This window comes from Oryzias latipes, chromosome 16 (assembly GCF_053564925.1).
Source record: "Oryzias latipes strain Hd-rR chromosome 16, Olatipes_Hd-rR_3.1".
Classification (NCBI taxonomy): Eukaryota; Metazoa; Chordata; class Actinopteri; order Beloniformes; family Adrianichthyidae; genus Oryzias; species Oryzias latipes.
Window position 1 is genome coordinate 36,470,633 of NC_136252.1, and position 72,089 is coordinate 36,542,721.

The 72,089-nt window shown below is 41.5% G+C and overlaps 1 protein-coding gene and 3 long non-coding RNA genes across 15 annotated transcripts; 3 read left to right on the forward strand and 1 right to left on the reverse strand.

The window, feature by feature from the left end:
- Nucleotides 1-15,677: 15,677 nt before the first annotated feature.
- Nucleotides 15,678-17,165, forward strand: LOC111948978 (uncharacterized). The gene is made up of 3 exons (XR_013648449.1): nt 15,678-15,816; nt 16,628-16,741; nt 17,045-17,165. It is a non-coding gene; the product is annotated as an uncharacterized LOC111948978 (long non-coding RNA).
- A 2-nt stretch (nt 17,166-17,167) lies between these two features.
- LOC144984636 (uncharacterized) lies at nt 17,168-17,953 on the forward strand. Its single transcript, XR_013648450.1, has 2 exons — nt 17,168-17,252; nt 17,362-17,953. It is a non-coding gene; the product is annotated as an uncharacterized LOC144984636 (long non-coding RNA).
- Nucleotides 17,954-25,267: 7,314 nt separating this feature from the next.
- Nucleotides 25,268-34,128, reverse strand: LOC105353816 (uncharacterized). Of its 12 annotated transcripts, none has more exons than XR_013648458.1 (22): nt 33,082-34,128; nt 32,566-32,932; nt 32,284-32,367; nt 30,898-32,078; nt 30,597-30,816; nt 29,897-30,062; nt 29,729-29,811; nt 29,449-29,625; nt 29,271-29,378; nt 29,101-29,130; nt 28,678-28,737; nt 28,412-28,546; nt 28,057-28,191; nt 27,833-27,901; nt 27,666-27,760; nt 27,371-27,497; nt 27,154-27,271; nt 27,012-27,082; nt 26,573-26,715; nt 26,339-26,413; nt 26,205-26,243; nt 25,268-25,897 (listed from the first exon to the last, which is right to left on the reverse strand). XR_013648458.1 is itself a non-coding variant. In XM_078933763.1 (20 exons), the coding sequence occupies exons 2-19, from the start codon at nt 32,638-32,640 to the stop codon at nt 26,581-26,583; spliced, it is 3,069 nt and encodes a 1,022-aa protein (XP_078789889.1). In that variant the 5' UTR covers nt 32,641-32,932; nt 33,082-34,128; the 3' UTR covers nt 25,268-26,413; nt 26,573-26,580. The 12 variants fall into 12 exon arrangements, 3 of the variants coding, with proteins under 3 accessions (XP_078789889.1, XP_078789888.1, XP_078789890.1); XR_013648457.1 differs by having other exon boundaries at nt 26,518-26,715; XR_013648456.1 differs by having other exon boundaries at nt 25,268-26,243.
- A 4,392-nt stretch (nt 34,129-38,520) lies between these two features.
- LOC144984459 (uncharacterized) lies at nt 38,521-43,430 on the forward strand. The gene is made up of 3 exons (XR_013648171.1): nt 38,521-42,158; nt 42,576-42,772; nt 42,991-43,430. It is a non-coding gene; the product is annotated as an uncharacterized LOC144984459 (long non-coding RNA).
- The last annotated feature ends 28,659 nt before the right edge of the window (nt 43,431-72,089 follow it).

The following is a 72,089-nucleotide window of genomic DNA, read 5'->3' on the forward strand; positions in this document are numbered from 1 at the left end:
CGAATACAAAGAGTTCAATAGGAAAATACTAAAATGAACTAACAAACTGACTAAGCTATACTGGCATCCCTGCCCTTAGACCCCCCTTCTCTGTAAGGAAAAACTCCTAAAAAAACCGGATTCCGGAAAAAACGAAGAAACCTCAGGGGTGCCCACATGAAGGAGGGATCCTCCCCCAGGACGGACAGGCGATTTACCAGAACTCTTAGAGAAGAATTAACTTATCTAAATCTACAACTACATATATAAAAGTCCAGCAGACGAGCTTCATCCAGCCGTGGTTGGGGGGACAGTCAAAGGCGCGAGTCGAGCCGGAGACAGGAACCACAGCCAGGTGTAGGAGCAGGAGCAGAGACGAGGTACTCGGTCAGGAACTGGAGCACGGATGAGCCAACTGGAGTCTGGAAGCACTCCCACTCCCCAGGAGGGGAGAGGAAAAGAGGGACAATACATGAATCACTGCACCAAACAGAGACATGGAGAACTAAATGATAAATTATGATCAAGAATAGAGGAGAGGAAGGGTAGAAGTAAAAACAGGAAAGAGGACAGAACCCCAGTGCACCATAGTTACCCCAGCTTCAACTTCTAGCAGCCTTTTAAAAGAAATAGTTATTATTAAGTTTAATTTATACAAATTAACATTAAGTTAAATAATCTCTGAATACTAACTAGTCTGACAATAATCCTGTCCAAAGAGGAATGTTTTCAGTCTAACTTTGAATGTAGAAACTGAGTCGGCCTCTCTTCCATGAGCTGGGAGTTTATTCCATAAGACAGGGGCTTGGTGGCTAAACGCTCTACCTCCAACCGTACTTTTACTAATTCTAGGAACCACAAGCAGTCCTGCATTTAGTGAGTGAAGTGTTCTGATTGGATGGTAAGGGACTATGAGGTCCTTAATATAGGACGGGGCCATTCCATGTAAGGCCTTAAAGGTTAACAGGAGGATCTTGAACTTGATTCTAGAATCAACTGGGAGCCAATCAGTTCCCACCCACCCACTCATCCATCCATCCACCCGCCCATCCATCCATCTACCCAACCATCTATCCACCCACCCATCCATCCACCCACACAACCACCCATCCATCCACCCAACCACCCACCCACCCAACCATCCATCCACCCACCCAACCACCCATCCATCCACCCAACCACCCACTCATCCACCCACCCACTCATCCATCCATCCATCCACCCAACCACCCACCAATCCATCCACCCAACCACCCACCCATCCATCCATCCATCCACCCACCCATCTTTTACTCATGGCTGGTTACCATGGCGCAGCGTGTGTGGCAGCTTATCTGGGCTGCTCTAACGTTTTGTGTTCCTTACTTTGCGTTGTTAAATATTTTCTTCCACCTTATTTGTGTTTTTTGTATTTTTCAACAACTAATATGAAGTTCTGTGATAAAGGACAGGAACATCATTACTTTTGCTTTTAGTTTTTTTATTTTTTCTCAACTTTTTGAACCAGCCTCAGGGGATCAGTTAGGATGCAGCTCCATTGTTTACAATCGAGATCAGCTGTTAGCTCTTGGTTGAGCTGAGATTCTCATCGCAGGAAAGCCAGATATTCCAGCTGAAATACGGAGTGTAAGAAAGAATTTTTCCGCTTTTAGATCTTTCCATCCATGCGTGTTCAAACCAAGGATTCAACCGGATTAAAAATACACAAAGTTTTTTGCCCTGACAATAGTTCTAACACAGATTTAAAGACATTGTTGCAGATATCTGGATTCTCAAGTTAAAAGACCTAGAGACGCATAAGTTACATGCGCATGACTTGGAGGTTTTCCTGAGAACAGTAAGGTCCGTCCAAAACAGTCTTTTAAACATGTGTTGACACTCCTCCTTCTGGAAACATCATGGCCGCTGAATCTCCGCCCGGGAACACTCTGATTGGTCAGCCGGTCTCCCTCGTGCTTCCACCGGTTGCCAACTCCAGATCCGCGCCGCCTTTCCGGGGGTGGGGGGCCCTTCACTGGTGCACACAATCCATGATCAAAAGAGTCCTCATCTAGTCCAAAATATATCATACCAGCCAAACGAATACTCTATCACAGGCACGAGATCAGAGGTCAGCTTCATCCTCCACATAAGAACACGAATCTCAACACTTTCCCAGGGGAGAAACCTTCAACCCAGATGGGAGAGAAGACATATTTATTGCGTCTCTGGAAACTCCTAGATTTGCACAAAGAAGTCCTAGTTGATGCTGCAACTATAAAGCATAAATGAAGGTCACTGGAGAATAAGTCCTAAAAGAGTTCAAAATGAGTTCACTTTACACTAAAGACAAAACTGCAACATAATAAAGAATAAGATCTAAAAACATACATTTTCTATAGAAGGAAACGACGAGGCTGCAGAGCTGGAGTTAAACGGCGGGAGAGAAGACGGGGGTACAAGCCATGTTTACCATCCGTTACTATGGAAACGTCCGCGCGCTCTCTAACAAGCTGGACGAGCTAACAGCGCTCATGCGTCTGCAGCGGGTGTACCGTGAGAGCAGCCTGCTGTGTTTCACCGAGACGTGGCTCCACCAGGATACCACAAACTCCGTGGTCTCTGTTAATGGATTCACGCTGGTGCGGGCGGACCGGAGCGCGGCGCAGAGCTGAAAGAAGAAAGGCGATGGTCTGGCGGTGTTCGTGAATGACAGGTGGTGTAACCGGAACCACATCACTGTGAAAGAACAGCACTGCAGCAAGGACATTGAACTGGTGGCAGTCAGCGTTCGGCCGTACTACCTTCCACGGGAGTTCTCCATGTGCTGGTGGTGACTGTGTACGTCCCTCCGTCGGCTGACGCTGCTGTCGCTTGTGAGCGCGTGCACAGCACCGTGTCCCAGCTGCAGACACAACACCCGCAGGCCCTGATCCTGATTTCTGGGGACTTTAACCATGCATGCACCCCCCTCTCCGCCACCCTGTCCAACTTCACCCAGTATGTGAACTGTCATACGAGGGACAGAAAAACTCTGGACCTTTTCTATGCTAACATCAAGAATGCATATGCTTCTGCCCCCCTCCCCCCTTTAGGACGCTCTGATCACAACCTGCTCCATCTGTCCTCTGCGTACACTCCAGTGGTGAAACAGCAGAAACCACAGATTAAAACGGTGAAGATCTGGACTGAGGAGGTAACAGAGCGACTAAGGGACTGTTTTAGCACCACAGACTGGGACGTTCTCTGCAGTCCACACGGGGAGGGCATTGACAGTCTCACTGACTGCATCACGGACTATGTCAATTTTTGTGTGGAAAACACAGTGCAAACAAAATCAGTGCAGTGTTTTTCCAACAACAAGCCCTGGGTTACTCCTGAGCTGAAGACCCTCCTAAATGAGAAGAAGAGGGCTTTTCTCTCTGGGGACAAGGAGGAGCTACGCAGAGTACAGAGGGACCTGAAATATAAGATCAGGAAGTGCAAGGACTGCTACAGGAAGAAGCTGGAGCAGCGCCTGGAACAGAACAACATCCGTGATGTGTGGAGGGGTCTAAAACACATCTCAGGACATGCTGAGGCTGGAAATGGTCGCCAGGTCACAGGTGACCAAGCCTGGGCAAATGAACTGAACCTGTTCTTTAACAGATTTGATTCTGCCCAGCCCCCAGTCTCCACCCACACGGCCCCCCCTTCACACCTTTCCAGCTCAGGCGTCTCCTCCCAGCTGCAGCTGTTACCACCTCAGCACCAAACAGTCCACTCTCCCCTTCTTCCAACAAAAGCAAAGGGACCCCCCCAACGACTCACAGCATCAGACCAGTCACCGCCCACCCATCCTCCAACCCCCCTCTGCCTCACCCTGAATCAGGTTAGGATGGAGTTAAGGAGAACAAAGGCCAGGAAGGCTAAAGGCCCTGACAGCATCACCTCCAGGCTCCTCAGGGAGTGTGCAGACCAGCTCTGTGTGGTGATGCTGTTCATATTTAATATGAGCCTCAGACTGGAGAAGGTACCAGTCCTCTGGAGGACTTCCTGCCTGGTTCCGGTTCCAAAGGTACCTCGTCCTACGGAACCGAACCACTTCAGACCTGTCACCTTGACTTCCCACCTGATGAAGGCTATGGAGAGGATCATCCTCAGCCATCTCCGCACCCAGGTGAGCTCAGCACTGGACCCGCTGCAGTTTGCATATCGACCAGGCATCGGGGTGGATGACGCCATCATCTACCTGCAGCATCGGGCCCTGTCTCACCTGGAGGCCCCTGGGAGCCCTGTGAGAGTCATGTTTTTTGATTTCTCCAGTGCTTTCAACACAATTCAGCCATCACTGCTGAGGAGGAAGCTGGAGGTTGCAGGTGTGGACCAACATCTGGCTGCTTGGACCATCAACTACCTCACAGACAGGCCACAGTTTGTGAGGCTGCGTGACTGTGTGTCTGATGTGGGGGTCTGCAGCACGGGGGCACCTCAAGGGACTGTGCTCTCCCCATTCCTGTTCACCCTGTACACATCAGACTTCACCTACGACTCCCACCACTGTCATCTGCAGAAGTTCTCAGATGACAGTGCCATTGTGGGCTGTGTATCAGGGGGGGGGGGGGGGGGGGGGGGGGGGGGGGGGGGGGCAGGAGTACAGGGGGGTCATCACTGTCTTTGTTAGCTGGTGTGAAGTTAACCACCTGCTGCTTAACACCAGCAAGACAAAGGAGCTGATACTGGACTTCAAGAGGTCCTCACCATCACAGTCACCGGTGAACATCCAGGGTTCAGACATTGAGGTCGTGGACACATTTAAATATCTGGGTGTTCACCTGAACAACAGACTGGACTGGTCCAACAACACGGATGCTCTGTACAGGGGGGTCAGAGTCGCCTTCACCTGCTGAGGAGACTGAGGCCGTTCGGCGTGTGCAGACAGCTGCTGAGGACCTTTTACGACACTGTGGTGGCCTCAGTGGTCCTTTATGGAGCTGTGTGCTGGGCGGGGGGCGGTACAGGCAGAGACTTGAAGAGACTTAACAAACTTGTTAGGAAGGCCGGCTCTGTCCTGGGCTGCACACTTGAGTCCATGGAGGAGGTGGCAGACAGGGTGCGTTTCCTCTTCAGATCAGTCCTTGACTCTCTGAATAATGGACTGGACGGCAATCAGCTTGTGAGATTAGATGAATGCTCCTAGTCTGGGGATGTTTCAGATGAAAGAATCATGCAGCAGTTGGTGCGATTTGTGACACAAGTCCTCTGTAAATACAGTCAATTTGTATAGATATACGTCATCCTTGCAAGAAGTTGTGTTGATACCATGTGATGGTGTGTGTATGTGTGTAACCTATGACACCCCATTCCATGATTCTGTATCATCATCTCCTCCCCCCTTTCTGTCTCCTCTCATCTTGTCTGAGTGTCTTAACCCTTGTGCTATCTTAGATGCCCCCCCTTCCATTGAGGTGTTCTCCCTACCATGACAAAGGTGGATAAAGGTGGAAAGATTTCATGTAATCCATGGACACCAGTGAAGATCACAAATCATTGAAGAAAAAAGGTTCAGAGCACTGCCTAGTGGGTCTAGATGACCCTACTCCCAATGGTAAAGTGCCTAGAATAGCACAAGGGTTAAACTCAATGAAGTTCAGCTTCAGTTACATTAACACACTCAGAGGCACCGCTAAGGATTTTTGGCCCCATGAAAAGAATTTCTATAGGGTTCCAAATACAGCCGCACATTTTCTATGCTGTTTTGCATGCAATTATGCATTATAACGGTATTTTCTATAATTATCATCTTAAAAAATATACAAGTTAAAGTAGTAAATATAAATCATATTAATTTAATTCAAATAAATGTTATTTGTTTAGCCCAAATTCACAACTACAGTCGTCTCAATGAGCTTTGTAATGGTAATTGAAAAAGTAAAACATGAACTCAAAAGGATCACGAATACAAAGAGTTCAATAGGAAAATACTGAAATGAACTAACAAACTGACTAAGCTATACTGGCATCCCTGCCCTTAGACCCCCGTTCTCTGTGAGGAAAAACTCCTACAAAGAACGGATTACAGAAAAAACTAAGAAACGTCAGGGGTGTCCACATGAAGGAGGGATCCTCCCCCAGGACGAACAGGCGATTTACCAGAACTCTTAGAGAAAAATTAACTTATCTAAATCTACAACTACATATATAAAGTCCAGCAGACGAGCTTCATCCAGCCGTGGTTGGGGGGACAGTCGGGGGCGCGAGTCGAGCCGGAGACAGGAACCACAGCCAGGTGTAGGAGCAGGAGCAGAGACGAGGTACTCGGTCAGGAACCGAGTACCTCTTAGAGCTGCATGCGCTCCCTCTTCTCACACACACGTGCGGTTTTAGAAACACACACACATCCTCATTCTACAACAGAAGTTTCTGTCTTACGATGAAATAAGACACTTACTGGGTTCTAATTATTAATTTCCAATGTAGTCATTTCCATTACAAGCTGCTTGAGTGCGCGACACAGCTTTTGTGTTGGGGGGTTCTCCTTCACTCTTTAACACCAAACATGAACACGCACTGTTAGATTTCCATGAATATCACTATACGTTTGGTTTGGGAACTATTTCCGGTTTCCTGTGACATCATTTCCGGGTGAGCCTTTCCCAGTACTAGCCGTCTTTGACTGCTGTCCTCTTGTTTGGCATTAGCCTGACTACTATTGCTTACTCTACGGGTTATCTGGGTTAATATTCACATCTAGCACCTTTTAGTAGCTAATACACTACTGTTGAACCGCTTGCTGTTCACTTTCTCATTTTGCTAAATAAACCACTTCTCTTTTCCTAAACACCGCTAGCCTTAGCTTAGAACCTAGCATGGCCACCACTCTTTCCGCCTCTCCTCCTCTCTCCTGCCCCATGTGCCATATGTTTAGTGATGACCCTGCCTCCTTTAGTGAAGATAGGGGTAGGTGTGTTAAGTGTAGTCTTGGGTTAGACTTGGAGGCCAGGCTGGAGCAGTTAGAAGCGCGGCTCCGCACAGTGGAAGCTAAGCCGGCTAGCCAGGTCGTTACTCGTAGCGCGGGCCGCGCTACCAGGGCTAACTTAGCTAGCACCCCAGCGCCCTCCCAACAGCCGGGAGACAGTCAGGGGTTTGTACCGGTTGGGAGGAAACATAGTGCTAAACGCAAAAACTTAGAGCACCCGAGACTCCACGTTAGTAATAGGTTCTCCCCCCTCGGCGACACACCCGCTGAACACTCAACTCTGTTTATAGGCTCTTCTGAAGTTAGAAACGTGGAGCTCCCAGCGGCTACAGTCAGGTGTTATCCGGGGGCCAGAGTTGGTGACATCGAGGGGAACCTTAGGATGTTAGCTCAGAGTAAGTCCAGGTTCCGTCGAGTCGTGATTCACGCAGGCGGTAATGATGCCCGACGGAGACAGTCAGAGGTGGTTAAGTTAAACGTAACTTCGGTGTGTAAACTGGCTAAGACGATGTCCGACACTGTAATTTTCTCTGGTCCCCTGCCGAACTTAGTCAGTGATGAAATGTACAGCCGCTTTTCATCATTTAACCGCTGGCTTTCTAGATGGTGCCCAGAAAACGGCGTTGGTTTTGTGGATAACTGGAGCGCGTTTTGGGGGAAGCCCGGTCTCATGCGGAGAGACGGCGTCCATCCCACCCGGGACGGTGCCGCTCTTCTTTCTAGAAACATTTCTGCTAGCCTTAGTCTGTTAACCTGACAATCCAGAGACGAGACCCGGGCGCAGAGCAGCAGTGTAAAACGCTCCTCTGAGCCTCCCTTAGGGTTAGTGCTGGTGCAAAACCCATGCAGGGAAAGTCAAGCAGGTCCTAGCTTTAGCTTATGTGCTGAAAGACAAATGAAAGGAACGCGTCATAGAAACCTCAAAGTGACAGACAGCAGTTCTCACAAGCAGAATTATGATGTCATTAAATGCGGTCCGCCATCGGCGGTTTCCCCGGCCGGTTGGCTGCCTCGGTCCCGTCGAGGCCTGACCAGAGCTCTTCTAGGGCCGGCGTTTGGGGGTGGGGGCCTGGGCTTGCTCCGGGGGGGGGGGGGGGGGCGGCGCTTTCTGGCTCCTCTCTCTCTGTGTGGGGGGGTGGTGCTGGGCCTGGGGTGTCGGCGCCTCCGGGGGTAGGGCCCCTGGGCTGGGTGGGCCTGGCCCCCTTAGTGGGGGGGGGGGGGGGGGGGGGGCGGGGGACAGCTGTTTGACCACCGGGGGACAGTCTATCAGCTGTCCCCAACTTACCCCCTTCCTCATATAACCTCATAATAGGGTGAGGGGGTGGGGGGCTTAGCCTGCGATGAGCCTTGGGGGGGGGTTTACTAGGCAGTGGCCCCCCTCCTATGGTTGCCGTATGGAGTGGGCCCCCCCTCTTTCGGTTTTATTTGCACCTTAGACATGTAGGGCCCTTGGTAGGGGGGTGCTTGGACATCACTGCCAGCAAGCAGCGGATGTCCTCCTAGCACCCTACCCGCCAATTTTAACCGCACCTTAGACATTTAGGGCCCCTTGTCGGGGAGGGTGAGGGGACGTCACTGTGAGTAATCAGGAGATGTCCCCTTAGTGCCCTACCCGCCAATTTTAACTGCACCCCCCTTAGTACACACACCCCTCCCCCCTTAATATATACATCCCAACATAAACACACACACATGCACACACACACCTTCTCAATCACACATACACGCACACACATGTTGCATGGAAGGTGGGACCTGGGTCCATCTGTCCCCTACCTCTTCCCTGGTGAAGGGTACGGGCCCCTTTGCAACGGCGGCCGTGTCCCCGGGGTGCCGGCTTCCTGGGCCCGGCGGTGCTCTCTCCGCGTGGTGGGGGGGTTCACATTACATCTGAGCCGGGGGTGTCTGGTCCCTGGGGGGTGGGTTCTGGTCCTTGCTCCTGGGTGCTGGGCCCATTTACAACACCCCTTGTGGGCCCTCTTTTTTTCCCCGGGGTTCCCCCTCTCCTGGGCGGGGGCGGCGGGCCCCCTGCCTCACTCCTCCCTGGACCAACCGTGGGACAGGCGGGTGGCTGCCTGGAGTGCGGGGCGGGTCTCCCTTGGGGGGTCCTGGCTCATACCTGGGGTTGGGGCGGGGGGATGCCCGGAACTCCTGGGTGGTGGTGGGGTGCTCGTTTGGGGCTGTGGGCGTCCTTCTCCGGTGGGGCCCTGCGTTGGGTTCTCCCGGCGCGGCGGGGGGGCTGCTCTCCTGGTTGGGCTGGGGCGGCACTCTCTTTCCCTCCGTGCTTCCCTGGCCTCTGGCTCTGGGGGCCTTGCGGCGGCCCTGCTGGCCCTGGCCTGGGTGGCGGGCTTGGTCGCCCGGGCGGCGGTTGTTCCCTGCCGGTTCCCGTGTGGCGTTGGGGGGATTCCGGCTGCCGCTGCTGGTGCGGTGGGGGTCTTGGGGTGGGGATGGCTGGGCAATCTCCCTCCTTCTTTTCACGTTCCACCATCCATTTTAGAAGAACATAAACACTCACCTGAGCACTGGTGTTAGCTCACCTTTGCACTAACAGTTTGCATGACTGAATGACTGAAATATTTCACACTAGTTGGTTTTAAGGCATAAGTATGCGTGTGAACACTATCTGTTTTGTGTACATGTCGACAGGTGGACATTCTTGCAGCTAGCAGGTGTGTTGATAATATTTGAGTGTGTGTGAACAGGCCCCGCCCTTTTTGTACTACATTTGAACCTTACCATAATGATTAACAACCAGTAAACTTGTTGCTTTATGCTGCTTCATGGTCTTACCCCCCTTCCCCTCCTATTATCACCCTCCTACCCCCCCTCTCTCTAACGTCCCTCTCTCTTCTTCCCCTCTTTCCTTTTCCGTCCGGTCAAACACCAAAGATTTTCAGACATGATTGAAATCAATAAAGTTTGGCCTCAATTACAAAAGGGGTTTATTCAGACATACCTTTGGTTTGTCTGAAGATTAATAACCCCTCTTGTTAAAGTAAAATATGTCCAACACAAGAGGCCCTCAGCTCTCATCTGACTGCCCAGCTGTTGGACAGGACAAGTTAAAAAAAAAAAAAAAAAAAATGCGGTTTATTAAACATTAGATCCATTTCCTCTAAGTCCCTCTTAGTCAATGAGTTAATCATTGATAACAACCTTAGTCTTCTAGCCTTAACAGAAACTTGGCTCCAGCAGGATGACTATGTTAGACTGAATGAAGCACCCCCCCCCCCCCCCCCCCCACTTATGCTAACTATCAGAAATCCAGGATTTCAGGGAAAGGAGGTGGTTTGGCAGTAATATCACAGTCTAGCTTACTTCTCAGCCCTAAAGTTAAAAATGCTTATAATTCATTTGAAAGCATCATTTTGTCTATAAATCACCCAAACAGAAAAACTCGAAAACCTGTTTTACTCATAATAATTTATCGCCCCCCCGGCCCATATTCAGAATTTTTAACTGAGTTTTCCGACTTCCTATCGACTATTGTCTTACATTCTGATCAAATTATAATATTAGGGGATTTTAATATTCATGTTGATGACCCCAGTGACTGTCTAGGAAATGCGGTAACACACAAACCAGTTGGGTGTTTCCCTATGAGATGCAATGTACTATTTAAACCAGTGTGACCCATCCTCAACCGTGATATTATGCCATGATCTCTGGTGTCTACTCTGATATTCAGACCTCTCCCTACTTTGTCCTGAATACTAAATAGATGTCTTCCTTTCCTCTCCCTTTCCCATCGTGTCTGCCATTCGTCCATAATATGCCTCCTAATAATCGCCCTAAATTCTGTTGTACCTAATGGAATTTCCTTCTCCATACCTCGTTTCAACGCCCTTTTAGCCAGAAAATCAGCCATTTCATTTCCCTCCACCCCCCTATGTGCTGGTACCCACATAAATCTAATGTTTATTTTCAATTTTTCCAACCTGAACAAACTCTCATAAATTTCATACAATATATCTGATCTGCTATCAGAATAGTAAGACTTCAGAGACATTAAAGCTGACAATGAGTCTGAAAAAATAATACCATCTCCAACTCTAGACCATGCGCTCTTCGGGGACCAATCCGTTTGAATTTTGGATAGCCACGTCTTCTTGCGCAAAATGACTCGCCAAAAAAGAAGTTCCGGTATAGGTCACATTATGTAATGTCCATTGGTCAGATGACGTGTCAGTGATCTGGACAATTTACAATACTACCATAGAAGAAGATTTTATGTGGTCCTTTGTAAACAAACAGAGCTCCGACGTGGAGCTAGAGTGGGTTCATTCACACTTTGGGTGAAATCCAACATCATCTAATAAAGCTGCAAAAGCATTTCCGGTAACACTTTATAATAACTATCCGTTATAGCTAGTTAACAAATCATTAATAAAATCTTAACAAATCATTAATAAACTCTTAGTTATTGAGCAAGAGATGACTTGCTAAATAACTGTTAACAGTTAGTTAAGGATTTATAAATGTATCTTATAGATAGACAGCAGATAACTAACAAGCTTTTAGTTAGTGAGCTATAAATGACTTGTTACCCGTATATTCATGAGTTCTAACTGTACCTTATTAATTAGCCAGATGATGAAGAAACTGTTAATAAATTACTTACTAATGACTTATTAAGAATCAGTTAATACTTTAAACATGTTACTAGGACGTTATTATAAAGTTGCAGCTATTCCTCGTTTCTTCACTATTTGTAAATGAGGATCAATTCCAACTTTATAATAACGTCCAAATAACATTTACAAGCTAATAACTAACGCTTAACTGGTATATTAACTCACACTTTACAGGTCAGTTGTTAATAGTTTAACCATCTGCTAGTGAAGCTTTGTTGAAAAGCAAATGGGTGGGACAATTTCAAGGTACAAAAATATGTAATATTCAAAATATCAGATGCTTTATCTCATCCTTCTTTCACTAATAGCTTTTTCTGTTTACCGTACTTGACCAAAGAAACACCACAAGTTAAGTGTTGAACACTGTTTATTCCTTTTCCACACATACTGAGTCGTCACATGGCAGATCAGCAGAATAAAACGGAATTTTAGAACTTTTTGAGCAGAACAGAAAAAAACAAATGAATCTATAACAAGCCATTTGCACTTTTGCTGTAGAACAATTAGAACTCAATATATTTGGTCAACCGGACCTGAGCAACACTGAACTACTCTGTGACACCATCCCGCAGTGTTTCAATACCTAAGCTTTCCTGGACAGAAGAATCAGTTTTCCCTTCTTCTTTTGATGTTCAACATCCCTCAAAAGGTTTGGATCACTATTTATCACTTCCAGACATTTTTTTGAAAAGTCCTGAAGTCGTTGCTGTGGCGTGTGGGCACCCAGTAACTCCTTATATGTCTTTGGGGCCACCACAGCCAATTCACAGATCGGAGCATTGCTGACAATGGTGTTTCGGTCAACACCGACCTTCTGATATGCCAAACTCAGCTTTCTCCCTTTCTTGTAAGCCTTTAGGACTTTCTTGTATCTCTTGATGACCTCTTGAGGATGACGTGCTGAAACAGATAGAAATTTAAGTACAACAAACATACAATAAGTGAATAAACACAGGGACACAAACACAGATACTATGTGGTTGCAAAAAGGGATGAAGACTACACAAACAAGGCAATTGGAGAGTTCACAATACTATACCCACCAGGACATACATTTAAAACATTTTTTCACACAAAAACAGAAAGAAAGCTAGACAGACATAGAAAAAGATAGATACAGACAAACAGAGACACAGAGAGACAGATGTGATGTCTCCATGCTCGACACCCTGACACACATGAGGGGAGTGGCCTTTTTGCTGTCCTGTCTTTACGCTTACCTCTTCCCCTGCTGTGTTCCCTTTTTGTCTTCTTTTTCTTTCTTTTGTCCTTTTTTTTTTGACTCCGGTGGCGGTGCATCTTTTTGTTCTTGCGTTTTTTCTTCAATTTCTGATCTGAAAAAGCAGTTGATGAGGTGCTGGATGAAGAGGAGCTGAATGAAGTGGAGCTGGATGAACTGGAGCTGGATGAACTGAAGGACGAAGAAAAAGAAGATGCACCAGGAGATGTGTTGGCCGAGGAGGATGAGTCAGTTGTCCCACTGTTATCTGTGTGAACAACATGATAGAAAACACAATTCAATTGTTAATTTGAAATTATTACCTATGATAATACAAGTCCACTCGCATACATTCTTTTAACATTTGCATTTCCCAAGACTTACTATTTAATTAATCAGCATCACTGTGGGTCATCAGTTGAACAGATGTGTTTGCTGTTAATCGATGCTACAAATAGGCTATTATCTTTTAGGAACTAACTGTGCAATAACACACTTGTGTTCCAATAGACCTGGCCAATAAATTAATTTGATCAATTAATTCAAATTTGTAGTTCAAGATTTTCCCATTTTTTTGGGAGAATCTGGCCTCTATTTACCCAGCACTCTGCTTTCTTGGAGTAAATCTGTCCTTGTTTTCTCTGCATGTTTTAGTTAGAGTTTCCAGTTGCATGACATTAAAAATGTCTTCATGCCATTTACAAATTACTTTTAGATCATTTCATTTTCTTAAAAAAGTTGTCATTCTCGTCAGCTGGTCCAGACTACAGTTGATCTTGTGGGCGATGCATGGGGGTCTTTTTAAGTGACATGTTTTGCTGCTGTGCTAAAGGAAACAAAAACAACTTATTTGTGATAGGAAATGAAACACATTATTGATGGTGGCTGGTGAGTCAAAAAATAAAATTTGGTCACTGTGGTGGTGACTTTAAACTTGGAGCATCAAATCACACGCAGCAAAATCCGTTTGATGGTCGTTAGCAGAAGAGGGAGTATGAGGACAACCTAGACAAAGTTTTTTTTTTTTTTGGCCATAGCGCCGAGCTCCATGTTTTGATGAGGGCCTTCTCACTGTTAAATATTGGCCTTTCTTTCCCTTAATATATATATTTTACAAAGCACCAAAGTATTATTGCCAGGTGTGCAGTCCTGTTTCAAACAACAAACAAAACTGTGGGCCCACTTACTTTGACCAACTTGTTGGCAGAGGGAGTCTCTCTCCTTAGTCAGGTCACTGATTTTTTTGGTGACTGTTTGCTGCTTCTTTTTCTTGGCCTCACGTCGTTTAAGCTCTTTCTTCTTAAAATGCAGAAATGCTGTTGGAGCTACAGTTTCCTCAGTATCTGAAATGATACCATAAAGAACAAATTCTAATTAGAAAAGCCAGGTTAGGGTAAATGTATAAAATATGACCTTTAAAAATAATGTTTTGATGTTCTGAAGGGTCAATATTATACAAATATCATACAAGAACGGCAGAAGAGCTTAGATAAAATCCACCAATAAGCGAATTAACAAGAAATGGCTAATGAAGAGCAAACCTTCATTAGCCAAATGTTGCTCTTAATTTTACTCCTCCATCGTCAAATTTGGCACCTAGTGAGTTTTAAATTTTGGACCCCGCCTGCATACTTTTATCCTTGGAGTGTTTTTCTTGTTTCTAAACTGGACGCTGATGTTTCTTTAGATCCTTTGTCCATTTTTCACAACCTGGTATAGACTTTTCTGTCTGTCAAATACCCAGAGTCATGATGAGTGAGATGATGGAAACAAATTCACTTTGATGCAGACTCGTCTTTTTCTCTGCTTCCACTTTTCATAAAATCCAGTAAACCCAATAAATTACATTAATTTATGGATAAAAACTATTTTTTTATTTAGAAAGCAGCTGCTGGTTTGTTGCGGGATCTGGAGTCATAAGCGGTGTCTGAGCTCCTCCCCGCCTCTGTACCTGTTCAGATGTTCACGTCCTCTGCAGCCAAGTTGGTTTGCCCCGCGCGTTAACCCCCCCCCCCCCACACACATACGCGCGCGCCGCGCACATGCGTACGGGCTGCTCCAGTGTATTCTTCACAGAGTGCAAATACTGTAATTACAACAAGTACACACGACAGTAAGGGTGCCCTTGCGCACATTTCATTAACTTGGACGTGGAAATGAGCGGTTTTAGTCTAGAAAAACTGCGGGGGGGGGGGGCGGGTACATTTTTGGGGTGCTCGTGGCACGAGTCGTGCAGGAAGATTGTGCCCTAGCCAGTGGCTTCACTAATATGGTTGAATTGTGTAAAACAAATCAATGACTCCGATGTTTAATCAATCTCAATCAAGCTTCTTTTCATTGAAAGAAAAGATAACACGTTTGCTTACCGACACCGTCATCGTCCATGTGCACATCCGGCTGGTCCACAGTTGAAGTTTCCCTCTCCTTCGAAATTCCCGCTGTTGACTTTTTCCTCTTTTTTCCGACAGTACCTGGATTTATCGCGGTAGTTTGCGCATTCCCGCTGGGGTTGGACATTTTACCAGACCGTGTGTTCATCTCTATGCCTTGAAATCAATTTAAAGAACTTGCTACGTGACTCGTGAGTGAAGGATGGGCGCATCTGTCTAGGTTGTCGCCGGCTGCAACTAATCAAAATGGGCCTACAACGGTGATTGACAAGATGATAACCAGCCGATATGATGGGGGAGGCCGCATGGCACCGCCCTCAGCCCATGAATACGAATATGATTGGCTTGGTTTATCCTCATCACACCGATTTATTATAGTTTGCAATTCAAACGTAATCTGGCGGGAGTTAGTCACTGAAGCTCAGGAATAGTGTGGTGAGTGCGCGAAAAAACGGAGGATAAGAAAACTAAAATCATGCCTGGTTTAGCCACTGAGCTAAGACAGCTTATCGAAGGAGAAACTAAATCTACAAGGAGACACAAAGTCTTAATCAAATGGCTGCAGAAGAAAATACTTCTAAGAAGACGGATGAGATGCAAAGAATGCAAACACAAGATGAAATTCAGGGAATCAGTCTGTGTGGATAACTATGCATGGTAAGTTTCTTTTTATTGAATAAAATGACAACACACATTGATAATTTGTTAAAGAATTTCTTGTGAAAATTAAATCTATTTATTGTGCTAATAAAAGGGCATCTTAACTCATGTTAAGATTAAGGGTAAACATGCTGACTATTGTCCTTCTTGCCAAATTTTTGAAAATCATAATACATTTTTTTAACTCCTCAATTTATAACCATCTGCCTTCTGCCCCTGAGGTAGTAAAGTTGAATTTCGGGATTCATCAGCTGAGTCATCAGTTGGGCAGCTACTGTCCCGATGACTCAGAGCTTCAGTTTCAATCAGTTTACTGATTTCAACATGGCGGCGCCTGTCTCAGGAACAGTGGAGCACCTTGTTTCGTCCATTGTTTTTACAGTTTATGAGTTAACGTCAGTGTCAATCACAGATCCAAACCATATCTCCCCAGCTCAGCCTACCTTCACCAGCCCCACTCCTTTTTTTTTTTGTTTTGCATTTTTCAAATCATGGGCTGAGAGTGGAGTCAGCATCCAACTGCCCTGTTGGGTTACCCTTTAATTTCTAGATACACACTACTATAAACTAAACAATGTACATGATTACAATACGCTAAAAGGCTGTGCATACCTGCTATAAAAAATAACAACACCATTGAAATATATTAATGTATATGTTATTGGGGTTCCTTGCACTAAATATTTCTAGTTGGGCTTTATGGCCAAATACACTTTGGGGGGTCCTTGACTTGAACACAGATTTAAAATCACTGCTTTCGCCACTACCTTGGCCTATGTCATAAGTATTTTTATTTGTATATTTTCAGGATTTGCAAACACCACAGCCACAAAGGAAGGAAACTGAAGAGGTCTGTTAGACACAAATCTATATTCAGCAAATCAAAGGTCTCCCTCTTCAACTGGATGCGGTTTCTCTACAGGTACACTATTGCATTGGTATATTATTTTAGAATGTCTGTCTTTGACATAAAGTGTTTATTTCTATAGAAATACAATATAACTATGCTGCCATAAACAATACTTGGAGACTGTACTTACTAAAATGTTGCTTTTCATCTTATGTAGCATCTCTAGTCATGAAGATAAGTGATTGGAGTTATTTCACTTCTGTGATTTATTTTGCTAAAAGTTGTAATTTACACCTTAAATTTTTGGATTTTTTGTCTATCAAACCAAAAAGAAGACAAGAACTGTGGTGTAATAATAATTTGCTCTTTCATTAGATTTGCACAAGGCCTGCGCCTACGTCAAGTGGACATGATAAGTGACGACATTTCTGGGAGCTCAGCAACACTGTCCAAGATGGCTCGAAAGCTGCGAGATGTTTGCACCACTGCAATGGACAAATATCAGCAAGCAAGAGGCCAGTACATCGGGGGGCAGGAGCAGTTTGTCACAGTTGATGAGAGCCACTTTAGACATAAAAGAAAGGCAAGCAGCAATCACTATTATGTAATAATGCAAATATACAAATTATTGAATGACAGATATTTTTTTGGTTTGATGAAGAATAATTCCTAATATTTCATGTTTTCAACAGTATGGACGGGGACGAATGGCTGGTGGGTGGAAGAGGAAGAAGTGGGTGTTTGGGATGCTAGGTGTTGACCGGAGGGGGAGAAGACATGCTAAACCTATTCTTCGCTTGGTCGAGAGAAGAAGAAGGAGAGATCTGGTGCCGCTTATAGCTCACCATGTTAAAGTAGGCTCTACAATAATAAGTGACGAATGGCGGGCTTATCACAATGCTTTACCTGAGCTAGGTTACACTCATTTCACTGTCAATCACAGTGTGTCATATGTCGATGCCCAAACAGGTGCACATACTCAACACATAGAGAGGGCCTGGAGAACAGTTAAGGAAAATGTGTGGAGACTCAGGGGAAATCGTACAGAAGAGTTACTGTTAGACCATGTCAGAGTTATTGAATGGCATGAGTGGCTTGGCCGTCAACATCGCAAAGGGCCGCTAGGACGGGTAATCCATGACATTGCTGTGATGTATGGACATTAAAAGATCTGTTTGACCAGCGTTCTGCTCAAAAAGTTCTAAAATTCCGTTTTATTCTGCTGATCTGCCATGTGACGACTCAGTATGTGTGGAAAAGGAATAAACAGTGTTCAACACTTAACTTGTGGTGTTTCTTTGGTCAAGTACGGTAAACAGAAAAAGCTATTAGTGAAAGAAGGATGAGATAAAGCATCTGATATTTTGAATATTACATATTTTTGTACCTTGAAATTGTCCCACCCATTTGCTTTTCAACAAAGCTTCACTAGCAGATGGTTAAACTATTAACAACTGACCTGTAAAGTGTGAGTTAATATACCAGTTAAGCGTTAGTTATTAGCTTGTAAATGTTATTTGGACGTTATTATAAAGTTGGAATTGATCCTCATTTACAAATAGTGAAGAAACGAGGAATAGCTGCAACTTTATAATAACGTCCTAGTAACATGTTTAAAGTATTAACTGATTCTTAATAAGTCATTAGTAAGTAATTTATTAACAGTTTCTTCATCATCTGGCTAATTAATAAGGTACAGTTAGAACTCATGAATATACGGGTAACAAGTCATTTATAGCTCACTAACTAAAAGCTTGTTAGTTATCTGCTGTCTATCTATAAGATACATTTATAAATCCTTAACTAACTGTTAACAGTTATTTAGCAAGTCATCTCTTGCTCAATAACTAAGAGTTTATTAATGATTTGTTAAGATTTTATTAATGATTTGTTAACTAGCTATAACGGATAGTTATTATAAAGTGTTACCGGAAATGCTTTTGCAGCTTTATTAGATGATGTTGGATTTCACCCAAAGTGTGAATGAACCCACTCTAGCTCCACGTCGGAGCTCTGTTTGTTTACAAAGGACCACATAAAATCTTCTTCTATGGTAGTATTGTAAATTGTCCAGATCACTGACACGTCATCTGACCAATGGACATTACATAATGTGACCTATACCGGAACTTCTTTTTTGGCGAGTCATTTTGCGCAAGAAGACGTGGCTATCCAAAATTCAAACGGATTGGTCCCCGAAGAGCGCATGGTCTAGAGTTGGAGATGGTATTATTTTTTCAGACTCATTGTCAGCTTTAATGTCTCTGAAGTCTTACTATTCTGATAGCAGATCAGATATATTGTATGAAATTTATGAGAGTTTGTTCAGGTTGGAAAAATTGAAAATAAACATTAGATTTATGTGGGTACCAGCACATAGGGGGGTGGAGGGAAATGAAATGGCTGATTTTCTGGCTAAAAGGGCGTTGAAACGAGGTATGGAGAAGGAAATTCCATTAGGTACAACAGAATTTAGGGCGATTATTAGGAGGCATATTATGGACGAATGGCAGACACGATGGGAAAGGGAGAGGAAAGGAAGACATCTATTTAGTATTCAGGACAAAGTAGGGAGAGGTCTGAATATCAGAGTAGACACCAGAGATCATGGCATAATATCACGGTTGAGGATGGGTCACACTGGTTTAAATAGTACATTGCATCTCATAGGGAAACACCCAACTGGTTTGTGTGTTACCGCATTTCCTAGACAGTCACTGGGGTCATCAACATGAATATTAAAATCCCCTAATATTATAATTTGATCAGAATGTAAGACAATAGTCGATAGGAAGTCGGAAAACTCAGTTAAAAATTCTGAATATGGGCCGGGGGGGCGATAAATTATTATGAGTAAAACAGGTTTTCGAGTTTTTCTGTTTGGGTGATTTATAGACAAAATGATGCTTTCAAATGAATTATAAGCATTTTTAACTTTAGGGCTGAGAAGTAAGCTAGACTGTGATATTACTGCCAAACCACCTCCTTTCCCTGAAATCCTGGATTTCTGATAGTTAGCATAAGTGTGGGGGGGGGGGGGGGGTGCTTCATTCAGTCTAACATAGTCATCCTGCTGGAGCCAAGTTTCTGTTAAGGCTAGAAGACTAAGGTTGTTATCAATGATTAACTCATTGACTAAGAGGGACTTAGAGGAAATGGATCTAATGTTTAATAAACCGCATTTTTTTTTTTTTTTTTTAACTTGTCCTGTCCAACAGCTGGGCAGTCAGATGAGAGCTGAGGGCCTCTTGTGTTGGACATATTTTACTTTAACAAGAGGGGTTATTAATCTTCAGACAAACCAAAGGTATGTCTGAATAAACCCCTTTTGTAATTGAGGCCAAACCACAAGAAGAAGAAGAAGAAAAAGAGCACATGGTCACGTGCTCAACACACCTGCTCATAAATTTGTTTGGGTGCAGGTGTGCTGGTTTGGACTCAGTTCATTTTTTATTTGTTTGATGCGAGTTATTATTATTATTTATCTAATTATTTAATCTTTGTTTAAACATACCAACTTATGCTTTTTATATTTCAGGTGTTTTAGGCTTTTTCTGCATTAACTTATCTTAAGTTTTTATATTTTAACTGTTTTTATTTTTTAACATTTGTTAAAAAGTGTTTGTGATGCACAAACATTTTCAATTGTTAAAAACAAAGGCTTCAAGAAAGCAAGAAGTTGGTGCTGCATTGGTGGATATGATTGTAATGGATGCACAACCATTTTCAATGGTTGGAGACAAGGGCTTCAAGGTAAGGTGGCTAATGTTATATAGCATTTACATTATTTATGCTTTTGTGTACATAATAAGCTGTATTTTATTTGTCACCATTAGGCTTTTGTCAACCTTTTGGACCACTCCTACATAATTCCTAATAGGAAGGCCTTGAGGACAATGGTGGAGGAAAAGTACAAAGCCTAAAAGGAGAAGGCCTTAGCTGTGGTTAACAGGGCCTCTGCTGTCAGCCTGAGAGCAGACATGTGGACATCAATTAACATGGATGCTAACTTGGCTGTAACATGCCATTTTATCACTGAGGAGGTAGTTATCCCCTGCTTTGATTTATGTATCTGTTTGGTTTTGTTCATTCTAGGTGGAGCTGGCCTCTGTGGTCTTGGGGTTGTTAAGTTTCTCCAAACCCACACTGCAGCTCACTTGGCTTAGGCACATAATGTGTTTTGCACATATGCTTAATTTACCGCGGTCAAGTGAGCCGACATCTGCGGAAGTGCGGTCACGCCAGCCGTCACTGACTTTTAGCATGCGCGTTTACATCATAGTTTACGGTGCACACGCCCAGCGAGCTGGAAAGACTGTATAAAGCGCTAATATCACCTATGTCACAGTTACTCATGATCAAATAACATGTACTGTGCTCAGAAATCAATGAGAGACATTGCAGCTCTATATTGTCATTTGATGTGCAGATTTATTCATTCATGTTGCATGTCTGACCATTCTATAATGAACTACCAACAATAATGTGTTTGTTTGAAATGTATGCAATCAGACAGATTCTAAAAGTGAGTGTGAACATTAACAAGAGTGTTTTGTGTGTTGTTGAGCATGGCATGGATTTGAATGGAATGAAACAGAAATAAAGATTCTCCATGTAAAAGATCACATCAGGTCCTGTCATGTCATTTTTTTCTAAAGTGGCCTGTTTCAAAGATTACACAAAACTTTCACTGGATTATTGTTGGTAAGGGTCTTCACTAATATCACAGCAAGTTTGAAGAAGATTTACTGTATAAAATTAAAGATATTAATATTATAGTCTCATTCAGGCTGTCTCATTCACAGTCAAAGTATAACATTGAAAGTATCCAAAATGCCACTTTTTTAAAGGATTACACAAAACTGTCACTGGATTATTGTTGGTAAGGGTCTTCACTAATATCACAACAAGTTTGAAGAAGATTTACTGTATAAAATTAAAGATATTAATATTATAGTCTCCTTCAGACTCCCTCATTCACATTCAGCATACAACATTGAAAGTATCCAAAATGCCACTTTTTTAAAAGATTACACAAAACTTTTACTGGATTATTGTTGGTAAGGGTCTTCACTAATATCACAGCAAGTTTGAAGAAGATTTACTGTATAAAATTAAAGATATTAATATTATAGTCTCATTCAGGCTGTCTCATTCACAGTCAAAGTATAACATTGAAAGTATCCAAAATGCCACTTTTTTAAAAGATTACACAAAACTGTCACTGGATTATTGTTGGTAAGGGTCTTCACTAATATCACAACAAGTTTGAAGAAGATTTACTGTATAAAATTAAAGATATTAATATTATAGTCTCCTTCAGACTCCCTCATTCACATTCAGCATACAACATTGAAAGTATCCAAAATGCCACTTTTTTAAAAGATTACACAAAACTGTCACTGGATTATTGTTGGTAAGGGTCTTCACTAATATCACAACAAGTTTGAAGAAGATTTACTGTATAAAATTAAAGATATTAATATTATAGTCTCCTACAGACTCCCTCATTCACATTCAGCATACAACATTGAAAGTATCCAAAATGCCACTTTTTTAAAAGATTACAGAGAACTTTCACTGGATTATTGTTGGTAAGGGTCTTCACTAATATCACAGCAAGTTTGAAGAAGATTTACTGTATAAAATTAAAGATATTAATATTATAGTCTCCTACAGACTCCCTCATTCACATTCAGCATACAACATTGAAAGTATCCAAAATGCCACTTTTTTAAAAGATTACAGAGAACTTTCACTGGATTATTGTTGGTAAGGGTCTTCACTAATATCACAGCAAGTTTGAAGAAGATTTACTGTATAAAATTAAAGATATTAATATTATAGTCTCATTCAGGCTGTCTCATTCACAGTCAAAGTATAACATTGAAAGTATCCAAAATGCCACTTTTTTAAAGGATTACACAAAACTGTCACTGGATTATTGTTGGTAAGGGTCTTCACTAATATCACAACAAGTTTGAAGAAGATTTACTGTATAAAATTAAAGATATTAATATTATAGTCTCCTTCAGACTCCCTCATTCACATTCAGCATACAACATTGAAAGTATCCAAAATGCCACTTTTTTAAAAGATTACACAAAACTTTCACTGGATTATTGTTGGTAAGGGTCTTCACTAATATCACAGCAAGTTTGAAGAAGATTTACTGTATAAAATTAAAGATATTAATATTATAGTCTCCTTCAGACTCCCTCATTCACATTCAGCATACAACATTGAAAGTATCCAAAATGCCACTTTTTTAAAAGATTACACAAAACTGTCACTGGATTATTGTTGGTAAGGGTCTTCACAAATATCACAACAAGTTTGAAGAAGATTTACAGTATAAAATTAAAGATATTAATATTATAGTCTCCTTCAGACTCCCTCATTCACATTCAGCATACAACATTGAAAGTATCCAAAATGCCACTTTTTTAAAAGATTACACAAAACTTTCACTGGATTATTGTTGGTAAGGGTCTTCACTAATATCACAACAAGTTTGAAGAAGATTTACTGTATAAAATTAAAGATATTAATATTATAGTCTCCTTCAGACTCCCTCATTCACATTCAGCATACAACATTGAAAGTATCCAAAATGCCACTTTTTTAAAAGATTACACAAAACTTTCACTGGATTATTGTTGGTAAGGGTCTTCACTAATATCACAGCAAGTTTGAAGAAGATTTACTGTATAAAATTATAGATATTAATATTATAGTCTCCTACAGACTCCCTCATTCACATTCAGCATACAACATTGAAAGTATCCAAAATGCCACTTTTTTAAAAGATTACAGAGAACTTTCACTGGATTATTGTTGGTAAGGGTCTTCACTAATATCACAGCAAGTTTGAAGAAGATTTACTGTATAAAATTAAAGATATTAATATTATAGTCTCATTCAGGCTGTCTCATTCACAGTCAAAGTATAACATTGAAAGTATCCAAAATGCCACTTTTTTAAAAGATTACACAAAACTTTCACTGGATTATTGTTGGTAAGGGTCTTCACTAATATCACAACAAGTTTGAAGAAGATTTACTGTATAAAATTAAAGATATTAATATTATAGTCTCATTCAGGCTGTCTCATTCACAGTCAAAGTATAACATTGAAAGTATCCAAAATGCCACTTTTTTAAAAGATTACACAAAACTGTCACTGGATTATTGTTGGTAAGGGTCTTCACTAATATCACAGCAAGTTTGAAGAAGATTTACTGTATAAAATTAAAGATATTAATATTATAGTCTCATTCAGGCTGTCTCATTCACAGTCAAAGTATAACATTGAAAGTATCCAAAATGCCACTTTTTTAAAAGATTACACAAAACTTTCACTGGATTATTGTTGGTAAGGGTCTTCACTAATATCACAACAAGTTTGAAGAAGATTTACTGTATAAAATTAAAGATATTAATATTATAGTCTCCTTCAGACTCCCTCATTCCCATTCAGCATACAACATTGAAAGTATCCAAAATGCCACTTTTTTAAAAGATTACACAAAACTGTCACTGGATTATTGTTGGTAAGGGTCTTCACTAATATCACAACAAGTTTGAAGAAGATTTACTGTATAAAATTAAAGATATTAATATTATAGTCTCCTTCAGACTCCCTCATTCACATTCAGCATACAACATTGAAAGTATCCAAAATGCCACTTTTTTAAAAGATTACACAAAACTTTCACTGGATTATTGTTGGTAAGGGTCTTCACTAATATCACAGCAAGTTTGAAGAAGATTTACTGTATAAAATTAAAGATATTAATATTATAGTCTCATTCAGGCTGTCAAATTCACATTCAGCATACAACATTGAAAGTATCCAAAATGCCACTTTTTTAAAAGATTACAGAGAACTTTCACTGGATTATTGTTGGTAAGGGTCTTCACTAATATCACAACAAGTTTGAAGAAGATTTACTGTATAAAATTAAAGATATTAATATTATAGTCTCATTCAGGCTGTCTCATTCACAGTCAAAGTATAACATTGAAAGTATCCAAAATGCCACTTTTTTAAAAGATTACACAAAACTTTCACTGGATTATTGTTGGTAAGGGTCTTCACTAATATCACAGCAAGTTTGAAGAAGATTTACTGTATAAAATTATAGATATTAATATTATAGTCTCCTTCAGACTCCCTCATTCACATTCAGCATACAACATTGAAAGTATCCAAAATGCCACTTTTTTAAAAGATTACAGAGAACTTTCACTGGATTATTGTTGGTAAGGGTCTTCACTAATATCACAACAAGTTTGAAGAAGATTTACTGTATAAAATTATAGATATTAATATTATAGTCTCCTTCAGACTCCCTCATTCACATTCAGCATACAACATTGAAAGTATCCAAAATGCCACTTTTTTAAAAGATTACAGAGAACATTCACTGGATTATTGTTGGTAAGGGTCCTCACTTATATCGCAAAATGTTTTGAGGAAATTGATTGCAACAAGAGTAAAAAATAATAAATATAGATGTTCACATTTCTGGAGTCAAACCTCTGGAATTGTTTCCTAATGATTTCCAAATGACAGAACAAAACGCAGCATACACCATTGTGTAACCTGTTCAATAAAGCTTTATTAGAGGTAGTTACAGCAAAACAAAACTATAGTGGATGTCCCTGTGAAACAAATAGGTTGCATTAAACATTTCCTCACCATCCTGAGCAAGCACTAATGTGGAAGGCAGAAAGACCCTTTTCTGTTTTATTTGTTTCCTTTATAACTTGTCATGTCCAACAGCTGAGCAAACAAATGAGAGCTGAAAGCCTCTTGAGTTGGACATATTTTACTGTTACAAAAGAGGTATGTGTCTTTTGACACACTAGGTGTATATTGTAATTAACCCCTTTTGTAATTTAGGCTATACTTCATCTCAGTGAACGGAAAAAAATAGGAGGGGAGAAGAGCGTGATGTTCGGGGGGGGGGGGGGGGGGGGGTAGGAGGAGGATTATAGAAGGGGGAGCAAAACCCAAGAACCAGCATAAGGCAAAAACATTTCTGGAGTTTCATCATCACGGTCAAGTAATGATGAACACTCGTACGGTAGCAGATAGATAACAAACGCCCATCGGGGAAATCACATCCGCCACCCAGGCTAGGGCCAGCCAGCAAGACCCCACAGGGGCCCCCATAGCCAGAGTGCAGGGAGGCACAGAGGGGACAGAGAGTGAGGTGAAAATCTGAAAGAAGGAAGAGTCGTCAACATGTGGGCTATAGACACTAGGTATGCAATAGTCCTTATTGTAACTGATATATTAATGATTCAAAATCGGGCTTCTGGGTCAGTTAATGGTTGTATTAATTAAAGCAGCAACTCCTTTTTTTTACCTGCGCAGAAAAGCGCTTTGGGTTGTGTGCATGAATGTTTTCTGGCTGTGAGCTGCATGTTGCGTGCGTTCTATGTGAACCTACGTGTGTTTTCTTCAGTTTGTTGATGTGTGTGCGGGATTGCGTGCGCACCAGTTCCGTGCATAAATACATACTTACCGGGGATGCCTTGCCTTTACATTTACATATGAGGGGGGACTTGAAAAATAAAGAAGAAAGAAAAAAAAATAACGTAACAAAGCAACAGAACTACCAACTCAACAGGAATAAACCTCTGGCAGAACCTGACTAACAATGGACAGTCATCTGCCTTGGCTGGTTGAGAGCAGAGAATATGTGAAAAGTAACCGCAGATCAGGAACACCTGTCTGGGAAACAAAAATACAGAGTGACTAAGTGAAAGCAGTAATTTTCAAACAAGTATTGACATATGCAGTGTTAGGCGTATAAAAAATATAAAAACATCACTGACATTTTACTTTCAGAGATTAAAATAAGAATAATCCTGTAAATGAGACTACACTGACAGGATGGGTTAAAGGAAAGATGTTTCCATGTCCTGTGCACACAAACAGCATTTCCACTCCTTGGCCTTTGCATCTTCATACTCTGCTGTATCCATTGGCACGCACTGGACATGGAACCACCGGCTGCATTCATCACATTGTATCTGCAAGTCAGAAACACAAATGCCTAACTTAAAGAATGAATATTGTTCAGACGGCACTGCACTATTGTGACATCAGAAGTCCTTGCTAAAGACATGGTGCTGTACAATGATCTTACTGAAGGGTTACAGCACAGCGTCACTCACCACCAGGTTTCATAAGTTGTAGTTCAATGGCTTCAATACACTGATCACATAATTTGATAAAATTAAAGAAAAAAAAATAACAGACATCTCCTGAAGGCCATTAGATGTTCCAACACCATCCCCCTGAACTACCTCCAATATTGCACGCTTACCCAGTCAGTGTGGGAAGGTCCAGTACTTAATGTTGTGGCACACATAGCACAGTCGTTAGTCTTGTCGAACACTGAAATGGAAAAGGGACGTCAATCATCACTGGGAGTCCAGTGGGCCAAGATGGAGAGTTAATGCTTGCACCTGAAGCCTGAAGTAGTGCAAGAGCCAGTTTTTTTCGTTCCTGTGCCATCTCCACCACTGTTGTTTGGAACACAATATTTGGCGGGTCTGGGAATTTTTGCATTATCGACCGTGCCATCTGAACAAAACAGTACATGATATCAGCATAAGGACCTTAGTCTCACTGTGGGGTAATACAGGTGAGGTACATGTCCATAACACATAAGTCTTGTGCTACCATGATGGTAATTACACCACAACTGTTTCCATCCTGCTGACATGGGTGTGTCATGGTTCCCCCCCTAAATTTAATGTCCACCCAGTCTGTCCTGTTGTGGCAGGTCCTCCTCATGTTAAGATACTCCCTGTAATACATTACATAAAAAAGAAAGTCTACCATCTTTCACACAAATATTTTGTCAAAGACTTTACAAAAGTATGCATGAGTTTACAGGCATACTAGTCTGACAAGTGGTGAAAGTGTACTCATCGAATTGTATGTGGAATGATTAGTGGTGTTGATGTGGGATTACCGAAATTTCTTTGCTGCATGATCAGACTCTGCCAGCTCTGTCGTAGATTGCACAGGATCGAGCAAGTAGACAGTACTTTCAGCTGCATTAATATACTACAACCAAAATAATGTCATGAAATAAATGCTTTGTATAATATTTCACATTTGGGCTAAGAAGTCACTCACCAGAAACTTCCAGTGTGTATTGTTGTAGTTAACACAGGATGCAATGGCTTTGTAGTTCTCAAAATTTATCTGTTTCAGATTGAAAAGGAAAAACAGTGGAAATAAGCATTTATTTGACACCACAATACCACTGCATGCATATTATGCTTTGGCCAAAACGTCTTAACATACATGCTGCAGCTTCTTTCATTCACAATATCACATAGAACTGAAATGGTATTTACTTTTGCCAAGCTTTGCCTCCGGAACAATTCTCTCTTGTCATGCACAATCACTCCAGCCGTGTAGTGGTTCATGATGTAGATTGTGTCTGACAAATTATGTTGATTGGCAGTAAGATGCAAGAGGCACTCGATGATCTAAACATGCATAGAGAAACCATGCCATTCAGCATTGGATTATATCAAGGTGATGTCCTCAACTAACATTTATATACGCCCCCACCCCCCCACTATTCTTTGTCCATTTGTATGGCCATCCAACGATATACACTGGGACCTGTGGTTTCTGAGGCGATAAGATCAGTATTGTGCTAGTATCCAATGTCACCTCATGATTTGATTAGTTATTGCTACAAACCTCTCCTGTGAGCCACTGATGAGGTACAAGGGGACAAAGTTCACTGTGGTGGATAATGAGGTTGTTCCCTCTAATCTGAGAGGGAATGACAGAGACAACCACTTCCGTCTTTTGTCTCCTCCACAATGTAGTAAGCTAAAACAAACATATTTTGGTAAACATGTAGATGATCTGACATAAAGTATACTTTGCAATCACTTTCAGTATCAATGTAAGACATGCAAGGGCATGGGATTTACTGTGCCGATCACTGTGCATAATCTCACCTCAGACTCTGCTGTTGCTCTGTGTGTTTCTCCAGATGTCGGTGCAGCTGTTGGCTGTTCCTGTTGTGGAGTGCATGAGTAGAGCAGTATTGCTTTTAGCAGCCACTAACCATTGTGATATCCCTCAATGGAACTGGTTTCACTTTCAGAGGTGTGAACCTCAAAGAACATCTCTACTTCGACATTGAAGCCACTTGCATGACACATGGGCTTTTCATGTGTGTGTATAATACATTCCAATATTGAAACAGTGCTTCAATTGCAACAACTGAATATTGGTTACAAGTATGCCATAATAATAAAGTAACTTCTATAATGATGTAATGTTAACAATGTTTCTACTTCGTGTTGCAGGTATGAAAAACCAAACATAAAACGACTTCATTGACACGACATAATATGTGGTAAAAGACTGGTACAAACCTGTGCTTTCTTCTGTGTCAATGTACGGTTCTAAAGGGGTCACAAAGACAAATACTAGCGTAAATACTAGCGTTTGATGGAGGGAACTACATTTTTGAGTGAAGGATATTCACAGGTAAAACAACAATATGAATTTTGATAGTTCCAGTCACAAGACTGTTACACAGCACCTCAGGTTCTGGCTTCTTGAATGGCAAAGTTGTTGCCAATGGTGAGACATAGACACCTTTGCGCCCCACTCTGCCTTTCTTCCACCTTTCAACCTCCACTCTATGGGACTTAAGTTGCAATGAGTTAATATTGCATTTGGACCGCCATGTAATGTGCCAATTCTGAGTCAAATCTTACTCTCTTTCTGGATAGCTCGGTGTCTGCATATTCCAGGAGCAGGGCGTCATGCATCTTTTGGTAAACAGTCACAAAGTCATCTAGTCGGCTCACAGATTTCCTTTGGAATCTAATTTGCTTTAGGTCCCACTGGCTTTTTTCCATGATTCCTTGTGTCCTGTTTGCCATTGTGAAGTTCTACAAAATATGTCTCTTGTTGGAATTAAGATTCTTCTATGCAGCCAGTCAAAGCATTCCATGTCGATGCAAAGAAATGCTTCCAATTTGATTAGGATATTACCTGTTTCCTGGTCTGGCTGACTTCGTTATAACGCTTACTGAGATTCGTGTAAGCCGGACCGGTACCGTGGCGCCCCAAATCTCCTAAAGATAATAAATGCATGATATAGGATATGACAGGGGCAAAATTATACAGTCAGGTTATACATAACATCAAGTAGATACCAACCTAACATTAATCCAGACCAGAGTGTTGCATGTGGGAGAAAATATTTCTCCAAACTGGGAATGAATCCTGGGGCGTAGTAAATATTGCATACCCCACAATGGTCCAAAGGTGCTCTCTGAATAATTTCTTGGAAATGAGACTTCAATGGAGCACTTCCCACTGCATGCTGAAAATTATAATCATAACAGTATTAATTAATGACAGCACATCTGGAAAATAATGTGGGAAACCATTATTTACCTTCCTCCTCCCACAATAGTTCCTGCCAAATAGGTTAAAGTCAGTGCAAGACCGCTTCTAAAGATCAGCAGTCTTGCACTCCTGTGTTTACGTCATTTTAGCACCACCTAGTGGTTTAATTCTCTCCCAACTTTAGTGATTTCTCTAGGAAATATGAATAATTACTGGACTCAAAGTGATTTAGATGGTTCCCAAGATACAATGTCATTTGGTTTGTTCCGACATTCACGTTCCCTTATCATTTCCTCCCAATCAATCCATAACAGATTCTTTTAAAATTCATGTTATTTATCCATAACTTTGTAATTAGGACCACAGACAAATGCTGTTAAAGATCTCAACCCTGCCATCTTTTGACAGAGGTCATGGATTAACTTCTCGTTTGGGATAATTTTCAGATGGATGTTTAATACCTTCGTGGGCAACACTTCACTTAGTATTTGGCCCTCCACATATTTACCTTGTAGTTTTCTGGAGTGATGGTTCTGTCAAGATCAATTGTGCCAATTTCTTGCATCAGTCCTATGAGGTTATCATAGTTCTTTTCAACATTTGGTCCAGAACAGGGACTGTTGAACAGAGCAGTAGCACTGAGAAGAACCTGGTCCATCTGTTCTAAAGTGGATGAACATGCCAATAGGCCAAAGATGTGCATCCCAAGCTTGTAGTGTGCAGGAATCCTGAAAAGAAATGGATGGATAAATTGACATCACCATTTACAGACATTTATAATTTGTATACATGCCATATGATGCACTTACTGCTTTTTGCACAGGTCCTTGGCATTCCTCATGATGTGACTTAAACATCGATGGAGGATTGGCAGGTCAAATTGTGTTTTGGAATATTGACCAGTGATCAGCTGATAATATTTAGTCAACAGATCCTCTAGCGCAGTGTGGCAAAAGGTAATGGAGATGGAATGGAGTAGGACAAGGGAGCCATCACAGATAATCATGACAGGTCTCTTGTTTGCCCCATGTCCATAGAGTCTCACCAGGTCAGTCTGAAAGGCCTGCAGAAAATATGTGACCGATGCGGTGGTGTGGTCACATGTAACATATGTGGCTACTGGCAGTGGGGATGAACCCTTGGATGGGTTTCTCACCACCAGCTCGTAAACATAGTAGGGTGGACTTTGCTTGCTTTTTTTCTTAACGATGTTGCCTGTTGCGTCCAAGTACACTATATCCTCTTTGCATCTTTTGTAAAACACAGAGAGCGTTTTCTTCGACCACAACATTATTCCCTTGGGATGCAGCATCACTTTCTGCAGGACCTCTGTATCAGTGCCTTTCAGGTTATCAATAATTGTCTGGAGACTTGTCACTTCATCAGAATGTGGCCTTTCCTTCTGTCGCTCAGTCCATGATATATTCTTCAACACACCTGTGCTCACTGCATCATCCCTACATCCTGATTGTACTACAGGTGGTGGCAAACTGAGCATAGACTCCAAGTATACGCTCCGGGGGTGCTTTGTTTGCAGTATGCTTGCGGTTGTCTTTCTGGAATCAGCACGGACTGGCCTGCTTTTTGTCTCCAGGGTGTTGTGGCACACATTACCCCCTGAAAACACCACCACGGCTTTCAAGCTGCTATCAGTGACTGTCACAGCTGCCTTAACAGGGCAAGCCTCAAAACGACAATAGGCCATACAACGGAAAAGAGGTGCCTTTGTCGTTGAAAGGAGGGTTTTCACACAGTGGTGTTTGAACCCAAAACTGCAGTATGGATTAACTGATTTGAGACCTTTGGCTACAACATTGGTCCACTGCAGTCCATGGAAGCGCCTGCCTGACTGCATGCGTCTCAACTGTTGCCAGTCACTTTTACTGATGACGAAAAAGCATGGTTGTGCTGGCAAGGGGTACTGAAAGGTGTCCAGGTCAATAGTGCTGGGTGCAGAGAAATCTGAGGTGTTCCCATTCCCATCCAGACTCTATAACAGAGGTATTTGTTACCAAAATGTAATTTATCAAACTGATTATTTGTGATACCCATTATATGACAACATTGAATTGGCAATTTTATGTTTGTAGCAACAACTACCCTGCCAACATGCGCGCCACAACTTGTTATTTAAATGGTGAACAATTTCTAACAAAACTCTACAGACTTAGAAACATTAAATTGAATGACATTACCTCGTCACCACAGGGTGAGGATTTGGATTCAGTATTAGAGTCCTCAGCCGGGTTAAGTCCTGACTGTGGAGTCGCATCAGTGGCCTGCAATCATTTGGTTAATCAGTGTTTCACATTGATGACATTGATAACCGATTTAGCAATGTGGCGATAAAGTTTGAATGGCAACTCATAGGTCAACACTAGGTCTATCTAGGCCATTATCTATTGATGAGTGTACACTAGGTAGACATACCAATGGATAATAGAAAACCACAGTCAATCTCCCACATATTATTTTACCGTGATGCGTGTGGCATCCTCTGAAGGGGTCTTCTCGGTTTCATTAATGCTCCCCACCAAGACATTTGTGACCATTGAATGTTCCTATAAACGAGTGGACAAGTATAGATGATGAATACAAGTTAATGCCAAACTATTACGAATATTATACATTTTGATGTTCTACAATTTCCTTTGCATAACTAGTAGCAATTCTAGCCATTTTCATCCTGTTCTTAAAGGTGTTGGGCACTTGCAACTGCTTGCTAACATTTTCCCAGAACCCTGCTTCAGTGTGAACACTGTAGTCAGTGACACTGGCTCCAGGTTCTGTGAATTTAGCCACAGCTCCTGCAATTTCTTCCACACCTTTAGAAGTTTGCCGTGCCTTTTATGTGAAAACGAGATGTCAATATATTACATGTTTTGTTCATAATGTAAGGCACAGTGTAAATTACATTATGCATATGACCAATAAAAAAAATAGCCAACTATGTTGTACTGCTCCAAATAGTGAAATATTGAGGTTATACAAACCCTTCCAAATGAGGAAAACGTACAAAACCTGTAAGCACAATAAAGTAAATTGACAATTGTTGTCTCACTATTGAGAAACACATAAATTAGGTTATGACTGTAACAGGGGCCTCAAACCACAATAATCATCCTTATAGATTGAAGTGTTTTTATGGAAAACATACACACATTAATCTTAAGTCTGTCACACTGTGCCACAAATTGCACACAATTAAGAACCTCATTATACACATATACACATGTGTGTGTATTGGTATTACTCATACAAATGTAATTGTGATTGAGGCAAATAAATAAAACTTCATGACAACAGCACTTACCCTTTCTTCATGATTTCGTAGTAAGTAACGTGATATGTTCGCAACGTGATATGTTCGCAATTTGATATGTTCCCACCAACTTGGCTATACCTAACTGTTGGAGCAATGAACTGAGGTGATTTAAAGGCTCCTAAGTGGGAGTGCTTCCAGACTCCAGTTGGCTCATCCGTGCTCCAGTTCCTGACCGTTTACCTCGCCTTTGCTCCTGCTCCTACACCTGGCTGTGGATCCTGCCTCTGGCTCATCTCTGGCTCGTCTCTGCTCTGTACCTGACCGAGTACCTCGTCTCTGCTCCTGCTCCTACACCTGGCTGTGGTTCCTGTCTCCGGCTCGACTCGCGCCTTTGACTGTCCCGATAACCACGGCTGGATGAAGCTCGTCTGCTGGACTTTTATATATGTAGTTGTAGATTTAGATAAGTTAATTCTTCTCTAAGATTTCTGGTAAATCGCCTGTCCGTCCTGGGGGAGGATCCCTCCTTCATGTGGGCACCCCTGAGGTTTCTTCGTTTTTTCCGGAATCCGGTTTTTTTTGGGAGTTTTTCCTTACCGCGAAGGGGGGTCTAAGGGCAGGGATGCCAGTATAGCTTAGTCAGTTTGTTAGTTCATTTTAGTATTTTTCTATTGAACTCTTTGTATTCGTGATCCTTTTGATTTCATGTTTTACTTCGAAGCCCATCGAGACGACTGTTGTTGTGATTTTGGGCTGTACAAATAAAATTGAATTGAATTAATTGTGTCCCAAGCCGCACCTTGTTGAATGACCAAGTTTTTTGAATGAAGCTTGACGAGTACTGAGGAGTGGTTTCTTTCTAAATAACAAGTGTCTAAACAATGCCGATAAAATATGATCAAGAGAAGGTTATTAGAGAAAATTGGCAGAGAAAAGAAGATCTAAAACTGCTTTGAGACTCCAAAAGTGGCATTTTGGATACTTTCAATGTTATACTTTGATTATGAATGAGACAGCCTGAATGAGACTATAATATCAATATCTTTAATTTTATACAGTAAATCTTCTTCAAACTTGCTGTGATATTAGTGAAGACCCTTACCAACAATAATCCAGTGAATGTTTTGTGTAATCTTTTAAAAATTGGCATTTTGGATACTTTCAATGTTGTATGCTGAATGTGAATGAGGGAGTCTGAAGGAGACTATAATAATAATATCTTTAATTTTATACAGTAAATCTTCTTCAAACTTGCTGTGATATTAGTGAAGACCCTTACCAACAATAATCCAGTGAAAGTTTTGTGTAATCTTTTAAAAAAGTGGCATTTTGGATACTTTCAATGTTGTATGCTGAATGTGAATGAGGGAGTCTGAAGGAGACTATAATATTAATATCTTTAATTTTATACAGTAAATCTTCTTCAAACTTGTTGTGATATTAGTGAAGACCCTTACCAACAATAATCCAGTGAAAGTTTTGTGTAATCTTTTAAAAAAGTGGCATTTTGGATACTTTCAATGTTGTATGCTGAATGTGAATGAGGGAGTCTGAAGGAGACTATAATATTAATATCTTTAATTTTATACAGTAAATCTTCTTCAAACTTGTTGTGATATTAGTGAAGACCCTTACCAACAATAATCCAGTGACAGTTTTGTGTAATCTTTTAAAAAAGTGGCATTTTGGATACTTTCAATGTTGTATGCTGAATGTGAATGAGGGAGTCTGAAGGAGACTATAATATTAATATCTTTAATTTTATACAGTAAATCTTCTTCAAACTTGTTGTGATATTAGTGAAGACCCTTACCAACAATAATCCAGTGAAAGTTTTGTGTAATCTTTTAAAAAAGTGGCATTTTGGATACTTTCAATGTTATACTTTGACTGTGAATGAGACAGCCTGAATGAGACTATAATATTAATATCTTTAATTTTATACAGTAAATCTTCTTCAAACTTGCTGTGATATTAGTGAAGACCCTTACCAACAATAATCCAGTGAAAGTTCTCTGTAATCTTTTACAAAAGTGGCATTTTGGATACTTTCAATGTTGTATGCTGAATGTGAATGAGGGAGTCTGTAGGAGACTATAATATTAATATCTTTAATTTTATACAGTAAATCTTCTTCAAACTTGCTGTGATATTAGTGAAGACCCTTACCAACAATAATCCAGTGAAAGTTCTCTGTAATCTTTTAAAAAAGTGGCATTTTGGATACTTTCAATGTTGTATGCTGAATGTGAATGAGGGAGTCTGAGGAGACTATAATATTAATATCTTTAATTTTATACAGTAAATCTTCTTCAAACTTGTTGTGATATTAGTGAAGACCCTTACCAACAATAATCCAGTGACAGTTTTGTGTAATCTTTTAAAAAAGTGGCATTTTGGATACTTTCAATGTTGTATGCTGAATGTGAATGAGGGAGTCTGAAGGAGACTATAATATTAATATCTTTAATTTTATACAGTAAATCTTCTTCAAACTTGTTGTGATATTAGTGAAGACCCTTACCAACAATAATCCAGTGAAAGTTCTCTGTAATCTTTTAAAAAAGTGGCATTTTGGATACTTTCAATGTTATACTTTGACTGTGAATGAGACAGCCTGAATGAGACTATAATATTAATATCTTTAATTTTATACAGTAAATCTTCTTCAAACTTGCTGTGATATTAGTGAAGACCCTTACCAACAATAATCCAGTGAAAGTTTTGTGTAATCTTTGAAACAGGCCACTTTAGAAAAAAATGACATGACAGGACCTGATGTGATCTTTTACATGGAGAATCTTTATTTCTGTTTCATTCCATTCAAATCCATGCCATGCTCAACAACACACAAAACACTCTTGTTAATGTTCACACTCACTTTTAGAATCTGTCTGATTGCATACATTTCAAACAAACACATTATTGTTGGTAGTTCATTATAGAATGGTCAGACATGCAACATAAATGAATAAATCTGCACATCAAATGACAATATAGAGCTGCAATGTCTCTCATTGATTTCTGAGCACAGTACATGTTATTTGATCATGAGTAACTGTGACATAGGTGATATTAGCGCTTTATACAGTCTTTCCAGCTCGCTGGGCATGTGCACCGTAAACTATGATGTAAACGCGCATGCTAAAAGTCAGTGACGGCTGGCGTGACCGCACTTCCGCAGATGTCGGCTCACTTGACCGCGGTCTTAATTTGGTGGTGAAAAACCCCTGAACTAGAGGACATCCGAAGTAAGGGGCGTAGGATTGTTGGTCTTTTTAAATCCAGCACCACAGCGAAGGAGAAGCTGTCAGAGATACAGCGACAGCTGGCCAGACCAGAGCACAAATTGATTCAAGAGGTGATTACTATTTTTTCTTTAACTAAGATTTTACATTTGTTTGCAGTTATTGTTGTTGTGTTTTCTTCTTTCCTTAAAACGTGCTTGCCGTCTTGTCTATGGTGGAAACGAGATGGAACAGCACATTTAAAATGTTAGAAAGGCTGTTTAAGGAGAGGGAGCCACTGGGGGCAGCTCTGGCCACCCTCAATACGGACCTTCCTCCATTCACCTCAGAGGATTACCAGGCCATACACCACTGCTTAAGCGTTCTTTCACCATTTCAAGAGGCCAAGAGGAAAGTTGAGCTTTCAGGTTCACAAGCACTCATTCTCACTTTATAGTTTGCTTTTACAATGTAACACAAGCACTACTCACAAATCTTCAAACATTGTCTTTTTATTTTATTTCCGCACTGAAGTGTTACAAGGGCATGGAGCTTAGTGGAGTAGATGATATACATCCAGTCCGCCACCAGATGCCGCTGTTCTGTGTGGTTTCGAAGCTCCAAATGCTTCATTCATTTTTCTGGCACATTTACATGAAGCCCCATGAGAGCTTAAAGGGGCTTCGATTTTCTTCCCTAATTTTTATGCATTAACTTATCTGAAGTTTGCTGGTTTGCGGCGCCTTCCGTCCGTGAAACCAGGGTTCGACTCCGGGCTGCTCCCTGTTCCCTTCTCTACCCCTGTGCCAGTTCCAAGCCCGGTTTGAGAAGGTTGCGTCAGGAAGGGCATCCGGCGTAAAACATTGCCAAGTTTACCATGCGACTTGTTCGCTGTGGCGACCCCTGATGGGAGAAGCCGAAAGAGGAAGAAGAACTTATCTGAAGTTTTTATATTTTAGCTGATTTTCTATTTTTGCTTTTTTAATGATCACTTTTACATTTCAGATGTTTTGAGAGTGTTTGTCACCCTTGGCAGGGTGTCTGTCTATGCTGACTTCCGGGCCAACAGGAGGTTCTCTCTTAAGTTTATATTTTTAGTTGCGTTTTTAACTAACTTATTCTTTTTATATTTCAGGTGTTTTAGGATTTTTATGCATTAACTTATCTTGAGTTTTCATTCACACCGGTGTTTCTCAAGGCAGTGATCGCTGTCTCAGTACCGATTATGTTTTCTGTCACGCTTTCATTGTCCAGCTTTTTCAGTAAAGTCAGTTCAGTATAAAGACTGATGATGCGAGGCTTTCCTTTATTTTGGTAGTATCCTCTCAGGATCTGTGGTTAGCGAAACAACGTTCCCGACCAGTTGTGTTGTTTCCCGTGTATATCGTCAGAATCAACGTCATGGCACCCGGTGAAAAAACGTTCTATGGCTTGGGATCAATTCATCTTATAATTCTCCTAAGAAGGTAATGCACTATTAACGTTATTTCATTAGTAGCCATTGCTGATTATGTTAGATTTATAGGTATGTCTGTCAGTTTAAATGAATAATTTTTATTCTTTTCATTTCTTTTTTAGGTGCAATGTTTGATTTATAAACATGAATTGGCATTTAATGACAGTACATCCTTCATGATGAGACATCTCTGCTCCGTTCATCAATTTGAAACTCCGCAGTTGGCAAACCAAACCTTCAATCCTCCTCATGTCAGTAATAATAATATATATATATATATATATATATATATATATATATATATATATATATATATATATATATATATATAACACATTGCGCATGTTACAGGGAGTTAAACAGATGGCTCAGTGGTACATTTAGAGGCATGTGCAACCTCAGTTCATGAGTTTGATGCTCAGCTCGTATGATTTATTTTTTATTTTTTTAAACTTCATATGATGGATGTTTTTCAGTGTCCAGAAAGCAAGAAGTTGATGCTGCATTGGTGGATATGATTGTAATGGATGCACAACCATTTTCAATGGTTGGAGACAAGGGCTTCAAGGTAAGGTGGCTAATGTTATATAGCATTTACATTATTTATGCTTTTGTGTACATAATAAGCTGTATTTTATTTGTCACCATTAGGCTTTTGTCAACCTTTTGGACCACTCCTACATAATTCCTAATAGGAAGGCCTTGAGGACAATGGTGGAGGAAAAGTACAAAGCCTAAAAGGAGAAGGCCTTAGCTGTGGTTAACAGGGCCTCTGCTGTCAGCCTGAGAGCAGACATGTGGACATCAATTAACATGGATGCTTACTTGGCTGTAACATGCCATTTTATCACCGAGGAGGTAGTTATCCCCTGCTTTGATTTATGTATCTGTTTGGTTTTGTTCATTCTAGGTGGAGCTGGCCTCTGTGGTCTTGGGGTTGTTAAGTATCTCCAAACCCACACTGCAGCTCACTTGGCTGAGGCCAAAAATCTCCTCATGGAAGAATGGGGAATTAAAGGAAAGGTGCGTGCCAGTTCAATAAAGTACAAGATCATTCATCAATACGGCCTCCCACTACCTAATGTACACTATTTGTGAACATGTTGTAATCTTTCTTCCAGGTGACAGGCCTTGTTACAGACTGTGCTCCCAACATGGTTGCATGTGCTTATATACATTACTACTTAGGCACATAATGTGTTTTGCACATATGCTTCATTTGGTGGTGAAAAACCCCTGAACTAGAGGACATCCGAAGTAAGGGGCGTAGGATTGTTGGTCTTTTTAAATCCAGCACCACAGCGAAGGAGAAGCTGTCAGAGATACAGCGACAGCTGGCCAGACCAGAGCACAAATTGATTCAAGAGGTGATTACTATTTTTTCTTTAACTAAGATTTTACATTTGTTTGCAGTTATTGTTGTTGTGTTTTCTTTTCTCCTTAAAACGTGCTTGCCGTCTTGTCTATGGTGGAAACGAGATGGAACAGCACATTTAATGTTAGAAAGGCTGTATAAGGAGAGGGAGCCACTGGGGGCTGCTCTGGCCACCCTCAATACGGACCTTCCTCCTCTTTTTGGATCTTCTCCAAGGCTGGCGAAATAGTAAGCAAAAAATACGAAACGGCCTGAAGCCCAGCACAGTGGAGAAAATACAGTTTTAAATAAAACGTATATACCACCCAGCCATTTTAGATGGGCCCCGGTTCACAAGCACTCATTCTCACTTTATAGTTGGCATTCACAATGTAACACAAGCACTTCTCACAAATCTTCAAACATTATCTTTATACTTTTATTCCGGACTGAAGTGTTACAAGGGCAACAAGCTTAGTGGACTAGATGATATACGTCCAGCCGCCACCAGATGCCGCTGTTCTGTGTGGTTTCGAAGCCCCAAAGTCAATCATTCATATTTCTGGCACATTTACATGAAGCCCCATGAGAGCTTCATGGGGCCAAGATTCCAATCCCTACTTTTAATGCATTAACTTATCCTAAGTTTTTTTATTTGAGCAGTTTATCTATTTTAACTTTTATAATGATCACTTTTACATTTCAGACTGTTTGAGATTCTTTGTTACCCTTGGCAGGGTGTTTGTCTATGCCGACTTCCGGGCCAGGATGTTCTCTCTTAAGTTTTTTTTTTTAAGTCATTCCTTTTTTACTTTTGTTTGTTTTTGTGTATTTTATTAGGAGCTGCTTATTATTTTATTTAAATTTTTTTGCCATGGTGCATCCTTGTTTTTTTTTTTTATGTACAGCACCTTGAGCTGTTGTCTTAACATGAAAGGTGCTACATAAATAAAAGTATTTTGAATTTTGAAATTCTTTATGCAGTTATGATTTTTGTTGCTGGAGCAGAGCTTAAATAAGGCTGTATTCTAATTCTGCTTTACTTGTACAAAACCCACTAACCCACTTTTTAGTGGGTTTTGCTCTAAATATTTCCGAAATTTGTTATGGAGTTATAACTTTTCTTGCTGAAGCAGAGGTTAAATGCAGTGAGTTGGAAATCCTGGTGACAGCGCCGTGGTGGATTGCCGGTCCGGATAACAGCACATCGTCAATCTCGCAGGAGGGGGATCTGCGAGATTGAGGATGTAAAGCAATCCGGATCGGCAATCCACTACGGCGCTGTCACCACGTCAATCCCCACCAGACAGCACTGCAGAATCCCCTCATTCGACATTGAGTCACGGCATGGAAAGCTGGGCATCAGCGAGGCCTCCCTCTTGCTCGTGCTCCTCCACCGACATCCGTACGTCGGATAAAGTCACATACGGCAGCTGCTCGTGGATGACGACCCTTCTGATCTGCTCTTCGGTGCGTCACTCTGGTCGGATCCAGCAATGGCAAAGGCCCCTCAGTCGGCTACACATCCCCGCCGGCCTCTCCCCGGATGGGACCCAAACAGAGCGAAAACCGCCGACAACAAGTCTCTGTCGACATCTCAAGCCTCACCCGGAGTGCTCCATTCATCCGTTTGTAGACGTGGGCCAGCCCCTTGTCCATCGCCGTGCAGGCCGCCAACGCCTGGGTAGGCAGTAGTGGGACTGGGCGGTATGCCCATCTAGCCTGCGGCCATCTCCGTGTCCTGGCAGTCCGCCGCTTACCAGAAAGGGGCTGCAAGTTGGGGATAGATTCTTCCAAATGTTGAACCGCTGGAACGTTGCTGTCCTCCCGCTCTTGCAGTCCACGAAATCTGCTGATCATCATGGACGCCAAATCGGACGCCGAAAAGTCACTTCCCGGGCCCTTGGCCCGGTCTGATGCACTGGGGGGTGGCACCCGATTCCACCCCCTCTTCCTCAGAGGATAAACCGCACCACGGATGAGATGAACTTGAGTGAGTTGGAAATGGAAAAGCTTCCATTTCCGACTCACTTCAGAAACGATGCTGCCTTTCCGCTCTTGCTGTCCGTGTAGTCTGCTGTTCATCATGGACGGCGAATCTGAAGCCAAAAAGTCACTTCTGATCTGCTCTTCGGTGCGTCTCTCTGGTTGGATCCAGCAAAGGCAAAGGCCCTTCAGTCGGTTACACGCTCCCACTGTCCTCACCACGGATGGCACCCCAACAGAGCGGAAGCGCCGACAACAAGTCTCTGGCGACATGTCAAGCCTCACCTGGAGGGCTCCATTCATCCGTTTGTAGACATGGGCCCGCCTCTAGTCCCTTGCTGTGCAGGATTCCAATGCCTGGGTAGACAGCAGTGGGACCGGGCGGTATGCCCATCCAGCCTCCGGCCTTCTCCGCGTTCTGGCAGTCCGCAGCCAACAAGAAAGGGGCTGCATGTAGGCGATAGAAGCCTCCAAACGTTGAACCGCTGAAACGTTGCTTTCCTCCCGCTCTTGCCGTCCACAAAATCCGCTGCTCATCATGGACGCCGAATCGGACCCGGAAAATCACTTCTCGGGCCCTTGGCCCGGTCTGATTCACTGGGGGGGGGGCACCCGGATCCAACTCAGAGGCTGGAATGCAAAACGGAGGGGCTGAGCTTGATGTAGTGTCCTTCTCATCCCCAGACCTCTGCCTTTCCACTTTTTTGTGGCTGGCCATCTGCAATCCCAAATCTGACACCGGGCGGGTCCCTCATGGAAATTAAGCAAGCAGAGGAGCCAAGGTGAGAACGTTCATTTTTTTATTCCAGAAAAAGAGCACTTTCATTTTATTTTCATGAGAAATTGCATTTTCAATGCATTATCATTGCGAATTTCATTTTCAATGCATTTTCATAGAAACTTTCATTTTCATTAAATTTTAATTACATATCCCATGCATTTTTATTATGAATTCTAGTTTCAATGTATTTTCAATGCAAAAATTTCATTTTCAATGCATTTTCCGGGTGAATATCATTTTCATTGCGTTTTACTTGAGAGTATCATTTGCGTGGCGGTTGCATTGAAAAGCTTATTTGCATTGCTTTTGTGAATCTTATTTGCGTTGCGAATTTTATTTGCTTTGTGTTTGCTGGCAAATTTCATTTGCGTTGAAATGCTTGAATGTGGCTCTAATCTAATTCTGCGTTACTTCCCAGAATTCCTTGCTGGAAACCCGGCACCTGTTCAGGAAAATGAACTGGACCTTAATTACACAAAGAACAGAACAAAGAGGTTACTGGTGTAGCACTACGTCCAGTCAGAATCCTGAAAGATGGCAGAGCAAGGGGGTTTTGGAAGTGCAGCACTTCCCAATGAGTCAATTTCTAAACTACTTCAGGAAGATCTTCAACCTGTAAGTTCTTTATTTCTTGTTTTGGTCGCTGTGCTGATGTTTTCGTTTTTCTCTTTAGTTTACTAAATGTTTTTCTAAAGACATTCGGGGCAAAAAAGACAAATTTTAGAAGGTTCTTCTCTAACTTTTTTCCAAATTCGTTATGGAATTATGACAATTTTGCTGAAGCAGAGCTTAAATGTGGCCCTGTTCTAATCTACTCTATTCTATTCATCCAGTGCATCAAGCCTGGCCTGGGACCCGGGAAGTGACTTTTTGGCGTCAGATTTGCCGTCCATGATGAACAGCAGACTACACGGACAGCAAGAGCGGAAAGGCAGCATCGTTTCTGAAGTGAGTCGGAAATGGAAGCTTTTCCATTTCCAACTCACTCAAGTTCATCTCATCCGTGGTGCGGTTTATCCTCTGAGGAAGAGGGGGTGGAATCGGGTGCCACCCCCCAGTGCATCAGACCGTGCCAAGGGCCCGGGAAGTGACTTTTCGGCGTCCGATTTGGCGTCCATGATGATCAGCAGATTTCGTGGACGGCAAGAGCGGGAGGACAGCAACGCTCCAGCGGTTCAACATTTGGAAGAATCTATCCCCAACTTGCAGCCCCTTTCTGGTAAGCGGCGGACTGCCAGGACACGGAGATGGCCGCAGGCTAGATGGGCATACCGCCCAGTCCCACTACTGCCTACCCAGGCGTTGGCGGCCTGCACGGCGATGGACAAGGGGCTGGCCCACGTCTACAAACGGATGAATGGAGCACTCCGGGTGAGGCTTGAGATGTCGCCAGAGACTTGTTGTCGGCGGTTTTCGCTCTGTTTGGGTCCCATCCGGGGAGAGGCCGGCGGGGATGTGTAGCCGACTGAGGGGCCTTTGCCGTTGCTGGATCCGACCAGAGTGACGCACCGAAGAGCAGATCAGAAGGGTCGTCATCCTGGAGCAGCTGCCGTATGTGACTTTATCCGACGTACGGATGTCGGTGGAGGAGCACGAGCAAGAGGGAGGCCTCGCTGATGCCCAGCTTTCCATGCCGTGACTCAATGTCGAATGAGGGGATTCTGCGGTGCTGTCTGGTGGGGATTGACGTGGTGACAGCGCCGTAGTGGATTGCCGATCCAGATTGCTTTACATCCTCAATCTCGCAGATCCCCCTCCTGCGAGATTGACGATGTGCTGGAATCCGGACCGGCAATCCGCCACCTCGCTGGCACTACGTCCTTCCCAACCAGAAAGCTCCACAGAGGCGCCTCGTCCAACGTTGATGCACTGCAGGGCAAGCCAGGAATCAGCAGGGCCACCCTCTGGCTCGAGCTCCTTCACTAATGTCCCTACGTCGGATGAAAGCACATGGAGCAGCTGCTCCATGATGACGACCCTTCTGATCTGCTCTTCAGTGCGTCTCTCTGGTCGGATCCAGCAAAGGCAAAGGCCCTTCAGTCGGTTACACCCCAGGCACCCCAAGTTTGGAATGTATTCCAAATGTATGATGTATGATGGATAATAATAATAATAATAATGGATTGGATTTTTCTGCGCTTTTCCAGACACTCAAAGCGCTTACATTGTGTCCATTATTCATTCACTCCTCATTCATACTTGGTGATGGTAAGCTACTGATGTAGCCACAGCTGCCCTGGGGCAGACTGACATCCAAATGTATGATGCATGATGGATAATGGTTTATTCACTTAATAGTACCAGTGCTGGTTAATACTCCAGCTGTGTAGGCAAAAAACTTAACCAGAAAGTCATGCCAAAGCAATGTTGTGTGGCAGAGCACAGTCTCCAAAAATGTTGCACTCAAGCTCAGCTATAATCCTGCACCTGGCTGTGGATCCTGCCTCTGGCTCGTCTCATGCCCCCAGCCATCCCCTATTTCATCTGGATTGACTGGGACTTTATGTATATCGCCTGTCCGTCCTGGGGGAGGATCCCTCCTTCATGTGTACACTTAAAATCTCTTTAATTGTCTTAAAATGTCATTCAATTTCAGGTTGTAGTTAGGGTTAGGGTTAGGTTGAAAGGTTGTGGCCCCCCTTCCGCGGAAGTTGGACCTCGCTATCACGTCCCCATGAGTTCTGTTGGAAGGTCCGTTTCCTTCCCCTCCGTGGACGGACAAGAATCCAGTCACCGTCCATGTTTTCTTTAAATTTCACCTTTGTTATTCTAATTTGAACAGATGTAAATTAAATTTATGTTTTTTTTGTTTGTTTTTATAAGTTTTTCTTTTTTGTGTGTTTAATATATTTTTTTGAAAAAGACAATGGAACCAAAAAATGTTTTTGAAAAAAGGAAAAAAAAGGTGTTCAATAAAAATTAACTTTGTTCAATAAAAATGAAAAAAAGTGTGCTTTAGCAGCAACGTTTCAACCTGTATTCAGGTCTTCCTCAGGCCTGTACAGTACACTGGTGAAGTTGGCTGGTTTGCTGGCACTAGGAGAGATGTTGTCCCTTCAGAGAGCAGAGCAGAAATGAGCCCTGCTCAGCCTCTCTGTATATATAGCCTCTGGGCTCCACCCCCTTGAGTTTTCCCAGCTTGTATTTTTCACTGTGTCATTTAATTCCTGCCCTTTATTTTAAAGTTACTTTTTAAGCTTATTTAATATACCAATCAATTATCAAATGAAATTTTATTGAATTTAAATTGTAAACTATTTTAACATATTAATTTTGTAAAAGAAAACAGTAATGATTTGAAATTTTAATCCATTTAAATGTTACTCAAGCCAATTTGTACAACCCTATATTTTTTTTTAAGATAAAACTTTTGCATGTAAAACATTTTTTTTAAATCATCCCATCTGCAAATTGTTTAACTACTTATTTATGAAATGTATTGATATGTAAAGGATTTGGTTAGGGCTAAGGCTGTAGTTTAATTTTGGTTTAATATTTCAATAATTTGGTAAGGGTTAGGGCTTCATACTCAATTTGGTTAGGGTTAGAAGGGTTAGGGGAAAGGGTTGTAACCACCCTTCCGCGGAAGTTGGGCAGTGCGCGGTCCATCCCTAAGCGGGCCTTGCTACTACGTCCCCTTGGGTACTGTTGGAAGGTCCGCTTCTTTCCCCTCCGTGGACGGACAAGAATCCAGTCACTGTCCATGTTCTTTTTTAATTTCACCTATGTTATTCTAATTTAATCAGATGTAAATAAAATTAAGGTTTTTTGTTTGTTTTTATATGTTGTAAGAAGTAGAAGAAAAAACTTGTGAAAAATGTAAAAAAGAAAAAAAGAAAGGTGTTCAATAAAAATGAAAGGTGTTCACAGTTTCAAAGGTGAAAAAAAAGTGTGCTTTAGCTGCAACGTTTCGACCTCTAATAAGGTCTTCTTCAGGCCTATACAGCACACAGATCACTGTGGCTAAATTGTCTGGCACTTGTGGAGATGTTGTCCCTACAAAGCAGAGTAGAACTGAGCTCGGTTCAGCCTCTCCCATTTTCTTTTTTGCAGTTTCTTTTTATTCAATCCCTTTATTTTAAAGTTGCCTTTTTAAGTTATTTAATACATAAATCAATTGCCCAATCTAATTTTATGTATTTAAAATGTAAAAATACTTAATATATATTACTTTTTGTAAAAATTTGTGATGATTTTAAGTTTTGATTTATATAAATGTTTCTTATGTCAGTTTTTATAGCCCTATGCGTTTATATAGTTTTATTTTTGGAGCTTACTTTTGTGTTGCGTATAATGAATTCACATAAATTCACCCTTTTTCAAATTATGATTTTTTAATAAATTATTTTCTAAAAAATGAATTTGATGGGTTTTTTTGTTTTTGTTTTTTTCTTCTATTTTTTTTAACTTGTTCTGTCCAACAGCTGAGCAAACAGATTAGAGCTGAAGGCTTTTTGTGTTGGACAGGTTTTACTATCACAAAAAGAGGTTATATAGCTTCGAGAAACTAGAGTGTAGATTTGTATAAACCCCTTTTTGTCGTATTTTTTTCTTTTATTTATTTGTTACATCTAGTGTGTGTGGGGAGGGAGAGGGGAAGAATGTGAGGGGGGGGGTAGACGAGAGTAAAAGGAAGAAAGGTGATAAGGTGGGGGATACAAGCACTGATTTGCACAAGTTATTATTTTAAGCTGTAACAATTGTAGCAGATCTGCTGGAAAGGCAAGGCAAGGCAAGGCAAGTTTATTTATATAGCACATTTCCTGTCCAGAGACAATTCAAAGTGCTTTACATAAAAAATTAAAAGAACAATTAAAAGACTAATAAGACTAATATTACATCAAAAGTTAAAATCTGACACTAAGATGAGCGGAAAATATCTGTCCATCAATACACTGTGGGTTAGGAGGAGGGATGAAGCAGACAGGGAGCAGTGTGGCAGTGTGCACATGCACGTGGGGGGGAGATCCATGCATGCTGCCGACGTGAACCGTGTGTTCATAAGGGGAACCAGATCCTACCCAGCCAGACCAGGAGTGGATCGCCCACCCCACCAGCCAGGGACAGAGAGGGCCCCCCTACAGGGGCCCCCCCCAATGCCCAGAGGCATAAGCGAACCCAATGTCCGGCCCCCAGGCCACAGGACAGGAGCGCTTAGCCGTACCAGGCGGCAGCCATGGGGGCCACCGGCAGCCGGACACCGAGACAAGGGCCAAGGACGAAGCCAGGGCCCCCAGAACCCATGAGCCGCCCACCACCCGACCGGCACCCCGTCTCCGCAAGCCAGCCCAGGCACGCGACCCGAGCAACCCAGGGATCGCCGCGCACACACAGCCACCTCCCATAACCCTACAACCCTACACACTACAACCCCCCCCGCCATAATATCTGAGCCCCCCTCCCCAACCCTCTCAGTGCCCTCCCCTCTCTGTGATGGGGAGGGAAAGCCCCAGAGGCTCCCAACGAGCCAGCCCCCAGGTCCGTCCCACCCATGCTCTCACGCACACATACTCACAATCATCTGGTCACCCCCCCACCCCCCGCCGCCACGCCGTAACCCCCCCCAGCCGGCCGACCCCCAGCGCCGTATGCCCGACCATTCCCGCAGCCGACAGGATACCCATAAGCCCGGCCACCCTGAGAGGACCAGGCTGGTGAAGACCGGCCGCCCCCCCCCCCCGACCCCACCCATGTATGGAGGAGTGGGATTGCTGTGTGTGTGCTGCAGGTAAAATAGGAGGTCTCCAGTGTGGGGGGCCCCACCGCTGCCAAGCCGCAGAGCCCCCCACTCAGTGGTCCCTCTGTGAGTGGTGTGTATTTGCTTTGTGTGAGCTGCTAGCATACAGTGTGTGTGTCTACAGAGGAAGTTAAAATTGTGGAGGGGGGCCAGCGAAAGGTGAGCACGGATGTTTCACCGTGCCCCCCTCCACCAGACCCTCTCCACAAGGCCCTAGATGAATCAGAGTGTCTAATATGTGTAACCCTGACATGCTTTGCAGCTTCGCCCCATCCGCAGCTATGACATAAAGCTCTCGCGAGAGTTTGCGCGATTCTCGCACTATGCTTTATAAAGTGGCATGCGCAGTCAGTTTTGTTGACGGAAGTCGGACAAAGGGGCTGTCACTGCATACATGAGACGCAGGCGGGTAATGAGAAGCGCTATGCGAGCGAGCAGCGTGCGAACTGGTGAGTGTTTTGTATATATCAGGGTGTCATTCTTATTAAACACTCTCGGTTGTGTGCCCTGGCGGATCAGCTGATGCTGGCGTTAGCTGAGTTCGTCTTGTTGAACGGGTTATGTGTGTTTTGTTGTTCTGTGCACACGCGGTGGTTTTGAAATGCTGACGTGTTGTCACTGATGTTTGGGATTTGATTCACTCTTTATTGATTTGTATCAGCTGAGAGCTGAGAGCAGCTGAGAGGTGTAGCGTCTCTTTTGACTTTTACATTATCTCCACGAGAACATCGACAACTTTTCTGAGGAGGTTACCTTAATTGGAGTACTCACAATGCCTCCCAAGAAGTACCAAACAGCTGACGAAGTCGACGACATAAAGAGGTCACTGGAGTTTCTAGCTGAGGAAGTAAAAGCCGTTCGCCAAGAACAGAAGGAAATCCAGAAGGGGATCCGGGACCTGGTCGGGGAGGTAAAAGCCATGCGGGTCCAGAACCAAGAAAAGGACCGGAGGATTGCCTTTCTGGAGAGCAGAGTGTCGGACCTGGAGCAATATACGCGCATGAATGACGTAATTGTTACCGGAATAAACATCAAGCCTCGGTCATATGCTCGGGCCGTGGCTGGTGACGACGGTGGAGAACCGGGGGAGCAGGACGGCAGCTCCGTGGAGCGGCAGGTGGTTGGCTTTCTGCAGTCGAAGGGTTTGCAGGTGGACGGTGACAACATCGAGGCCTGTCATCCACTGCCCAGGAGAAACGCCGGTGACAAACCAGTGATCATCATGAGGTTCGTTAATAGAAAACACAAGACTGCTTTGCTGAGGCAAGCAAGGAAGTTGAAAGGATCAAACGTTTTCATTAACGAGCACTTAAAACACAACGCGGATATTGCCAAGAAAGCACGTCATCTAAGGAAGCAGGGGAAAATTCAGAACACTTGGACAACCAATTGTAAAGTTTTCATCAGGCTGAATGGGAGTCCAGAGGAAGCAAAAGTTCTATTGATCAGGAACATCACGGAACTGGACAGATATCAGTAATCGCCGCTTCTGGGATATCAAGGTAACAAACTCTCAGACACAATCATGAAGAACAATAACTTAATTGCATGGAAGTCAGCCAAACATCACAGAAGTTAACGGATCTGGATCAACTGATGCTAAGGACATTTGAGTACACTGCTCACAATATACAGGACATAGAACATGACATTGATCCAATCAACAACTTTTTCTCGACCATCAAGGATGACTGCTGTTACTATACTGAGGATCACTACAACCAGAACGTTGAGACTAAAAATAAATTGTCAATTATCCACATTAATAGCAGGAGCATGTATAGAAACTTTAACAATATCAAGGAAAATTTACATAAATTTTTACATCCATTTAGTGTAATTGCAATATCAGAAACCTGGTTTAACACAGAAAAGGGAGTCATGGACTTTAATTTAGATGGCTATGAACTAAGATACAATAATAGACTTAATAAGGGTGGTGGAGGAGTGGCATTGTATGTTCATAATACCCTGAAATTCCATGTGTTGGAAAGCTTGACAACTGTGATTGACAATGTACTTGAAAGTATAACTATTGAAATCTGTAAAGAAAACAAAAAAAACATCATAATCAGTTGCATATACAGAACACCAGGCTCAAACATTGAAATATTTTCATCTTGGATTGAAAAAATGTTTATAAAAAAAATAAAGTAAATTTCATATGTGGGGATTTCAATATTGACTTGTTAAATCCTAAAAAACTCAAATCAATAGATGAATTCATAAATACCATGTACAGTATCAGTTTATTTCCAAAAATCACTAGACCCAGCAGAATTACAAACCAATGTGCAACTTTAATTGACAATATATTCACTAATGATATTGAAAATAAAACAGTTGACGGATTATTAATTAATGACATAAGTGACCATCTTCCAGTGTTTACAGTATACGATGATAATTATAGAAATTATGAGTTTAACAAGTCAACACAGTACAGAAGGGTTAAAAATGAGGAATCCATACATGCATTCAAAAATGATCTATTAGCCCAAAGTTGGGATGAAATTTACAACAAACAATGCGTTAATGAGGCCTTTGAATCCTTCTTAAAAAAATTTGAATCATTATTTGATAAAAATTGTCCTATCAAAGCATTTAGAAGAAAAACAAATTATAGCCAATGCCCATGGGTTACAAAGGGGCTACAAAATGCCTGTAAAAAGAAAAACTGTCTCTACAAAGAGTTTTTAAAACAAAGAACTAAAGAGGCAGAAAACAGATATAAAAAATACAGAAATAAACTAACCAATATTATAAGAAGATGCAAAAAAGAATATTATGATAAGTTACTTGACAAAAACAAAAGTAACATCAAAAACATCTGGAGCATTCTTAACGCAGTTATTAGAAAGGGTGCCAAAGAAAATGGTTATCCTAAATATTTCATTTATGATGAAAGGGAAAATTACAAGATGGAGGATGTGGCTGAAAGCTTTAACCAGTATTTTGTAAATGTTGGACCAGAACTAGCAAAAACACTCTCTGATTCAGGACCATCTGGATACCAGTACCATGAACTAATCAGTCGGAATCCCAGTTCAATGTTTCTCAGTTGTGTCACAGAAAAGGAAATATTAGATTTAGTAAAAAATATGAGTAACAAACATTCAACTGATGTCAATGTCATTGACATGGCTTTATTGAAAAAAGTGATTGAGGGTATTTTGAAACCACTCATGTTCATCTGTAATTTATCTTTTCAATCAGGTTCCTTTCCAAATAGAATGAAAATAGCCAAAGTCATACCGCTGTATAAAACTGGGAACAAGCACCACTTCACAAACTACAGACCCATATCCTTATTACCACAGTTATCCAAAATATTGGAAAAACTTTTTGAATGTAGATTGGATGCATTTATGGAAAAGCACAAACTTCTTAGTGACAGTCAATACGGATTCAGAGCAAACAGATCAACGTCATTGGCAATCATAGACTTTATAGAGCAAATCACAAATGCAATTGATCAGAAAAGATATGTTGCTGGAATTTTTATTGACCTAAAGAAGGCTTTTGACACTATTAATCATGATATATTACTGAATAAATTAGAACGATATGGTATTAGAGGGATAGTGTTAGATTGGATCAGAAGCTACTTGAGTATGAGAAAGCAGTTTGTGAAGCTGGGAGATGTTTTTTCAGCATGTTTGGACATTGCTTGTGGTGTCCCACAGGGGTCAGTGTTGGGCCCCAAGTTATTCATTCTGTATATTAATGATATATGCAAAGTATCTGAAATATTTAAATTAGTTCTATTTGCAGACGATACATATATTTTCTGTGATGGTGATGACTTAACCCTCGTATTATGTTGAAAAAAAATTACCTTGATTATGTTGCGGGTCATTTTGACCCATACTGTATAAATCCACTCAAAACAATAAAAAAACAGGTTAAACTGATATCAACTTTATTTTAGAATATTTCAACATTTAGGAAAGAGACAAACAATACTATTTTTTTATTCCAACACTATATTTAATATTTTTTTTTCTTCACAAATACTTTTTTTTTTGTAATTTAACTTGTCACATTTTCTGAGATTTTCAATATTCAGTATCTTCAATGTTCTCCACATGAAGGACAGAATGTAACTGTGTGCTTTCTGCAGATGAAATTCTTGCATTTTACACAAGAGGTACTTGTTTTACTGTCATCTCGGGAGGGACAGACCTGGCATCTTTTTCGTTTCTTTACATCTGTATCCACTGGATCCATTGCAGACTGGTTGGATGGCCTGAACTTGATCTTTTCAATGACAGCTGCAGCTGCTGGTGATCGAGCTGGCCTGGCTCGCCTCTGGATCTTGGGAGTGATGAGTGCTTTGCCGAGTTCCTCCAGGAAAAGCCGACGTCGGTACAGTTTGCCGGCGTTCCATTCCTGGTTGATTTCAGACCACAGGACATAGGCATTGTAGGCAGACACGTCCACAATATTGAAGAAAATTGCCATGGGCCAACGAGCAGTCTTGCGCTGGCAGCTGTATGTTGCTGTGACTTTGTCCAGATTGTCAACTCCTCCTTTGGTGGAGTTGTAGTCCAGGATCATTTGTGGCTTCATGTCATCTCTTGTGCTCAGAGATGCATCTGTATGCATTGTACTCATTACAAGAACATTCTTGTTTCTCTTCGGGCAGTATGAAACAACTGTTGCTTTTTCAGTGAAAGCAAATATTGAGGAATGCATAGGTCTCCCCTGTATCTTGAGAATTTCACTGGGAAGTTCTGGCTTATTTCTTCTGACTGTTCCCAACATAGTCAGCTTCCTCTTCTGAAGTTCCTCCCCAAGGCGGTAGGATGTAAAGAAGTTGTCACATGTGATGTTATGACCTTGCAGCCCTTCACTCATTTCGAGCACCACACGCATCCCCTGGTTCTTCTCAGGTGCTCCTCCAGGTGATTTTCCAGTGTACACTTGCATTTTCCACGCATAGCTAGATTTTGCATCACAGGCTGCCCATATTTTTATGCCATACTTGGCGGGCTTGTTGGGCATGTACTATCGGAAAGGACAGCGCCCTCTGAATGGAACAAGGCGCTCATCTACAGTAACATGGGGACCGGGATTGTACAACAAAGGTAGAATTTCGACCCATTTATCCCATACATCTCTGATTGCAGCTAGTTTGTCACTTTCACGTCGACCAACTCTGGTGTCACGGTTGTCAAATCGGATCACACGAGATATCATGTGAAATGTCTCCAGAGACATTGTTGCTCGAAAGATTGGTCTTCCATTCTCTTCATTCCATAGACTTGAAGTTGCTTCTCCCTTTGATCTGTACACTCCAGCTAATATCAGAATTCCAATATAAGCATTCAAGTCAGTCTGATCCAGTGACTTCCATTTCTCTTGAAATACACGCCTCCCCTCCAAGTTAGTCATGTCCAGTATAATCCTCTCTATTGGTTGGGATATGAAGAGCTGAAATGCTGATTGAATATCATCAACTCGTGTGACAGCAAATCTTGTTGGACCAGGTGTCATTTTGATGATATTGGAAGATGACAGTCTGCCTCGGCTTTGGTGTGGTGATGTTGACCATTTTATATTACCATCTTTAGATGCCCATGTCCCCTCTGTGGATGAGGATTGCTCCATACCCAGGTTTTCATCCGATGGAGAGACAACGGCAGACTCGTCCTCTGAATCCTCCTCATCGTCGGAAAATTGAAAATCTGGATCATCAATATCATTGTCCTCTGCATCTGAAAGATCCTCTATCTCTGAAATTTCTTCCTCTGCATCACTATCAAAAAACACTAATAAAGCTTCAGCTGTAAATCTTCTGGAGCTCATTTTTGCTGTTTCTCAAAGAGATGACACGAGAACAGTGACAAGGATAAGGGAGAGAAAGCTCCTCCCCCCACACACACCTGGGTCTCTGATCTGAAGGTCTATTCAGAGACAGTCAAAATATAAATAATTTAGCAATCAAAATAAAGTGCATCAAAGAGACATGTTTATTTCGGATCTGGACAGCTACTTGCCCACATCAAAGTGTGTGGGTCAAAATGACCCGCAACATCATCTTTGTATACAAACTGTTCACAGACATTCCACGACACTTCACAGTATCCAGATTTTACACACAAGTTCATGACCCTAGATGAGGAAAAGTCACCAACTTTCGTGAAGAAAAAGAAAGGATAACCAGTTCTTTGGTCAAACCAAAAACTGAAATGGGTCAAATTGACCCTTAACATAATATGAGGGTTAAACAAACTGTTGGAAGATGTAACTAAAGAGATGAAAAAGTTGAAAATATGGTTTAATATTAATAAGTTATTGAATTTGAGCAAAACAAAAATTATGTTGTTTGGTAACTGTAAAAAATGCATGCACATTAATGTAACGATTGATGGGGTACAACTTGAAAGAATATATGAATGTAAATTCCTTGGTGTTGTAATTGATGATAAATTAAGTTGGAAGCCACATATCAAATACATACAATCAAAATTGTCTAAAAGCATATCAGTGCTAAATGAAGCAAAATTTGTCCTAAATTATAAATCACTTTATATTCTATACTGTTCCCTGGTGCTACCGTATCTAAACTACTGTGTGGAGGTATGGGGAAACAATTATAAAACATCATTACATTCACTGTTAATTCTTCAAAAGAGGGCGATACGAATCATACATAACGCGGGGTATCTGGATCATACACATGCATTATTTTTTTTTATTTTTTTTAACTTGTCCTGTCCAACAGCTGGGCAGACAGATGAGAGCTAAGGGCCACTTGTGTTGGACATATTTTACTTTAACAAGAGGGGTTATTAATCTTCAGACAAACCAAAGGTATGTCTGAATAAACCCTTTTTGTAATTGAGGCCAAACTTTATTAATTTCAATCATGTCTGAAAATCTTTGGTGTTGGACCGGACGGAAAAGGAAAGAGGGGAAGAAGAGAGAGGGACGTTAGAGAGAGGGGGGGTAGGGGGTGGTAATAGGAGGGGAAGGGGGGTAAGACCATGAACCAGCATAAAGCAACAAGTTTACTGGTTGTTTATCATTATGGTAAGGTTCAAATGTAGTACAAAAAGGGCGGGGCCTGTCCACACACACACTCAAATGTTATAAACACACCTGCTAGCTGCAAAAATGTCCACCTGTCGACATGTACACAAAACAGATAGTGTTCACACTCATACTTATGCCTTAAAACCAACTAGTGTGAAATATTTCAGTCATTCAGTCATGCAAACTGTTAGTGCAAAGGTGAGCTAACACCAGTGCTCAGGTGAGTGTTGAGTGTTTGAGTGTTTTATTTTTACAATCAAAATTATTGAAACTTACAGACCTGGTGGAGCTGTGCACAGCATTAATCATGTTCAAAGCCACATATAGCTTACTACCAGCAAATATACAAAAATTATTCATAAAAAGAGAGGGAGAGTACAGTTTTGAGAAGAAAACAAAATTTTTACATACACAAAGCACGCACAAATAGAAGATGTTTCAGTGTTTCTATTTGTGGAGCAAAACTGTGGAACAGTATAGAAGATGAAATAAAGCAATGTCCCAACATAAAACTCTTTAAAATAAGATATAAAAATATGATTTTAAAACGATATTCAAATATATCGGATGGATATTAGATGTATATATATATGTAAGTATACATATGTAAAAATATGTATGTGTATATTATTCTTATCTTAATATGCGCATAGTATTCTTCAATAATAATTCATGCTAAGTATTCAGGACAGTACTCTGTGAAAATTATTATACCTTATGAAACATTGTGTATAAATAAAGAAGCTGCTTACTAATGTAATTAATATTGACGAGGAATAGGGGGTGAGTTTATATAAGTTTATACTTCTTCTCACTCCTTTTCGAATATGTGTAATTGTTTAATTGTTTGTAGTATTTGTGTTCATATATGGAAGAAAAAAGAAAAAGAAAAAAATTCTGTTTGTGTTTATAACGGTTCTTGAGCGTGAACGTTTTCTTTATATTCTCTTTTTTTATTTATGTCTGTTCTTTCTTTTTGTTTTGTTTTGTTTTTTTTAACATATATTCGAAATAAACTTGTTTCCATAATCCATATTCCATATTCCATATTCACTGAATTTATTGATTATGTTTGATTTGGAGTACTCTTTTTGAACTTTAGTTGTTTATTTGCTGGAATTTGTGTTTTACTTTAATGTCCTCTTCCATCACAAAGAAGTTAGATATTGCTGGTTCTGTGCAGGCCAGGTTCCACAGAGGATGGAGGCTGTTCGGCCTTGAATTCAGGCCGTTCCAAGCTGGAAACATTGGACTGGGCGGTAGGAAGCATCTACACCTCCATATGTGGATATAATGGATTATGCGATGAACTTTGCTTACACTGAACTTCTTGGACTGGATTTATGAACATTATTGGAGGCTGGACAGCAGATACACTGCAGTGAACTGATTTATGTTTTGTTGCTTGTTTATTTTCTGTTGTAAATCAAATATGAACACATGTATACACTTTCTGCATCTTAATTTTGTTTGTCATCAATAGCACTTCCTCTGAAACGAACTTTGGCCCTTCATAACTAGTTTAACTAGACTCTGGTGGATTTTAGTTAACTGGCTACATATGCAAGTAAAAAGCGGGTTGGAGGGCGGGTGCCAACGCGAACCCAGAGAGGGGAAACCCCAGTGAGCCCCGCCAGCATACCCCTCCCATCCAGTTCCCGGAGCCCTATGTGCCTGTGTACAATATTTGTTTGGGTGAGAGCGGGGAGGAGGGTTAGGGTTAGAAAATTAGAATTTCACTGCCAAAGGCTGTGAAATTCGATGCATTGGCCAGAAAACCAGAATTTTTTGCCCCACATTCAAAAATTAGGATGGAAGGACTTTCATGTTCAAAAAATTAGGCTCTAATTTCCTTGGACAACGTGTATGTTCAATTTTATCTCCTCTTATTTCTTTTTTGCAGGAACATTTCTTTGGTTTCCTCAGGTAAGTAAGCCTCTTCTTTGCAGGATATTTTTCCTTTTCAGGCTCATCTTGGCATCACTTATCGCTCCGAGCATGCAAATTATATTTCGGACTTTATGGTCCTTCATCAGATGCAGAACTGAGCGAAATTTGTTTGCATATCTCTTGTCCATAAGAGCTTAGAATAAAAATTATTTGTCCATAAATTCTGGTCTGTTTGCCTTCTGTTTTATTTTGCCTCTGTGTGTCAGGGCTGAAAGTTGAGTGAGTGAGTTGGAGAGAGCAGGCCAGCTTATATAGAGCAGGTGGGCGGAGTTTGCCTTTTTGTTCCTCCTATATGGCTTGTGAATCCATGCTCTTCCAAAATCGTTCATAACTTTATGGTTATATGACTTATATTCTCGCTTATAGTTTTTAGGAGTAGGAACACCCCCCCCCTCACCATGATGAGGTTGAAACAGATACGGAAGCTGTCCAGCTTATACAAATAACATTTATCTTTCCTTTCAGTCATTCCTCCTCATGAAATCCTCTCAGAATGGGCTTTTCTTATATCTTGACTGAGGTTAAGATTAGGATAGGATGACTTGCAAAGCATGTCTAGTCCAACATCATGTCTGAGAGAAGGTTGTTTTTCTTCTCAGCATGGCAGTGGGGCTCCGAATTCCAGCACCAGAGCGGCAGAGGGGCACGAGCGAGTTAGGTTTAGAAAATTAGAATTTGCCTTCTGTCTTATTGTGGCTCCGTATGACAGGGCTGCAAGGTGAGTGAGTGAGTTGAAAGAAGCAGGTCCTCTTAAATAGAGCAGGTGGGCGGAGTTAGCCTTTGTTTTAATCCTGAATGGCTGTGGATCCATGCTTTTCCGAAATTGTCCGTAGCTTTATGGCTCTTTGAAGTATAGTCTCACATATTGTTTTTAGGAGTGGGAGCACCCCCCCCCCCACCAAGATGAGGTCCAAACAGGTAAGGAAATCACCCAGCTTGCACAAACAATTTTTCTTTTTCCTCTTCAGTCATTTCTTCTTTCTCTTTCAGCTTTTCCCATCAGGGGTCGCCACAGCGAATCATCCTTTTCCACCTCACTCTATCATGGACATCTTCTACCCTAACATTAGCCAACTTCATGTCCTCTGTTAAGACATCCATGTATCTCCTCTTTGGCCGTCCTCTTGCCCTCCTGCCAGGCAGCTCCATCTCCAACATCCTTCTACCAATATATCCACTATCCCTCCTCTGAACATGTCCAAACCATCTCAGTCTGGCTTCTCTGACTTTGTCGCTAACACAGGCAACATGAGCCGTCCCTCTGATGTACTCGTTCCTTATCCTGTCTAACCTGGTCACTCCTAAGGAGAGCCTCAACATCTTCATCTCCGCTACCTCCATCTCAGCCTCTTGTCTCTGTCTCACTGCTACCGTCTCTAACCCATAGAGCAGAGCTGGTCTCACCACTGTCTTGTACACCTTTCCTTTGAGTCTTGCTGACACTCTTCTGTCACACAACACTCCTGACACTTTCCTCCAACCGCTCCAACCTGCCTGCACTCGCCTCTTCACCTCTTTTCCACACTCCCCATCACACTGAACTGTTGACCCCAAGTACTTAAACTCCTGCACCTTCTTCACCTCAGCCCCCTGTAACCTAACGCTTCTACCTTGATCCCTCTCGTTCAGACACATGTATTCTGTCTTACTACGACTGACCTTCATGCCTCTTCTTTCCAAAGCAAACCTACACCTCTCTAGCTGTTCCTCCACCTGCTCTCTACTCTCACTGCAAATTACAATGTCATCCGCAAACATCATTGTCCAGGGAGATTCCTGTCTTACCTCGTCTGTCAGCCTGTCCATCAGCATAGCAAACAAAAAAGGACTCAAAGCTGATCCTTGGTGTAGTCCCACCTCCACCTTGAACTCCTCTGTCTGACCTACAGCACATCTCACCACCGTCATACTTCTCTCATACATGTCCTGAACTACTCTGACATACTTCTCTGCCACTCCAGACGACCTCATACAGTACCACAGCTCCTCCCTCGGCACCCTGTCATACGCCTTCTCTAAATCTACGAACACACAATGCAGCTCCTTCTGACCTTCTCTGTACTTTTCCATCAACATTCTCAAAGCAAAAATGGCATCAGTGGTGCTCTTACGGGGCATGAAACCATACTGCTGCTCACAGATCTCCACCTTCTTCCTAAGCCTGGCTTCCACTACTCTTTCCCACAGCTTCATTGTGTGGCTCATCAACTTTATTCCTCTATAGTTGCTGCAGTTCTGCGTGTCACCCTTGTTCTTAAAGATCGGAACCAGAACGCTTCTCCTCCATTCCTCAGGCATCTTCTCACTCTCTAAAATCCTATTGAACAACCTTGTTAGAAATTCCACTGCTGCCTCTCCTAAGCACTTCCATACCTCCACAGGAACGTCATCAGGACCAACGGCCTTTCCGCTCTTCATCCTTTTCAGAGCCTTCCTAACCTCATCCTTTCCAATCTCTGCTACTTCCTGCTCCACAACAACCACATCTTCCTCCCTTCTTTCCCTGTCATTTTCCTCGTTCATCAGCTCCTCAAAATACTCCTTCCATCTTTTCTGTACACTCTCCTGGGTTGTTAGCACCTTTCCATCTCTGTCCTTAATCACCCTTATCTGTTGCACGTCCTTCCCATCTCTGTCTCTCTGTCTGGCTAGCCTGTACAAGTCTTTCTCTCCTTCCTTTGTGTCTAACCTGTCATAAAGCTCATCGTAAGCTTTCTGTTTGGCCTTTGCCACCTCTCTCTTCACTCTACGCTGCGCTTCCTTGTACTTCTGTCTACCTTCCTCAGTCCTTTCTACATCCCACTTCTTTTTAGCCAACCTCTTCCTCTGGACGCATTCCTGTACTTCCTCATTCCACCACCAAGTCTCTTTACCGTCTTTCCTCTTTCCAGATGACACACCTAGCACCTTCCTACCTGTTTCCCTGATAATTTCTGCTGTAGTTTCCCAGTCCTCTGGAAGCTCATCCTGACCACCCAGGACCTGCCTCAACTTCTGCCTAAATTCCTCACAAGTTTCTTCATTCTGTAGCTTCCACCACTTGGTCTTCTTTTCTGTTTTCCCTCTCTTCTTCTTCCTGACCTCCAGAGTCATCTTACACACCACCATGCGGTGCTGTCTGGCTACACTCTCTCCTACCACCACTTTGCAGTCAATAACCTCTCTCAAATGACCTCGTCTACACAGGATGTAGTCCACCTGAGTACTCCTACCTCCACTTCTGTATGTCACTCTATGTTCCTCTCTCTTCTGGAAGTAAGTGTTGACTACAGCCATTTCCATCCTCTTCGCAAAGTCCACCACCATCTGTCCCTCCAGATTCCTTTCCTTCACACCAAACCTGCCCATCACCTCCTCATCACCTCTATTGCCCTCACCAACATGCCCATTAAAGTCTGCTCCAATAACAACTCTCTCTCCTCTGGGGAAACTCTGTATGACCTCATCCAACTCACTCCAGAATCTCTCCTTCACTTCTAACTCACAGCCAACCTGTGGCGCATACCCACTGACTACATTCACCATCACCCCTTCGATTTCTAACTTTAAGCTCATCATCCTGTCTGAGACTCTTTTCACCTCTAGAACACTGTTTACAAACTCCCCCTTCAGAATCACTCCTACCCCGTTTCTCTTCCTATCAACACCATGATAGAACAGTTTGTATCCTCCTCCAATACTACGTGCCTTGCTGCCCTTCCACCTTGTCTCCTGCACACACAGTACATCTACCTTCCTTCTCTCCATCATGTCTGCCAGCTCTCTGCCTTTCCCTGTCATTGTGCCAACGTTAAGAGTCCCTATTTTCAAACCTATGTTCCTGCCTTTTCCCTTCTCTCTTTGGCCACGGACCCTTCTGCCTCCCCTCTTTCTTCGACCAACAGTAGTCAAATTTCCACCGACACCCTGTAGGTTAACAGCATCGGTGGCGGTCGTTGTTAACCCGGGCCTCGACCGATCCGGTATGTCTAAAGTGTTGTGGATGATTCGCATGGTTATTTTGGCAATTTTTACGCCGGATGCCCTTCCTGACGCAACCCTCTCTATTTATCCGGGCTTGGGACCGGCACAGAGGCAACTGGCTTGCAACCCCTGTGGCTAGATTTTCCTCTTCAGTCATTTGTCCTCCAAAAATCCTCTCAGAATAGGTTTTTCTCACTTCTTCACTGAGGTTAGGTTTAGGGCTAGGTGACTTGGAAGGCATGTACAGTCCAAAACATCATGTCTGCGAAAAGATCTTTTCTTCTACAGCATGGAAGGAAGTGGGGCTTCAAACCCCGGCACCAGACCGACAAAGGGGCACTAGCTAGTCAGGGGTTGAAGATTAGAAATTCACCGCCAAAGGCAGTGAACCTCAAGTGCATTGGCCTTCCTCCCGTCCAGAAAGCCAGAGTCATCCGCCCCACACTCAAAAATTAGAATAATTGGACTTACATGATCAGAAATTAGGCTCTCATCGTCCTGGATAACTTGTATTTTCAATTTTGTCTCCTCTTCTTTTTTCTTTGCAGGGACATTTCCTCTATTTCCTCAGGTAAGTAGCCTTGTCTTTTCTTTGCAGGATAATCTTCAGGCTCCTCCTGGAGTCACTTGTTGCCCAGAATAATGCGCGATATTTCTGACTTTCTGGTCCTTCTTCAGGTGCTGAGCTGAGCAATCTTTGTTTGTATATCCCTTGTACATGAGCGCTTGGATGGAATAAAAATCCTTTGTCCATAAATCCTGGTCTGATTGCCTTCTGTCTTATTGTGCCTCCGTATGACAGGGCTGCAAGGTGAGTGAGTGAGTTGAAAGAAGCAGGTCCTCTTAAATAGAGCAGGTGGGCGGAGTTAGCCTTTGTTTTGCTCCTGAATGGCTGTGGATCCATGCTTTTCCGAAATTGTCCGTAGCTTTATGGCTCTTTGAAGTATAGTCTCACATATTGTTTTTAGGAGTGGGAGCACACCCCCCCCCTCACCAAGATGAGGTCCAAACAGGTAAGGAAATCACCCAGCTTGCACAAACAATTTTTCTTTTTTCCTCTTCAGTCATTTGTCCTCCAAAAATCCTCTCAGAATAGGTTTTTCTCACTTCTTCACTGAGGTTAGGTTTAGGGCTAGGTGACTTGGAAGGCATGTACAGTCCAAAACATCATGTCTGCGAAAAGATCTTTTCTTCTACAGCATGGAAGGAAGTGGGGCTTCAAACCCCGGCACCAGACCGACAAAGGGGCACTAGCTAGTCAGGGGTTGAAGATTAGGGTTAGGGTTAGGGTTAGGGGGTTAGGGTTAGGGTTAGGGTTAGGGTTAGGGTTGGGGTTGGGTTAGGGTTTAAGTTAAACTTTTTTTGCACGGGCCAATTGAGCAGTAGAAAGAAAGAAAAAAAATTGTAAACAATTAAATATAGAAGAAAGGAATAGCCTGGTTTTGAACCCTGGTTATCTGGATGGAAGGTAATGTAATCAAGCATGAGCTAAACTGGTTGTAGGACCTAGTGATGGGCAGTGTACGTGTACTGTGAGAAGAAAACAAAGTAATTAAAAAAAATAAATAAATAAATAAATAAATAAAAAATTTAAAAAATAAAGTTGTAATATTATAATAGTAATTCACTATTATAATAGTAATTATAATGGTAAAATACAAACAATTTAAGAGGTCACCAAGGGAAGTGCTCTAAGAGGGTTAGTATTAAGTGGGTTTTTGGATGTGTTTGAAAATGTTGTACTAGTAGGGTTCCAAGTCGACCTTTCCCAATGTTGTAAAGGTGTTGGGATAGCCGGGTGTGAATGGAATGTTTCGTTTCTCCAATGTAGTGAGTGTGACAGAGGGTACAAGTCATGATATATACTACATTGGTGGTGGTGATAGCCAGGGAGCCTATGGTTGGAAATCCTGTACCTGTATGAAGATTTCTAATGTATTTTCTGCACTTATAATGTTTACTGTAGGGAAGTGGTGGGATTTTTTTATTTTCTGAGTATTTGGATCTGATGAGTATAGACTGGAGGCTCTTGTGTTTTCTATATGATGAAATGATTTTATGGTTCTGAAATGATGGAAGATTGCTCTGTAGTCTGCCAAAGTTTTTCTTAATGATTTTATGAAAGGCGGTAATTCTGTGAGAAAAGGTGGAAACGTAAGGGATGAGATGTGTGGGAGATGATGGATTATCCTGTGTTTGTGGTGTGTGATGAATGGTGGCTAACCAGCTCCGAGGTAGAAGGATACAGACCCTGGTTCGGGTAGGGGGTGGAGGAATCCTGTTTTGGATCCTGTTTTAGGGGATACAGACCCTGGTTAGGGTAGGGGGAGGAACTGGATGGCCCTACAGGGTGACCGTGGGCTGGGCAGGAGGGGGGAGAGCGAGTGGGAGCAAAGGAAGCCAAGGTGGAATATTTAAGGGAGCGGAGGAATCTTTTAGAGTAACCTCGGGGTTTGAGGCTTTTTTATTTTTTATTTATTTATTTTTTTAACTTGTCCTGTCCAACAGCTGGGCAGACAGACGAGAGCTGAGGGCCTCTTGTGTTTGACATATTTTGCTTTAACAAGAGGGGTTATTAATCTTCTGACAAACCAAAGGTATGTCTGAATAAACCCCTTTTGTAATTGAGGCCAAACTTTATTAATTTCAATCATGTCTGAAAATCTTTGGTGTTGGACCGGACGGAAAAGGAAAGAGGAGAAGAAGAGAGAGGGACGCTAGAGAGAGGGGGGGGTAGGGGGTGATAATAGGAGGGGAAGGGGGATAAGACCATGAAGCAGCATACAGCAACAAGTTACTGGTTGTTAATCATGGTAAGGTTCAAATGCAGTACAAAAAGGGCGGGGCCCATCCACACACACACTCAAATGTTATAAACACACCTGCTAGCTGCAAAAATGTCCACCTGTCGACATGTACACAAAACAGATAGTGTTCACACACGAATACTTATGCCTTAAAACCAACTAGTGTGAAATATTTCAGTCATTCAGTCATGCAAGCTATTAGTGCAAAGGTGAGCTAACACCAGTGCTCAGGTGAGGTTTTATGTTCTTCTAAAATGGATGGTGGAACGTGAAAAGAAGGAGGGAGAGTGCCCAGCCATCCCCACCCCAAGACCCCCACCGCAGCAGCAGCGGCAGCCGGAATCCCCCCAACGCCACACGGGAACCGGCAGGGAACAACCGCCGCCCGGGCGACCAAGCCCGCCACCCAGGCCAGGGCCAGCAGGGCCGCCGCAAGGCCCCCAGAGCCAGAGGCCAGGGAAGCACGGAGGGAAAGAGAGGGTTAGGGTTAGGGTTAGGGTTAGGATTTGAGGGAGGAGCCCTACCCCAGCCAGAGTTCGGGAACCTCGGTGCCCTCCTCCAGCCGGAGACGGGAAATGCACGGTCCATCCCGATGTCCGGTGGGTCCTGATGATAAACATAGTGCGCACGGGGATTTCTGTAGCGTCTCCTCCCGTAGCGCACTGTGGTCCAGTCACCTCCATCCTGCTCTCCATCATAAAAACGCATGGCAGGTGACGGTAAAGTGAAAAAAATCCAAAGGAAGAAATTTGAAGAAAACAATTGAAGAAAAAATTGAGAAAAAAAGAAAAAAGCGGGACAACCACTGAATTTTTGTTGTTTTTATTAACAAAAAATGTAAAATTGGTATAAAAAATAAATAAACAAACCTTACAAATTTGCAATATAGTGTGCTAGCGACGCGTTTCGGCAGATTCTGCCTTCCTCAGGCTACATGCACACTCAAAACAACCAAACAGGTTCCAACTTGGCACAACAGGTTATACTGTGAGAGTGAGAGAAAGGCTGGCTCTTATAGGGTCTCAGGGTGATCACGCGTTGACCTCGTGTCAGGAGCTGGGTCCCCGCATGCACACAGTGTATCCCCCTTCGTGCAGCACCTCCCCTACCCACAAACTGCTGAGTAAGGGAATTTAACCCCTGCCCTCCAACCGTTTTTTGTGTTTGTGACTATTTTGCCTTTTAATTACTGATTAAAATTAGTGTTGGGATTGGGGTTAGGATTAGCGTCAGGATTGAGATTAAGGTTAAGGTTAGGGTTAGAATCAGGGTTAAGATTGGGGTTAGAAGCCGGATTGGGGTAATAATAAAATCAATAATAATAACAACAAAAAAAATATATAATAATAATAATAACCCTTAACTATAACCATTAACAAAAACAATGAAACCAGCTATGTCCCTCACTAGTAACAGTAACTAACAACCCTTGGTCATATAACATTCAGGCCAGATGGTGCTCTGGTCCCGAGCAGAAATATCCATCTCCTTTCCATTTTTTGTCTTTGTTTGTCTGTCCATGTTGAATTGCTATGGATACCACATATCTTTAATGATTTCAAGCCATGTGAAAGAAAATGTTTGACCAGTGGGGTGTGTGCTTCTCTCTTGTTGACAATATTATATTTATGTTGCCACAGTCTGGTGCTTATAGAATTTTTGGTTTGTCCCACATATTGTTTATCACACAAGGAACAGGAAATAAGATAGACACAGTTCCGTGTCTTGGGGGTGAAGGTCTGTTTGATTTCAAATAATATATGATTTGATTTATTTCTGACCATCTTGGGTCTCCAGAAAAAGGCGGATGATTGATGGGTTCTGAATTGCAACGTGTTTAATTTTGCTCTAACTAGAAGGTCTTTTAAGTTTCTATTCCTCCTGAATGCGGCAACTAATTTGTGATTTTCCAGTAGACCATGTATTTGCAAATTGTTTAGAAAATTATTCTTAAAGGTCCTCTGCATTTTGGTGCTGATTGATGAGAATGTAGTAATAAAGGGAATAACTTTCTTAATGTCCTTTTGTTTTTTCTCTTGAAATGTTTTAATGCATTTCCTCAAGAATGTTCTGGAGTAACCTCTGTTTTGCAAGGCTTTGAACAAAATGTGGACAGCGTTCCAAAAGTCCTCAGGTCTAGTACAGATCCTGTGGAACCTCAATAATTGTGATTTAACTATGCCTCTGTAAGTATGCTTTGGGTGAAAACTGGTTTTATATAATAGAGCATGCGTATCTGTTTCTTTAAAGAAAACTTTAATGTCCAGTTGCTGTGTATGTGCAAATAGTGGGCCTTTATATACAGTTGTGTCCAAAAAGTTAACTGATTCGCTCTGTAAATCATATTTAATTTTAATTGAGGGGTCCTGATTATTTAAGATATCCACAAATTTTTGAAAGTCTGACTCCGAATATGACCAAATTCCCCAGATATCATCCAAATAGCGATAATAGTGCAATGGTTTCTGTGAACATTTATGCAATGATTTGTCTTCCCAATCAGCCATGAATATGTTTGCATATGCAGGCGCAAACCTCTTTCCCATCGCTGTTCCCTTGATTTGAAGATAAAAGTCCCCATTGAATTCAAAATCATTTCTGGTTAAATTTATTTCCAATAATTGTAAGATGGCCTCATCCGGTCTTTTAGGGTCCGGATATTTTTGTAGTATGTTTTTAACTGTTTGTAAACCGGATTTAATATCTATGTTCGTGTATAGGCTGTCAATATCCATTGTAAAAAGCAAAGCATCTACTGGGATATTAATTCCCTTAACTATGTTTATGAAATGATATGTGTCCTTTATATAGGATGGATGTCTCACAGAAAGAGGGTTTAAATAAAAATCAATAAACTCAGCTGTGTAATAAGTTTCACTACCACAGTCTGAGACAATAGGTCTCCCAGGAGGGAGATGGAATGGGATTGTCCACTTTTCTGGGTCCTTGTGAATCTTTGGGAGAATATAAAATCTCCTGGGTCTGGGTTCTCTATCTCCCTTTAAGTAGGATTTTTGTTTTATTGTGATAAATTTTCTCTTGTGCAAATCATCTAGAATTCGGTTAACTAAAGGAATTGTTTCCAAATAAATCGGTTTCTCTATTTTTTTATAATATACTGGGTCATCTAATTGTCGTTTTACTTCTAAAATGTATTGATCTCGTCCCATGATCACTACAGCACTGCCTTTATCTGCTGGCTTGATTACAATATGTTTGTTGTTAATCAGGGACCTCAAAGCTCTTACTTCTTCCGTTGACAAATTGTGTTTTTCTCTCATCGGCTTAAACATTTGAGTAAAATACTCCAAATCCTTTTCAAATAAACTATTGAGTTCAGGTGGCAACTGGCCAGCAGGTGGCGTCCACATGGATGCAGGCAGAAATGGAAGGGGTTCTTCCTTATCAGAATTCTCAAAGTACAATGTTAATTTCAATCTTCTATGATAATTTTGAATATCACTTTCTAATTGTGTCTTCTGATTTTTGTAAATATCAATTGTGGGGATGAAAGTTAAACCTTTGTTGAGGAGATTAAGTTGTTGGTCTGTCAAGGTGAAATTTTTAGCCAAGACTGTGACATTTTGGGATATAAGGGGCTGTCCCCTTATATGCCCCACCCTAAATGGACTTAGGGGGCATTCCAGTTTAAATAGGAACACCAATGTTCCAGCATTGCACTGGCCGCATCAGTGGTCCAGTGAATAGCATCATCTTCAGTTGCAAATCTAGAATCCTCCAGCAGGGGGATGTGTCTCAGATTTTTTTCAATATATTGGTTTAATAGTGTCATGTTTTCCTGCTCGATTGCAGGCAGGCCACTAGAAAAATTGACCAGGGGGGTCCAAATAATAGCCGATGGAAATCTGAGTCTAGCCGCCCTCAATGCCGCCTGGAGTTGTTTAATGGCGGTTTCCTTAATGTTTTGTTCTCTGGCGTTAATGCCGGCTGCAACAACCACATTTTCAACCACTAAATCACATGGAACATGAGCTTTTTTAATTAAAGCCTCCATATGGCGGAAATTAGCACCTGGATAACTCTCAATCTGTAAGTATGGAATATAATATTCTGGAAATCTGGATAAATTGGAGTCCCCCAGAATAACACATCTTTTTTCTATTATCAGATTCCAGTCCAACATTTTCTTATGGGTACTGGGGTTAGGGTTAGGGGTTAGGGTTAGGGTTAGGGTTAGGGTTAGGGGTTAGGGGTTAGGGTTAGGGTTAGGGTTAGGTCGATGGGTTCTGGCCCCCCTTCCGCGGAAGGTAGGCGGTGCACGGTCCATCCCTAAGCGGGCATCATTGCTACGTCCCCTCGGGTTCCGTTGGAAGGTACGTTTCATTCCCCTCCGTGGCTGTACAAGGATCCATTCGCTGTCCATGTTTTGTTTTTCAGGTTCGCCTTTGTTATTATAATGTAATAAGGCGTAAATGAAATTTGTTTTTTGTATGTTTTTATAATGTTTTTAATTTTTTTTGTGTGTTTTTTATTTTTTGTGAGAGAAAATAAAACAGCCGAATGAAAGCAAAAAAATAAAGGTTTGTAAAAAAAAGAAAAAAAAGACAAGTGTAAAATCGAAACCAAATTAGCGTGCTTTAGCGGCGACGTTTCGACCTGTATTCAGGTCTTCCTCAGGCCTATATAGCACGCTGATGAAGTTGGCTGGGTTTGCTGGCACTAAGAGAGATGTTGTCCCTTCGAAGAGCAGAGCAGAAATGAGCCCTGCTCAGCCTCTCTGTATATATAGCCTCTGGGCTCCACCCCTTGTATTTTCCCAGCTTCTATTTTTCACAGTTTAATTTAATTTTTGCCTTTTATTTTAAAGTTACTTTTTAAATTTATTTAACATCCCAATCAATTACCAAATGAAATTTTAATGCCTTTCAATTGTAAAATAAAATAATATATTAATTTTGTAAAAGAAAATAGTAATGATTTTAAATTTTAATCAATTTAACTGTAAGTCAAGCCAATTTTTATTTTATCTCTATACATTTATATATATGTATATATATATATATCTTTTTAGGATCTTAATTTTGTATAGCATGTTTTTAATAATCCCACCTTTAAACTGTGATGTTTATAAAATAATTATTTATATAATTTATTGATTTGTAAAGGATTTGGTTAGGGTTAGGGCTATATACTCAATATGGTTAGGGTTAGGGCTATGTACTCAATTTGGTTAGGGTTAGGGCTAAATACTCTGGTTAGGATTCAATTAAAGGGCCAGGTTAAGAAGATCCAATCAAGGTAAGCAATTTATTCAAGGTAAGTAATTATCTAATCAGGGGCTTGACTAAATTAAGGGGTTAGGGTTATATACTTAATATGATTAGGGTTAGGGCTATTTACTCAATTTGGTTAGGGTTAGGGCTAAATACTCTGGTTAGGATTCGATTAAAGGGCCAGGTTAAGAAGATCCCTTCAAGGTAAGTAATTTATTCAAGGTAAGTAATTTACAAGGTAAGTGATTAAATTTCTAATTAGGGGCTCGACTAAACTAAGGGGAGTAATCATTGAAACTGCAAAATGGGACTTTATGATAGTGGATAATTTCTTTTCATGTTTAAACCATTTGGCTCGTTTGTGTTCAATAAATATATCCATTGTCTCTCTTTTGACTTTCTTTCTTTGTCTGTCCAAATGGAATTGTTTTGTATACCTGCAACCTTTACACTATGCCATCCGTGTAAAATAAAATGTTTGACCAAATTTGTGTCTGTGTCCTTTTTATTAATAATATTGTATTTGTGTTGAGCCATTCTTGTGGAAAGTGAGTTTTTAGTTTCTCCAATATATTGAATTTTGCATTTGGCACAAAAAATGACATATACACAATTCCTTGATTTCAAAGTAAAGGTTTGGGGAAGTTTGAAGATTTTTTTGTTTACCAGATTTTGAATGTATTGTAATTTAATAAAGTGGTCTTTAAGGTTTGTATGTTTTTGATTTTGTTGTAAGGGTTGTACTTTTGCCTTCACCAAATAATCTCTTAGACTTTTGTTCCGTCTATATGCAGAGATTACTTGATGTTTTTTCAGTAATCCCTGGTCTGTAATAAAGTGTTTGAAGTTATTTTTTATTTTATGATTTAGTGTTTTACTTCCTGTAGAGAAATTTGTAATCAATGGGATTTTTTCATTTACATCGTTATGTTTTTCTCCAGAATCCTTGAGAGTTTTGAAACAACGTCGTAGAAATGATCTGGAATATCCCCTATGTCTTAAGGCAGAGAATAATATTTTCACAGCAACCCTAAAATCTTTGTCTTGGGTACAAATACGCTTAAATCGGAGTAGTTGTGACTTTACCAACCCGCTATATGTATGTTGTGGGTGAAAGCTTGATTTGAATAATAAAGAATGTGTGTCAGTGTCTTTGAAAAAAACTTTAACTTCCAATTTACCGGATTGTTCAAAAGAGTTTCCTTTGTAAATAGTTGTGTCTAAAAAATCAATAGAATGCTCATGAAAGGTATATTTTAAGCGAATGGATGGATCATGGGTATCAAGTACTTTTATAAATGTCAGAAATTCTTCTTTAGAATTGGTCCAGATTCCAAAAATGTCATCAAGGTATCTCAGATATACCAAAGGTTTTACTCTACATTTCTGTAGTGCGTTTCCTTCCCAATCAGCCATAAAAATGTTTGCATAAGACGGGGCAAATCGTTTCCCCATTGCTGTCCCTTTAATTTGTAAAAAATACTCTCCATTAAATTCAAAATCATTTCTTTTCAAATTGATTTGCAATAATTGTAGTAATTCCCAATCAGGTCGATTCTCATCTGGATATTTATTAAATATGTTTTTGATTGATCTCATGCCTGCTTGAATGTCAATGTTTGTATAGAGACTCTCAATATCAACAGAAAAAAAGAAAGAGTTGTTAGGGATAGTCAAGGTTTTAATGATGCTTATGAAATGATATGTATCTTTGATGTAGGAAGGATGTTTAATAGACAGTGGATTCAAAAAATGATCTAAATATTCTGCTGTTTGGTAAGTTTCACTCCCACAATCTGCTACGATGGGTCGTCCTGCAGGCACTTTGAAAGGCACAGTCCAATTTTTAGGATCCTTGTGAATCTTGGGTAGAATGTAAAATCTTCTCAGTCGTGGCTCTACGTCTCCTTTTAAATATTTTAGTTGTTTTTCATTAATAAATTTCTTTTCATGTAATTGGGCCAAGATTTTATGTACCTTGGGTACTGTGTTTAAATAAATAGGTTTTCTCAGTTGTTTATAATATCTTCTGTCATTTAACTGTCTTTTTGCCTCCATTATATATTGGTCTCTACCTAATATTACTACAGTACTACCTTTATCGGCAGGTTTAATAATTATATGTTTATTTTGGGCCAATTCTGTAAGTGCTCTTTGTTCCAGTAATGTTAAGTTTGGTTTTTCATCTTGCATTTTAAAGTGTTTGTAGAAGTCCTTTTCATCCCTTTTAATTAAAGTTTTGATTTCTGGAAGTAATTTGTCATTGTCAGGGATCCAAAGAGAGGTTGGCATAAATTTTTGTTGTTGTTGGTTAGTATCATTTTTATCCCCAAAATATGCAGCTAATTTTAGTTTCCTATGATAGTTTTGAAGATCATATTGAAGTTGGGTGGTGTCAAATTTACTTTTTTTAATAGTGGGAACAAAGGTTAGTCCTCTATTCAGAAGGTTCCACTGAGCCTGGGTTAGAGTGAAATTCTCAGCTAAAAGTAGAACATTCTGAAGGAAAAGTGGTGTAGAACCTTTTGTCCCCTCTTGAAAAAGACTTATGGGGCTGTCAAGTTTAAATAACTAGTCCAGTGGTTAAGCATGGCTCTAGCTGTTGTTCGAGTCCAATGCACATCATCTGGTTCTGTTTCAAAGTCAGTTTCCGGAAGAGGGGGAATGAAAGGAAAGTTGCGTCTGATGTGTTGATTCAACAACTGCAGAGTTTTTCGTTCTGCATGACGTAGGTCCTTGGAAAAATTCAAGAGTGGTATCCACACTTCTGCATATGGGAACTGTTTTTTGGCAGTTCTCAACGCTGCCTGTGCTTGTTTGATTGTGGTCTGTTTTGCCTTCTGTCCTCTGTGGTTTATACCAAAGGACAGAACCACTTTCTCCACAGTCACATGGCTGGTTGATTTTTCCATCAGTGCTTGAGCATGACGAAAATTGGCTCCAGGGTAGCTCTCAACCTGTAGGTCACTGACCTGGTGTTCCTGAATCCTTGATAGGTTGGAATCTCCCAGTATCAGCCACCTTTTCCGTACGCTCAAGTCCCAGTCAATCATTTTACGTTCAGAGTTAGGGTTAGGGTTAGGGTTAGGGTTAGGGGTTAGGGTTAGGGTTAGGGTTAGGGTTAGGGGTTAGGGTTAGGGTTAGGGTTAGGGTTAGGAGTGAGAAAATTAAGATCTCCATGCAGGACGCCTGGAGATCTG

Excerpts from the sequence above, each read along its gene's own strand:
- LOC105353816 (XM_078933763.1), bottom strand. The coding sequence starts at position 32,640 with ATGGTCACAAATGTCTTGGTGGGGAGCATTAATGAAACCGAGAAGACC. Across the intron at positions 32,368-32,565 it reads AGGATGCCACACGCATCACG|GCCACTGATGCGACTCCACA; the intron begins GTAAAATAATAT and ends AAATGATTGCAG. Across the intron at positions 29,812-29,896 it reads CTGGTCTGGATTAATGTTAG|GAGATTTGGGGCGCCACGGT; the intron begins GTTGGTATCTAC and ends TATTATCTTTAG.